Raw genomic sequence first — 72089 nt, forward strand, 5'->3', positions numbered from 1 at the left:
TGAGACTCTTCATCCACATCAACACCAGGACTATTGTGCCTGAGATGCTTCATCCACATCAACACCAGGACTATTGTTCCTGAGACTGTTCATCCACATGAACACTAGGGCTATTTTTCCTGAGAGCGTTCATCCACACCAACACCAATACTATTGTTCCTGAGAGTGTTCATCCACATGAACGTCAGGGCTATCGTTCCTGAGAATGTTCATCCACACGAACTCCAGGGCTATTGTTCCGGAGTCTGTTCATCCACACCAACACCAGGACTATTGTTCCTGAGAGTGTTCTTCCACATCAACACAAGGGCTATTGTTCCTGAGAATGTTCATCCACATCAACACCAGGGCTATTGTTCCTGAGACTGTTCATCCACATCAACACCAGGACTGTTGTTCCTGGGAGTCTTCATCCACACCAACACCAGGGCTGTTGTTCCTGATAGTGTTCATCCACATCAACACCAGGGCTATTGTTCCTGAGACTGATCATCCACTCCAACTCCAGGGCTGTTGTCCCTCAGAGTGTTCATCCACACCAACACCAGGTCCATTGTTCCTGAGATTGTTCATCCACCCCAACACCTGCGCTATTGTTCCTGAGCCTTTCCATCCACACCAACAGCAGGAGTATTGTTCCTGAGAGTGTTCATCCACATCAACACCTGGGCTATTGTTCCTGAGACTGTTCATCCACACCAACACAAGGGCTATTGTTCCTAATACTGTTCATCCACACCAACACCTGGGCTTTTGTTCCTGAGTCTTTTCAACCACACCAACACCAGGAGTATTGTTCCTGAGAGTGTTCAACCACACCAACACCTGGGATATTATTCCTGAGAGTGTTCATCCACATGAACGCCAGGGCTATTGTTCCTGTGAATGTTCATCCACACCTGCACCAGGGCTTTTGTTCCTGAGACTGTTCATCCACATCAACACCAGGGCTATTGTTCCTTAGACTGTTCAACCTCATGAACACAAGAGCTATTTTTCCTGAGAATCTTCATGCACATCAACACCAGGACTATTGTCCCTGAGATGCTTCATCCACATCAACACCAGGACTATTGTCCCTGAGATGCTTCATCCACACCAACACCAATACTATTGTTCCTGAGAGTGTTCATCCACATGAACGTCAGGGCTATCGTTCCTGAGAATGTTCATCCACACGAACTCCAGGGCTATTGTTCCGGAGACTGTTCATCCACACCAACACCAGGACTATTGTTCCTGAGAGTGTTCTTCCACATCAACACCAGGACTATTGTTCCTGAGAGTGTTAATCCACACCAACACCAGGGCTATTGTTCCTGAGATTCTTCATCCACATCAACACCGGGACTATTGTCCCTGAGAGTGTTCATCCACATCAACACCAGGGCTATTGTTCCTGAGACTGTTCATCCACATCAACACCTGGGCTATTGTTCCTGAAACAGTTCATCCACGTCAACACCAGGACTATTGTTCCTGCGACTTTCCATCCACCTCAAAACAAGGGCTATTTTTGCTGAGACTGTCCATCCACACAAACACCAGGACTATTGTTCCTGAGAGTGTTCATCCACACCAACACCAGGGCTATTGTTCCTGAGATTCTTCATCCACATGAACGCCAGGGCTTTTGTTCCTGAGACTGTTCATCAACACCAACATCAGGGCTATTGCTCCTGAGTCTGTTCATCCACATCAACATCTGGGCTATTGTTCCTGAGAGTGTTCATCCACACCAACACCAAGGCAATTGTTCCTGAGTTTCTTCATCCACGTCAACACCAGGACTATTATTCCTGAGATTGTTCATCCTCATCAACACCAGAACAATTGTTCCTGAGACTGTTCATCCACACCAAATCCAGGGAAGTTGTCCCTGAGAGTTTTCATCCAAATCAACACCAGGGACATTTTTCATGAGATTGTTCATCCACACCAACACGTGGGCTATTGTTCCTGAGACTTTTCATTCACACCAACACCTGGGCTATTGTTCCTGAGACTGTTCATCCACATCAACACCAGGACTATTGTTCCTGAGACTTTTCATCCACATCAACACAAGGGCCTTTGTTCCTGAGATTGTTCATCCATATGAACGCCAGGGCTATTGTTCCTGAGACTGATCATCCACACCAACAACAGGGCTATTGTTCCTGAGAATGTTCATCCACATCAACACCAGGACTATTGTTCCTGAGACTTTTCATCCACATCAACACAAGGGCCTTTGTTCCTGAGATTGTTCATCCATATGAACGCCAGGGCTATTGTTCCTGAGACTGATCATCCGCACCAACATCAGGACTATTGTTCCTGATATTCTTCATCCACATCAACACCAGGACTATTGCCCCTGATAGTCTTCATCCACACCAACACCAGGGCTATTGTTCCTGTGACTGTTCATCCACATCAACACCAGGGCTATTGTTCCTGAGAATGTTCATCCACATCAACACCAGGGCGATTGTTCCTGAGAATGTTCATCCACATCAACACCAGTACTGTTGTTCCTGGGAGTGTTCATCCATGCCAACATCAGGACTATTGTTCCTGATATTCTTCATCCACATCAACACCAGGACTATTGCCCCTGAGAGTCTTCATCCAAACCAACACCAGGGCTATTGTTCCTGAGACTGTTCATCCACATCAACACGAGGGCTATTGTTCCGGAGAGTGTTCATCCACACCAGCATCAGGACAATTGTTCTTGAGACTGTTCATCCACTCCAACTCCAGGGCTGTTGTCCCTCAGAGTGTTCATCCACACCAACACCAGGTCCATTGTTCCTGAGATTGTTCATCCACACCAACACCAGGTCCATTGTTCCTGAGATTGTTCATCCACACCAACACCTGGGCTATTGTTCCTGAGACTTTTCAACCACACCAACACCAGGAGTATTGTTCCTGGGAGTGTTCATCCACATCAGCACCAGGACTATTGTTCCTGAGACTGTTCATCCGCATCAACACCAGGACTATTGTTCCTGAGACTGTTCATCGACACCAAAACCAGGGCTATTGTTCCTGAGACTGTTCATCCACATCAACACCAGGACTATTGTTCCTGAGAGTGTTCATCCAAATCAACACCAGGGCTATTGTTCCTGTGACTGTTCATCCACATCAACACCAGGACTATTGTTCCTGAGATTGTTCATCCTCATCAACATCTGGGCAATTGTTCCTGAGATTGTTCATCCACAACAACACCAGGACTATTGCCCCTGATAGTCTTCATCCACTCCAACTCCAGGGCTGTTGTCACTGAGAGTATTCATCCACATCAACACGAGAGCCATTTTTCCTGAGATTGTTCATCCACACCAACACGTGGGCTATTGTTCCTGAGACTTTTCATTCACATCAACATCAGGAGTATTGTTCCTGAGACTGTTCATCCACATCAACACCAGGACTATAGTTCCTGAGAATTTTCTTCCACATCAACACCAGGGCTATTTTTCTTGAGAGTGTTCATCAACATCAACACCAGGACTATTGTTCCTGAGATTGTTCATCCACAACAACACCAGGACTATTGCCCCTGATAGTCTTCATCCACTCCAACTCCAGGGCTGTTGTCACTGAGAGTTTTCATCCACATCAACACCAGGGCCATTTTTCCTGAGATTGTTCATCCACACCAACACGTGGGCTATTGTTCCTGCGACTTTTCATTCACATCAACACCAGGAGTATTGTTCCTGAGAGTGTTCATCCACATCAACACCTGGGCTATTGTTCCTGAGACTGTTCATCCACATCAACACCAGGACTATAGTTCCTGAGAATTTTCTTCCACATCAACACCAGGGCTATTTTTCGTGACAGTGTTCATCAACATCAACACCTGGGCTATTGTTCCTGAGACTGTTCATCCACACCAACACCAGGGCTATTGTTCCTGATACTGTTCATCCACACCAACACCTGGACTATTGTTCCTGAGTCTTTTCAACCACACCAACACCAGGAGTATTGTTCCTGAGAGTGTTCAACCACATCAACACCTGGGATATTATTCCTGAGAGTGTTCATCCACATGAACGCCAGGGCTATTGTTCCTGTGAATGTTCATCCACACCTACACCAGGGCTTTTGTTCCTGAGACTGTTCATCCACATCAACACCAGGGCTATTGTTCCTGAGACTGTTCAACCTCATGAACACAAGGGCTATTTTTCCTGAGACTCTTCATCCACATCAACACCAGGACTATTGTGCCTGAGATGCTTCATCCACATCAACACCAGGACTATTGTTCCTGAGACTGTTCATCCACACCAACACCAAGGCAATTGTTCCTGAGTTTCTTCATCCACATCAACACCAGGACTATTATTCCTGAGATTGTTCATCCTCATCAACACCAGAACAATTGTTCCTGAGACTGTTCATCCACACCAAATCCAGGGAAGTTGTCCCTGAGAGTTTTCATCCAAATCAACACCAGGGACATTTTTCATGAGATTGTTCATCCACACCAACACGTGGGCTATTGTTCCTGAGACTTTTCATTCACACCAACACCTGGGCTATTGTTCCTGAGACTGTTCATCCACATCAACACCAGGACTATTGTTCCTGAGACTTTTCATCCACATCAACACAAGGGCCTTTGTTCCTGAGATTGTTCATCCATATGAACGCCAGGGCTATTGTTCCTGAGACTGATCATCCACACCAACAACAGGGCTATTGTTCCTGAGAATGTTCATCCACATCAACACCAGGACTATTGTTCCTGAGACTTTTCATCCACATCAACACAAGGGCCTTTGTTCCTGAGATTGTTCATCCATATGAACGCCAGGGCTATTGCTCCTGAGAATGTTCATCCACATCAACACCAGGGCGATTGTTCCTGAGAATGTTCATCCACATCAACACCAGTACTGTTGTTCCTGGGAGTGTTCATCCATGCCAACATCAGGACTATTGTTCCTGATATTCTTCATCCACATCAACACCAGGACTATTGCCCCTGAGAGTCTTCATCCAAACCAACACCAGGGCTATTGTTCCTGAGACTGTTCATCCACATCAACACGAGGGCTATTGTTCCGGAGAGTGTTCATCCACACCAGCATCAGGACAATTGTTCTTGAGACTGTTCATCCACTCCAACTCCAGGGCTGTTGTCCCTCAGAGTGTTCATCCACACCAACACCAGGTCCATTGTTCCTGAGATTGTTCATCCACACCAACACCAGGTCCATTGTTCCTGAGATTGTTCATCCACACCAACACCTGGGCTATTGTTCCTGAGACTTTTCAACCACACCAACACCAGGAGTATTGTTCCTGGGAGTGTTCATCCACATCAGCACCAGGACTATTGTTCCTGAGACTGTTCATCCGCATCAACACCAGGACAATTGTTCCTGAGACTGTTCATCGACACCAAAACCAGGGCTATTGTTCCTGAGACTGTTCATCCACATCAACACCAGGACTATTGTTCCTGAGAGTGTTCATCCAAATCAACACCAGGGCTATTGTTCCTGTGACTGTTCATCCACATCAACACCAGGACTATTGTTCCTGAGATTGTTCATCCTCATCAACATCTGGGCAATTGTTCCTGAGATTGTTCATCCACAACAACACCAGGACTATTGCCCCTGATAGTCTTCATCCACTCCAACTCCAGGGCTGTTGTCACTGAGAGTATTCATCCACATCAACACCAGAGCCATTTTTCCTGAGATTGTTCATCCACACCAACACGTGGGCTATTGTTCCTGAGACTTTTCATTCACATCAACATCAGGAGTATTGTTCCTGAGACTGTTCATCCACATCAACACCAGGACTATAGTTCCTGAGAATTTTCTTCCACATCAACACCAGGACTATTTTTCTTGAGAGTGTTCATCAACATCAACACCAGGACTATTGTTCCTGTGACTTTTCATCCACATCAACACAAGGGCTTTTGTTCCTGAGATTGTTCATCCACACCAACACCAGGACTATTGCCCCTGATAGTCTTCATCCACTCCAACTCCAGGGCTGTTGTCACTGAGAGTTTTCATCCACATCAACACCAGGGCCATTTTTCCTGAGATTGTTCATCCACACCAACACGTGGGCTATTGTTCCTGCGACTTTTCATTCACATCAACACCAGGAGCATTGTTCCTGAGAGTGTTCATCCACATCAACACCTGGGCTATTGTTCCTGAGACTGTTCATCCACATCAACACCAGGACTATAGTTCCTGAGAATTTTCTTCCACATCAACACCAGGGCTATTTTTCTTGAGAGTGTTCATCAACATCAACACCTGGGCTATTGTTCCTGAGACTGTTCATCCACACCAACACCAGGGCTATTGTTCCTGATACTGTTCATCCACACCAACACCTGGACTATTGTTCCTGAGTCTTTTCAACCACACCAACACCAGGAGTATTGTTCCTGAGAGTGTTCAACCACATCAACACCTGGGATATTATTCCTGAGAGTGTTCATCCACATGAACGCCAGGGCTATTGTTCCTGTGAATGTTCATCCACACCTACACCAGGGCTTTTGTTCCTGAGACTGTTCATCCACATCAACACCAGGGCTATTGTTCCTGAGACTGTTCAACCTCATGAACACAAGGGCTATTTTTCCTGAGACTCTTCATCCACATCAACACCAGGACTATTGTGCCTGAGATGCTTCATCCACATCAACACCAGGACTATTGTTCCTGAGACTGTTCATCCACATGAACACTAGGGCTATTTTTCCTGAGAGCGTTCATCCACACCAACACCAATACTATTGTTCCTGAGAGTGTTCATCCACATGAACGTCAGGGCTATCGTTCCTGAGAATGTTCATCCACACGAACTCCAGGGCTATTGTTCCGGAGACTGTTCATCCACACCAACACCAGGACTATTGTTCCTGAGAGTGTTCTTCCACATCAACACAAGGGCTATTGTTCCTGAGAATGTTCATCCACATCAACACCAGGGCTATTGTTCCTGAGACTGTTCATCCACATCAACACCAGGACTGTTGTTCCTGGGAGTCTTCATCCACACCAACACCAGGGCTATAGTTCCTGATAGTGTTCATCCACATCAACACCAGGGCTATTGTTCCTGAGACTGATCATCCACTCCAACTCCAGGGCTGTTGTCCCTCAGAGTGTTCATCCACACCAACACCAGGTCCATTGTTCCTGAGATTGTTCATCCACCCCAACACCTGCGCTATTGTTCCTGAGCCTTTCCATCCACACCAACAGCAGGAGTATTGTTCCTGAGAGTGTTCATCCACATCAACACCTGGGCTATTGTTCCTGAGACTGTTCATCCACACCAACACAAGGGCTATTGTTCCTAATACTGTTCATCCACACCAACACCTGGGCTTTTGTTCCTGAGTCTTTTCAACCACACCAACACCAGGAGTATTGTTCCTGAGTGTGTTCAACCACACCAACACCTGGGATATTATTCCTGAGAGTGTTCATCCACATGAACGCCAGGGCTATTGTTCCTGTGAATGCTCATCCACACCTGCACCAGGGCTTTTGTTCCTGAGACTGTTCATCCACATCAACACCAGGGCTATTGTTCCTTAGACTGTTCAACCTCATGAACACAAGAGCTATTTTTCCTGAGACTCTTCATGCACATCAACACCAGGACTATTGTCCCTGAGATGCTTCATCCACATCAACACCAGGACTATTGTCCCTGAGATGCTTGATCCACACCAACACCAATACTATTGTTCCTGAGAGTGTTCATCCACATGAACGTCAGGGCTATCGTTCCTGAGAATGTTCATCCACACGAACTCCAGGGCTATTGTTCCGGAGACTGTTCATCCACACCAACACCAGGACTATTGTTCCTGAGAGTGTTCTTCCACATCAACACCAGGACTATTGTTCCTGAGAGTGTTCATCCACACCAACACCAGGGCTATTGTTCCTGAGATTCTTCATCCACATCAACACCGGGACTATTGTCCCTGAGAGTGTTCATCCACATGAACGCCAGGGCTTTTGTTCCTGAGACTGTTCATCAACACCAACATCAGGGCTATTGCTCCTGAGTCTGTTCATCCACATCAACACCTGGGCTATTGTTCCTGAGAGTGTTCATCCACACAAACACCAAGGCAATTGTTCCTGAGTTTCTTCATCCACATCAACACCAGGACTATTATTCTTGAGATTGTTCATCCTCATCAACACCAGAACAATTGTTCCTGAGACTGTTCATCCACACCAAATCCAGGGAAGTTGTCCCTGAGAGTTTTCATCCAAATCAACACCAGGGACATTTTTCATGAGATTGTTCATCCACACCAACACGTGGGCTATTGTTCCTGAGAATTTTCATTCACACCAACACCTGGGCTATTGTTCCTGAGACTGTTCATCCACATCAACACCAGGACTATTGTTCCTGAGACTTTTCATCCACATCAACACAAGGGCCTTTGTTCCTGAGATTGTTCATCCATATGAACGCCAGGGCTATTGTTCCTGAGACTGATCATCCACACCAACAACAGGGCTATTGTTCCTGAGAATGTTCATCCACATCAACACCAGGACTATTGTTCCTGAGACTTTTCATCCACATCAACACAAGGGCCTTTGACCCTGAGATTGTTCATCCATATGAACGCCAGGGCTATTGTTCCTGAGACTGATCATCCACACCAACATCAGGACTATTGTTCCTTATATTCTTCATCCACATCAACACCAGGACTATTGGCCCTGATAGTCTTCATCCACACCAACACCAGGGCTATTGTTCCTGAGACTGTTCATCCACATCAACACCAGGGCTATTGTTCCAGAGAATGTTCATCTACATCAACACCAGGGCTATTGTTCCTGAGAATGTTCATCCACATCAACACCAGTACTGTTGTTCCTGGTAGTGTTCATCCATGCCAACATCAGGACTATTGTTCCTGATATTCTTCATCCACATCAACACCAGGACTATTGCCCCTGAGAGTCTTCATCCAAACCAACACCAGGGCTATTGTTCCTGAGACTGTTCATCCACATCAACACGAGGGCTATTGTTCCGGAGAGAGTTCATCCACACCAGCATCAGGACAATTGTTCCTGAGACTGTTCATCCACTCCAACTCCAGGGCTGTTGTCCCTCAGAGTGTTCATCCACACCAACACCAGGTCCATTGTTCCTGAGATTGTTCATCCACACCAACACCTGGGCTATTGTTCCTGAGACTTTTCAACCACACCAACACCAGGAGTATTGTTCCTGGGAGTGTTCATCCACATCAGCACCAGGACTATTGTTCCTGAGACTGATCATCCGCATCAACACCAGGACTATTGTTCCTGAGACTGTTCATCGACACCAAAACCAGGGCTATTGTTCCTGAGACTGTTCATCCACATCAACACCAGGACTATTGTTCCTGTGAGTGTTCATCCACATCAACACCAGGACTATTGTTCCTGAGAGTGTTCATCCAAATCAACACCAGGGCAATTGTTCCTGTGACTGTTCATCCACATCAACACCAGGACTATTGTTCCTGAGATTGTTCATCCTCATCAACATCTGGGCAATTGTTCCTGAGATTGTTCATCCACAACAACACCAGGACATTTGTTCCTGAGATTGTTCATCCACACCAACACGTGGGCTATTGTTCCTGAGACTTTTCATTCACATCAACACCAGGAGTATTTTTCCTGAGAGTGTTCATCCACATCAACACCTGGGCTATTGTTCCTGAGACTGTTCATCCACATCAACACCAGGACTATAGTTCCTGAGAATTTTCTTCCACATCAACACCAGGGCTATTTTTCTTGAGAGTGTTCATCAACATGAACGCCAGGGCTATTGTTCCTGAGACTGTTCATCCACATCAACACCAGGGCTATTGTCCCTGAGACTGTTCATCCACATCTACACCTGGGCTATTGTTCCTGAGACTGTTCATACACATCAATACCAGGGCTATTATTCCTGAGAGTTTTCATCCAAATCAACACCAGGGACATTTTTCCTGAGATTGTTCATTCACACCAACACGTGGGCTATTGTTCCTGAGACTTTTCATTCACACCAACACCTGGGCTATTGTTCCTGAGACTGTTCATCCACATCAACACCAGGACTATTGCTCCTGAAACTTTTCATCCACATCAACACAAGGGCCTTTGTTCCTGAGATTGTTCATCCATATGAACGCCAGGGCTATTGTTCCTGAGACTGTTCATCCACACCAACAACAGGGCTATTGTTCCTGAGAATGTTCATCCACATCAACACCTGGGCTATTGTTCCTGTGACTGTTCATCCACATCAAAACCAGGGCTATTATTCCTGGGAGTGTTCATCCACACCATCACCACGACTATTGTTCCTGAGACTGTTCATCCACATCAACACTAGGGCTATTGTTCCTGAGACTGTTCATCCACACCAACACCAGGGCTCTTGTTGCTGAGAGTGTACATCCACATCAACACCTGGGATATTGTTCCTGAGACTGTTCATCCACATCAACACCAGGGCTTTTGTTCCTGAGACTGTTCATCCACACCAACACCAGGGCTCTTGTTCCTGCGTGTGTTCATCCACACCAAAACCAGGGCTATTGTTCCTGATATCCTTCATCCACATCAACACCAGGACTATTGCCCCTGATAGTCTTCATCCACACCAACACCAGGGCTATTGTTCCTGAGACTGTTCATCCACATCAACACCAGGGCTATTGTTCCTGAGAAAGTTCATCCTCATCAACACCAGGGCTATTGTTCCTGAGAATGTTCATCCACATCAACACCAGTACTGTTGTTCCTGGGAGTGTTCATCCATGCCAACATTAGGACTATTGTTCCTGATATTCTTCATCCACATCAACACCAGGACTATTGCCCCTGAGAGTCTTCATCCAAACCAACACCAGGGCTATTGTTCCTGAGACTGTTCATCCACATCAACACGAGGGCTATTGTTCCGGAGAGTGTTCATCGACACCAGCATCAGGACAATTGTTCCTGAGACTGTTCATCCACTCCAACTCCAGGGCTGTTGTCCCTCAGAGTGTTCATCCACACCAACACCAGGTCCATTGTTCCTGAGATTGTTCATCCACACCAACACCAGGTCCATTGTTCCTGAGATTGTTCATCCACACCAACACCTGGGCTATTGTTCCTGAGAATTTTCAACCACACCAACACCAGGAGTATTGTTCCTGGGAGTGTTCATCCACATCAACACCAGGACTATTGTTCCTGAGAGTGTTCATCCGCATCAACACCAGGACTATTGTTCCTGAGACTGTTCATCGACACCAAAACCAGGGCTATTGTTCCTGAGACTGTTCATCCAAATCAACACCAGGGCTATTGTTCCTGTGACTGTTCATCCACATCAACACCAGGACTATTGTTCCTGAGATTGTTCATCCTCATCAACACCTGGGCAATTGTTCCTGAGATTTTTCATCCACAACAACACCAGGACATTTGTTCCTGAGATTGTTCATCCACACCAACAGGTGGGCTATTGTTCCTGCGACTTTTCATTCACATCAACACCAGGAGTATTTTTCCTGAGAGTGTTCATCCACATCAACACCTGGGCTATTATTCCTGAGACTGTTCATCCACATCAACACCAGGACTATTGTTCCTGTGAGTTTTCATCCACATCAACACAAGGGCTTTTGTTCCTGAGATTGTTCATCCACACCAACACCAGGACTATTGCCCCTGATAGTCTTCATCCACTCCAACTCCAGGGCTGTTGTCACTGAGAGTTTTCATCCACATCAACACCAGGGCCATTTTTCCTGAGATTGTTCATCCACACCAACACGTGGGCTATTGTTCCTGCGACTTTTCATTCACATCAACACCAGGAGTATTGTTCCTGAGAGTGTTCATCCACATCAACACCTGGGCTATTGTTCCTGAGACTGTTCGTCCACATCAACACCAGGACTATAGTTCCTGAGAATTTTCTTCCACATCAACACCAGGGCTATTTTTCTTGAGAGTGTTCATCAACATGAACGCCAGGGCTATTGTTCCTGAGACTGTTCATCCACACCAACACCAGGGCTATTGTCCCTGAGACTGTTCATCCACATCTACACCTGGGCTATTGTTCCTGAGACTGTTCATACACATCAATACCAGGGCTATTATTCCTGGGTGTGTTCATTCACACCAACACCACGACTATTCTTCCTGAGTCTGTTCATCCACATCAACACCAGGGCTCTTGTTCCTGAGTATGTTCATCCACATCAACACGAGGGCTATTGTTCCTGAGAATGTTCATCCACATCAACACCAGGACTGTTGTTCCTGGGATTGTTTATCCACACCAACACCTGGGCTATTGTTCCTGAGACTGTTCATCCACACCAACACCAGGGCTATTGTTCCTGATACTGTTCATCCTCACCAACACCTGGACTATTGTTCCTGAGTCTTTTCAACCACACCAACACCAGGAGTATTGTTCCTGAGAGTGTTCAACCACATCAACACCTGGGATATTATTCCTGAGAGTGTTCATCCACATGAACGCCAGGGCTATTGTTCCTGTGAATGTTCATCCACACCTACACCAGGGCTATTGTTCCTGAGCCTTTCCATCCACACCAACAGCAGGAGTATTGTTCCTGAGAGTGTTCATCCACATCAACACCTGGGCTATTGTTCCTGAGACTGTTCATCCACACCAACACAAGGGCTATTGTTCCTAATACTGTTCATCCACACCAACACCTGGGCTTTTGATCCTGAGTCTTTTCAACCACAACAACACCAGGAGTATTGTTCCTGAGAGTGTTCAACCACACCAACACCTGGGATATTATTCCTGAGAGTGTTCATCCACATGAACGCCAGGGCTATTGTTCCTGTGAATGTTCATCCACACCTGCACCAGGGCTTTTGTTCCTGAGACTGTTCATCCACATCAACACCAGGGCTATTGTTCTTTAGACTGTTCAACCTCATGAACACAAGAGCTATTTTTCCTGAGACTCTTCATGCACATCAACACCAGGACTATTGTCCCTGAGATGCTTCATCCACATCAACACCAGGACTATTGTCCCTGAGATGCTTGATCCACACCAACACCAATACTATTGTTCCTGAGAGTGTTCATCCACATGAACGTCAGGGCTATCGTTCCTGAGAATGTTCATCCACACGAACTCCAGGGCTATTGTTCCGGAGACTGTTCATCCACACCAACACCAGGACTATTGTTCCTGAGAGTGTTCTTCCACATCAACACCAGGACTATTGTTCCTGAGAGTGTTCATCCACACCAACACCAGGGCTATTGTTCCTGAGATTCTTCATCTACATCAACACCGGGACTATTGTCCCTGAGAGTGTTCATCCACATCAACACCAGGGCTATTGTTCCTGAGACTGTTCACCCACATCAACACCTGGACTATTGCTCCTGAAACAGTTCATCCACATCAACACCAGGACTATTGTTCCTGCGACTTTCCATCCACCTCAACACAAGGGCTATTTTTGCTGAGACTGTCCATCCACACAAACACCAGGACTATTGTTCTTGAGAGTGTTCATCCACATGAACGCCAGGGCTTTTGTTCCTGAGACTGTTCATCAACACCAACATCAGGGCTATTGCTCCTGAGTCTGTTCATCCACATCAACACCTGGGCTATTGTTCCTGAGAGTGTTCATCCACACCAACACCAAGGCAATTGTTCCTGAGTTTCTTCATCCACATCAACACCAGGACTATTATTCCTGAGATTGTTCATCCTCATCAACACCAGAACAATTGTTCCTGAGACTGTTCATCCACACCAAATCCAGGGAAGTTGTCCCTGAGAGTTTTCATCCAAATCAACACCAGGGACATTTTTCATGAGATTGTTCATCCACACCAACACGTGGGCTATTGTTCCTGAGACTTTTCATTCACACCAACACCTGGGCTATTGTTCCTGAGACTGTTCATCCACATCAACACCAGGACTATTGTTCCTGAGACTTTTCATCCACATCAACACAAGGGCCTTTGTTCCTGAGATTGTTCATCCATATGAACGCCAGGGCTATTGTTCCTGAGACTGATCATCCACACCAACAACAGGGCTATTGTTCCTGAGAATGTTCATCCACATCAACACCAGGACTATTGTTCCTGAGACTTTTCATCCACATCAACACAAGGGCCTTTGTTCCTGAGATTGTTCATCCATATGAACGCCAGGGCTATTGTTCCTGAGACTGATCATCCACACCAACATCAGGACTATTGTTCCTTATATTCTTCATCCACATCAACACCAGGACTATTGCCCCTGATAGTCTTCATCCACACCAACACCAGGGCTATTGTTCCTGTGACTGTTCATCCACATCAACACCAGGGCTATTGTTCCTGAGAATGTTCATCTACATCAACACCAGGGCTATTGTTCCTGAGAATGTTCATTCACATCAACACCAGTACTGTTGTTCCTGGGAGTGTTCATCCATGCCAACATCAGGACTATTGTTCCTGATATTCTTCATCCACATCAACACCAGGACTATTGCCCCTGAGAGTCTTCATCCAAACCAACACCAGGGCTATTGTTCCTGAAACTGTTCATCCACATCAAAACGAGGGCTATTGTTCCGGAGAGTGTTCATCCACACCAGCATCAGGACAATTGTTCCTGAGACTGTTCATCCACTCCAACTCCAGGGCTGTTGTCCCTCAGAGTGTTCATCCACACCAACACCAGTTCCATTGTTCCTGAGATTGTTCATCCACACCAACACCAGGTCCATTGTTCCTGAGATTGTTCATCCACACCAACACCTGGGCTATTGTTCCTGAGACTTTTCAACCACACCAACACCAGGAGTATTGTTCCTGGGAGTGTTCATCCGCATCAACACCAGGACTATTGTTCCTGAGACTGTTCATCCGCATCAACACCAGGACTATTGTTCCTGAGACTGTTCATCGACACCAAAACCAGGGCTATTGTTCCTGAGACTGTTCATCCACATCAACACCAGGACTATTGTTCCTGTGAGTGTTCATCCACATCAACACCAGGACTATTGTTCCTGAGAGTGTTCATCCAAATCAACACCAGGGCTATTGTTCCTGTGACTGTTCATCCACATCAACACCAGGACATTTGTTCCTGAGATTGTTCATCCACAACAACACGTGGGCTATTGTTCCTGAGACTTTTCATTCACATCAACACCAGGAGTATTTTTCCTGAGAGTGTTCATCCACATCAACACCTGGGCTATTGTTCCTGAGACTGTTCATCCACATCAACACCAGGACTATAGTTCCTGAGAATTTTCTTCCACATCAACACCAGGGCTATTTTTCTTGAGAGTGTTCATCAACATGAACGCCAGGGCTATTGTTCCTGAGACTGTTCATCCACATCAACACCAGGGCTATTGTCCCTGAGACTGTTCATCCACATCTACACCTGGGCTATTGTTCCTGAGAATGTTCATACACATCAATACCAGGGCTATTATTCCTGAGAGTTTTCATCCAAATCAACACCAGGGACTTTTTTCCTGAGATTGTTCATTCACACCAACACGTGGGCTATTGTTCCTGAGACTTTTCATTCACACCAACACCTGGGCTATTGTTCCTGAGACTGTTCATCCACATCAACACCAGGACTATTGTTCCTGAGACTTTTCATCCACACCAACAACAGGGCTATTGTTCCTGAGAATGTTCATCCACATCAACACCTGGGCTATTGTTCCTGAGACTGTTCATCCACATCAAAACCAGGGCTATTATTCCTGGGAGTGTTCATCCACACCATCACCACGACTATTGTTCCTGAGACTGTTCATCCACATCAACACTAGGGCTATTGTTCCTGAGACTGTTCATCCACACCAACACCAGGGCTCTTGTTGCTGAGAGTGTACATCCACATCAACACCTGGGCTATTGTTCCTGAGACTGTTCATCCACATCAACACCAGGGTTATTATTCCTGGGAGTGTTCATCCACACCAACACCACGACTATTGTTCCTGAGACTGTTCATCCACATCAACACCAGGGCTTTTGTTCCTGAGACTGTTCATCCACACCAACACCAGGGCACTTGTTCCTGCGTGTGTTCATCCACACCAAAACCAGGGCTATTGTTCCTGATATTCTTCATCCACATCAACACCAGGACTATTGCCCCTGATAGTCTTCATCCACACCAACACCAGGGCTATTGTTCCTGAGACTGTTCATCCACATCAACACCAGGGCTATTGTTACTGAGAAAGTTCATCCTCATCAACACCAGGGCTATTGTTCCTGAGAATGTTCATCCACATCAACACCAGTACTGTTGTTCCTGGGAGTGTTCATCCATGCCAACATCAGGACTATTGTTCCTGAGACTGTTCATCCACTCCAACTCCAGGGCTGTTGTCCCTCAGAGTGTTCATCCACACCAACACCAGGTCCATTGTTCCTGAGATTGTTCATCCACACCAACACCAGGTCCATTGTTCCTGAGTTTGTTCATCCACACCAACACCTGGGCTATTGTTCCTGAGAATTTTCAACCACACCAACACCAGGAGTATTGTTCCTGGGAGTGTTCATCCACATCAACACCAGGACTATTGTTCCTGAGAGTGTTCATCCACATCAACACCAGGACTATTGTTCCTGAGACTGTTCATCGACACCAAAACCAGGGCTATTGTTCCTGAGACTGTTCATCCAAATCAACACCAGGGCTATTGTTCCTGTGACTGTTCATCCACATCAACACCAGGACTATTGTTCCTGAGATTGTTCATCCTCATCAACACCTGGGCAATTGTTCCTGAGATTGTTCATCCACAACAACACCAGGACATTTGTTCCTGAGATTGTTCATCCACACCAACACGTGGGCTATTGTTCCTGCGACGTTTCATTCACATCAACACCAGGAGTATTTTTCCTGAGAGTGTTCATCCACATCAACACCTGGGCTATTATTCCTGAGACTGTTCATCCACATCAACACCAGGACTATTGTTCCTGTGACTTTTCATCCACATCAACACAAGGGCTTTTGTTCCTGAGATTGTTCATCCACACCAACACCAGGACTATTGCCCCTGATAGTCTTCATCCACTCCAACTCCAGGGCTGTTGTCACTGAGAGTTTTCATCCACATCAACACCAGGGCCATTTTTCCTGAGATTGTTCATCCACACCAACACGTGGGCTATTGTTCCTGCGACTTTTCATTCACATCAACACCAGGAGTATTGTTCCTGAGAGTGTTCATCCACATCAACACCTGGGCTATTGTTCCTGAGACTGTTCGTCCACATCAACACCAGGACTATAGTTCCTGAGAATTTTCTTCCACATCAACAACAGGGCTATTTTTCTTGAGAGTGTTCATCAACATGAACGCCAGGGCTATTGTTCCTGAGACTGTTCATCCACACCAACACCAGGGCTATTGTCCCTGAGACTGTTCATCCACATCTACACCTGGGCTATTGTTCCTGAGACTGTTCATACACATCAATACCAGGGCTATTATTCCTGGGAGTGTTCATTCACACCAACACCACGACTATTGTTCCTGAGTCTGTTCATCCACATCAACACCAGGGCTCTTGTTCCTGAGTATGTTCATCCACATCAACACGAGGGCTATTGTTCCTGAGAATGTTCATCCACATCAACACGAGGGCTATTGTTCCTGAGAATGTTCATCCACATCAACACCAGGACTGTTGTTCCTGGGATTGTTTATCCACACCAAAGCCAGGGCGATTGTTCCTGATATTCTTCATCCACATCAACACCAGGACTATTGCCCCTGTGAGTCTTCATCGACACCAACACAAGGGCTATTGTTCCTGAGACTGTTCATCCACATCAACACAAGGGCTATTGTTCCTGAGAATGTTCATCCACATCAACACCAGGGCTATTGTTCCTGAGACTGATCATCCACATCAACACCAGGACTGTTGTTCCTGGGAGTCTTCATCCACACCAACACCAGGGCTATAGTTCCTGATAGTGTTCATCCACATCAACACCAGGGCTATTGTTCCTGAGACTGATCATCCACTGCAACTCCAGGGCTGTTGTCCCTCAGAGTGTTCATCCACACCAACACCAGGTCCATTGTACCTGAGATTGTTCATCCACACCAACACCTGCGCTATTGTTCCTGAGCCTTTCCATCCACACCAACAGCAGGAGTATTGTTCCTGAGAGTGTTCATCCACATCAACACCTGGGCTATTGTTCCTGAGACTGTTCATCCACACCAACACCAGGGCTATTGTTCCTGATACTGTTCATCCACACCAACACCTGGACTATTGTTCCTGAGTCTTTTCAACCACACCAACACCAGGAGTATTGTTCCTGAGAGTGTTCAACCACATGAACGCCAGGGCTATTGTTCCTGTGAATGTTCATCCACACCTACACCAGGGCTTTTGTTCCTGAGACTGTTCATGCACATCAACACCAGGGCTATTGTTCCTGAGACTATTCAACCTCATGAACACAAGGGCTATTTTTCCTGAGACTCTTCATCCACATCAACACCAGGACTATTGTGCCTGAGATGCTTCATCCACATCAACACCAGGACTATTGTTCCTGAGACTGTTCATCCACATGAACACTAGGGCTATTTTTCCTGAGAGCGTTCATCCACACCAACACCAATACTATTGTTCCTGAGAGTGTTCATCCACATGAACGTCAGGGCTATCGTTCCTGACAATGTTCATCCACACGAACTCCAGGGCTATTGTTCCGGAGACTGTTCATCCACACCAACACCAGGACTATTGTTCCTGAGAGTGTTCTTCCACATCAACACAAGGGCTATTGTTCCTGAGAATGTTCATCCACATCAACACCAGGGCTATTGTTCCTGAGACTGTTCATCCACATCAACACCAGGACTGTTGTTCCTGGGAGTCTTCATCCACACCAACACCAGGGCTATAGTTCCTGATAGTGTTCATCCACATCAACACCAGGGCTATTGTTCCTGAGACTGATCATCCACTCCAACTCCAGGGCTGTTGTCCCTCAGAGTGTTCATCCACACCAACACCAGGTCCATTGTTCTTGAGATTGTTCATCCACCCCAAAACCTGCGCTATTGTTCCTGAGCCTTTCCATCCACACCAACAGCAGGAGTATTGTTCCTGAGAGTGTTCATCCACATCAACACCTGGGCTATTGTTCCTGAGACTGTTCATCCACACCAACACAAGGGCTATTGTTCCTAATACTGTTCATCCACACCAACACCTGGGCTTTTGTTCCTGAGTCTTTTCAACCACACCAACACCAGGAGTATTGTTCCTGAGAGTGTTCAACCACACCAACACCTGGGATATTATTCCTGAGAGTGTTCATCCACATGAACGCCAGGGCTATTGTTCCGGTGAATGTTCATCCACACCTGCACCAGGGCTTTTGTTCCTGAGACTGTTCATCCACATCAACACCAGGGCTATTGTTTCTTAGACTGTTCAACCTCATGAACACAAGAGCTATTTTTCCTGAGACTCTTCATGCACATCAACACCAGGACTATTGTCCCTGAGATGCTTCATCCACATCAACACCAGGACTATTGTCCCTGAGATGCTTCATCCACACCAACACCAATACTATTGTTCCTGAGAGTGTTCATCCACATGAACGTCAGGGCTATCGTTCCTGAGAATGTTCATCCACACGAACTCCAGGGCTATTGTTCCGGAGACTGTTCTTCCACACCAACACCAGGACTATTGTTCCTGAGAGTGTTCTTCCACATCAACACCAGGACTATTGTTCCTGAGAGTGTTCATCCACACCAACACCAGGGCTATTGTTCCTGAGATTCTTCATCCACATCAACACCGGGACTATTGTCCCTGAGAGTGTTCATCCACATCAACACCAGGGCTATTGTTCCTGAGACTGTTCATCCACATCAACACCTGGGCTATTGTTCCTGAAACAGTTCATCCACATCAACACCAGGACTATTGTTCCTGCGACTTTCCATCCACCTCAACACAAGGGCTATTTTTGCTGAGACTGTCCATCCACACAAACACCAGGACTATTGTTCTTGAGAGTGTTCATCCACATGAACGCCAGGGCTTTTGTTCCTGAGACTGTTCATCAACACCAACATCAGGGCTATTGCTCCTGAGTCTGTTCATCCACATCAACACCTGGGCTATTGTTCCTGAGAGTGTTCATCCACACCAACACCAAGGCAATTGTTCCTGAGTTTCTTCATCCACATCAACACCAGGACTATTATTCCTGAGATTGTTCATCCTCATCAACACCAGAACAATTGTTCCTGAGACTGTTCATCCACACCAAATCCAGGGAAGTTGTCCCTGAGAGTTTTCATCCAAATCAACACCAGGGACATTTTTCATGAGATTGTTCATCCACACCAACACGTGGGCTATTGTTCCTGAGACTTTTCATTCACACCAACACCTGGGCTATTGTTCCTGAGAATGTTCATCCATATCAACACCAGGACTATTGTTCCTGAGACTTTTCATCCACATCAACACAAGGGCCTTTGTTCCTGAGATTGTTCATCCACATCACATCCACATCCACATCCTTAAAGGTGCGGAGCTCCGTGGACTCGGCCTCATTTCCCGGCGGAGCAGCAGGAGAAGGTAGCGACTCTTCGGTGGGTGAGTGAAGGCATCAGGAGCTGTGTTTTAAAAGTAAGTACTTACTGTTTTACTTACTGTTTTCCTTGTCTTTGGCGCCGGAGGAACCGGAAGCTGGTCGGCAGCGAGGACTCCTGGGTAGGTATTTTCCTTAAAGGTGCGGAGCTCCGTGGACTCGGCCTCATTTCCCGGCGGAGCAGCAGGAGAAGGTAGCGACTCTTCGGTGGGTGAGTGAAGGCATCAGGAGCTGTGTTTTAAAAGTAAGTACTTAGTGTTTTACTTACTGTTTTCCTTGTCTTTGGCGCCGGAGGAACCGGAAGCTGGTCGGCAGCGAGGACTCCTGGGTAGGTATTTTCCTTAAAGGTGCGGAGCTGTGTAAACCCGAGCCACTACACATGTAGTGTCTCCCACCCATCCTCCTCCTCTAACCTAATAATAAGACCCTTTTTACCCTCCTCCTCTAACCAAAAAGGACTGAGCAGGTAAGCTATTTACTGTTTTTGTTAATATCTAGAGTTGTACTTAACTAAGGGGTAATTGAATAAAAGAAATGGCAGCCAGTGTAGTGTATTGCTCCTCCTGCAGAATGTTCGAGGTGGGGGAAACCTCCGGTGGCCCTGCCGACTTCACCTGCTGGAAGTGCATCCGTCTCCAGCTCCTATCAGACCGTGTTAGGGAATTGGAGCTGGAGCTGGATGAACTGAGGATCATTCGGGAAGCTGAGGGGTTGATAGATAGAAGCTACACGGAGGTCGTTACTCCACAAATCAAAGGCAGCTGGGTAACAGTTAGAGGTGGGAAGAGGTCAGTGCAGGGATCTCCTGTGGTCGTTCCCCTCAACAACAAGTATACAGTTTTAGATACTGTTGGGGGGGACGGCCTATCGGGGGCAGGCTGCAGTGACCGGGCCTCTGGCACGGGGTCCTGCACTGTGGCTCAGAAGGGAAGGAGGGAGAATGGGAGAGCACTAGTCATCGGGGACTCGATGGTGAGGAGTACGGACAGGCGGTTCTGTGGGCGCAGGCGAGACGCACGGATGGTTTGTTGCCTCCCTGGTGCCAGGGTCCGTGATGTTTGTGATCGTGTCTTCAGGATCCTTAAAGGGGAGGGGGAGCAGCCAGAGGTCGTGGTGCACATTGGCACCAACGACGTAGGAAGGAAGGGTGGCACAGATGTTAGAAGTGAGTTTAGGGAGTTAGGCTGGAAGCTGAAAGCTCGGACGGACAGAGTTGTTATCTCTGGTTTGTTGCCGGCGCCACGTGATAGTGAGGCTAGGAATAGGGAGAGAGCACAGCTGAACACGTGGCTGCAGGAATGGTGTAGGAGGGAGGGCTTCCAGTTCTTGGATAATTGGACTGCATTCTGGGGAAGATGGGACCTGTTCAAACAGGACGGGCTGCATCTGAACCAGAGGGGCACCAATATCCTGGGAGGGAGGTTTGCTAGTACTGTTCGGGAGGGTTTAAACTAGTTTGGGAGGGGGATGGGAACCGGACTTGTAATCCAGGGACCAGTGGGTCCACTCAGAAAGACAAAGAGTGTAGTGAGGTATTGGGGAAGGTAGCACTGTCACAGAGGACAGATGGGCACGGAGAAGGGTTAAAGTGCGTATACTTCAACGCAAGAAGCATCAGGGATAAGGTGAGTGAATTGAAGGCGTGGATGGGCACTTGGGACTACGATGTTGTGGCCATCACTGAAACGTGGATAGGTGAGGGGGAGGAATGGTTTTTGGAGGTACCTGGTTATAGATGTTTTCATAAGATTAGGAATGGTGGTAAAAGAGGTGGGGGGGTGGCATTGTTAGTTAGAAATAGTGTAACAACTGCTGAAAGAATTTTCGAGGAGGATCTGCCGACTGAGGCACTGTGGGTTGAGGTCAGGAACAGGAAAGGAGCAGTCACCTTGATGGGAGTTTTCTATAGGCCCCCCAATAGCAGCAGGGAGGTGGAAGAGCAGATTGGGAAACAGATTTTGGAAAGGAGCAGAAGTCACAGGGTAGTAATTATGGGGGATTTCAACTTCCCAAATATTGATTGGCAACTCTTTAGATCGAATAGTTTGGATGGGGTAGTGTTTGTGCAGTATGTCCAGGAAGCTTTTCTGACTCAGTATGTAGACTGCCCGACCAGAGGGGAGGCAACATTGGATTTGGTACTAGGTAATGAACCAGGGCAAGTGATAGAGCTGTTGGTGGGCGAGCACTTTGGAGATAGTGATCACAATTCTGTAGCATTCACTGTGGTAATGGAGAGGAATAGGTATGTGCAACAGGGCAAGGTTTACAATTGGGGGAAGGGTAGATATGATGCTGTCAGGCAGGAACTGAGGAGCATAAGTTGGGAGCATATGCTGGCAGGGAAGGGCACGGTCGAAATGTGGAACTTTTTCAAGGAGCAGATAGTAGGGGCCATTGATAAGCATGTCCCTGTCAGACAGGGAAGGGATGGTCATGTGAGGGAACCGTGGTTGACAAGAGAGGTTGAGAGTCTTGTTAGGAAGAAGAAGGATGCGTATATAAAGTTGAGGAAAAAGGGCACAGGCATAGCTCTGGAGGGATACAAGATGGCCAGGAAGGATCTGAAGAAAGGGATTAGGAGAGCTAAGAGAGGGCATGAAAAATGCTTGGCGGGTAGGATAAAAGAAAACCCCAAGGCCTTTTACGCGTATGTCAGAAATATGAGGATGACTAAGGGGACCGTAGGTCCGGTCAAGGACAATAGCGGGAGACTGTGTGTTGAGCCGGAAGAGATAAGTGAGGTTTTGAATGAGTACTTCTCTTCGGTATTTACGAATGAGAAGGGGTGTATTACTGAAGAGGACGATGTGAAACAGATTGGTAAGCTCGAGGAAGTGCTCGTTAGGAGGGAAGATGTGTTGGGGTTTTTGAATAACTTGAAGATAGACAAGTCTCCCGGGCCTGACGGGGTATATCCAAGGATGTTATGGGAAGCAAGGGATGAAATTGCAGAGCCGCTGGCAATGATCTTTTCATCTTCTCTGCTGACGGGGGTGGTACCAGGTGATTGGAGGGTGGCAAATGTTGTGCCCCTGTTCAAGAAAGGGAATAGGAACAACCCTGGGAATTACAGGCCAGTTAGTCTTACTTCGGTGGTAGGCAAGTTGATGGAAAAGGTGCTGAGGGATAGGATTTCTGAGCATCTGGAAAGACACTGCTTGATTCGGGACAGTCAGCACGGTTTTGTGAGGGGTAGGTCTTGCCTCACAAGCCTGATTGAATTCTTTGAGCAGGTGACCAAGCAAGTGGATGAGGGTAAACCAGTGGATGTGGTGTACATGGATTTTAGTAAGGCATTTGATAAGGTCCCCCATGGTAGACTTATGGAGAAAGTCAGGAGGCATGGGATAGTGGGGAATGTGGCCAGTTGGATTAAGAATTGGCTAACTGATAGAAGGCAGAGAGTGGTCTTAGATGGTAAATACTCAGCCTGGAGCCCAGTTACCAGTGGCGTGCCGCAGGGATCAGTTCTGGGTCCTCTCCTGTTTGTGATTTTTATTAACGACTTGGATGAGGAAGTCGAAGGGTGGGTCAGTAAATTTGCAGATGATACAAAGGTTGGTGGAGTTGTGGATACCGAGGAGGGCTATTGTCGTCTGCAAAGGGACTTGGATAGGTTGCAGTGCTGGGCTGAAAAGTGGCAGATGGAGTTTAACCCTGAAAAGTGTGAGGTCGTCCATTTTGGAAGGACAAACATGAATGCAAAATACTGGGTTAACGGTAGGGTTCTTGGGCATGTGGAGGAGCAGAGAGACCTTGGGGTCTATGTGCATAGATCATTGAAAGTTGCAACTCAAGTGGATAGGGCTGTGAAGAAGGCATATGGGGTGTTAGCGTTCATTAGCAGAGGGATTGAATTTAAGAGCCGTGAGGTGATGATGCAGCTGTACAGGACCTTGGTAAGGCCTCATTTGGAGTACTGTGTGCAGTTCTGGTCGCCTCATTTTAGGAAGGATGTGGAAGCCTTGGAGAGGGTGCAGAGGAGATTTACCAGGATGTTGCCTGCAATGGAGAATAAGTCTTACGAGGAAAGGCTGAACATTCTAGGCCTCTTCTCATTAGAAAGGAGAAGGATGAGGGGTGACATGATAGAGGTTTATAAGATGATCAGGGGAATAGATAGGGTAGACAGTCAGAAACTTTTTCCCCGGGTGGAGCAAAGCGTTACAAGGGGTCATAAATTTAAGGTGAAGGGTGGGAGATATAAGGGGGATGTCAGGGGAAGGTTCTTTACCCAGAGAGTGGTCGAGGCATGGAATGCCTTGCCCGGGGAAGTTGTTGAGTCAGAAACTTTAGGGACTTTCAAAAGGCTTTTGGATAGGTATATGGATAAAGGAGAATGATGGGGTATAGATTAAATTGTCCTTGACAGAGGACAAAGGATCGGCACAACATTGTGGGCCGAAGGGCCTGTTCTGTGCTGTATGTTCTATGTTCTATGTTCTATCAACAACAGGGCTATTGTTCCTGAGAATGTTCATCCACATCAACACCAGGACTATTGTTCCTGAGACTTTTCATCCACATCAACACAAGGGCTATTGTTCCTGAGATTGTTCATCCACATCAACACCAGGACTATTGCCCCTGATAGTCTTCATCCACACCAACACCAGGGCTATTGTTCCTGTGACTGTTCATCCACATCAACACCAGGGCTATTGTTCCTGAGAATGTTCATCCACATCAACACCAGGGCTATTGTTCCTGAGAATGTTCATCCACATCAACACCAGGACTATTGTTCCTGCGACTTTCCATCCACCTCAACACAAGGGCTATTTTTGCTGAGACTGTCCATCCACACAAACACCAGGACTATTGTTCTTGAGAGTGTTCATCCACATGAACGCCAGGGCTTTTGTTCCTGAGACTGTTCATCAACACCAACATCAGGGCTATTGCTCCTGAGTCTGTTCATCCACATCAACACCTGGGCTATTGTTCCTGAGAGTGTTCATCCACACCAACACCAAGGCAATTGTTCCTGAGTTTCTTCATCCACATCAACACCAGGACTATTATTCCTGAGATTGTTCATCCACATCAACAACAGGGCTATTGTTCCTGAGACTTTTCATTCACACCAACACCTGGGCTATTGTTCCTGAGAATGTTCATCCATATCAACACCAGGACTATTGTTCCTGAGACTTTTCATCCACATCAACACAAGGTCCTTTGTTCCTGAGACTGTTCATTCACATCAACACCAGGACTATTGTTCCTGAGACTTTTCATCCACATCAACACAAGGGCTATTGTTCCTGAGATTGTTCATCCATATGAACGCCAGGGCTATTGTTCCTGAGACTGATCATCCACACCAACATCAGGACTATTGTTCCTGATATTCTTCATCCACATCAACACCAGGGCTATTGTTCCTGTGACTGTTCATCCACATCAACACCAGGGCTATTGTTCCTGAGAATGTTCATCCACATCAACACCAGGGCTATTGTTCCTGAGAATGTTCATCCACATCAACACCAGTACTGCTGTTCCTGGGAGTGTTCATCCATGCCAACATCAGGACTATTGTTCCTGATATTCTTCATCCACATCAACACCAGGACTATTGCCCCTGAGAGTCTTCATCCAAACCAACACCAGGGCTATTGTTCCTGAGACTGTTCATCCACATCAACACGAGGGCTATTGTTCCGGAGAGTGTTCATCCACACCAGCATCAGGACAATTGTTCCTGAGACTGTTCATCCACTCCAACTCCAGGGCTGTTGTCCCTCAGAGTGTTCATCCACACCAACACCAGGTCCATTGTTCCTGAGATTGTTCATCCACACCAACACCAGGTCCATTGTTCCTGAGATTGTTCATCCACACCAACACCTGGGCTATTGTTCCTGAGACTTTTCAACCACACCAACACCAGGAGTATTGTTCCTGGGAGTGTTCATCCACATCAGCACCAGGACTATTGTTCCTGAGACTGTTCATCCGCATCAACACCAGGACTATTGTTCCTGAGACTGTTCATCGACACCAAAACCAGGGCTATTGTTCCTGAGACTGTTCATCCACATCAACACCAGGACTATTGTTCCTGGGAGTGTTCATCCAAATCAACACCAGGGCTATTGTTCCTGTGACTGTTCATCCACATCAACACCAGGACTATTGTTCCTGAGATTGTTCATCCTCATCAACATCTGGGCAATTGTTCCTGAGATTGTTCATCCACAACAACACCAGGACATTTGTTCCTGAGATTGTTCATCCACACCAACACGTGGGCTATTGTTCCTGAGACTTTTCATTCACATCAGCACCAGGAGTATTTTTCCTGAGAGTGTTCATCCACATCAACACCTGGGCTATTATTCCTGAGACTGTTCATCCACATCAACACCAGGACTATTGTTCCTGTGACTTTTCATCCACATCAACACAAGGGCTTTTGTTCCTGAGATTGTTCATCCACACCAACACCAGGACTATTGCCCCTGATAGTCTTCATCCACTCCAACTCCAGGGCTGTTGTCACTGAGAGTATTCATCCACATCAACACCAGGGCCATTTTTCCTGAGATTGTTCATCCACACCAACACGTGGGCTATTGTTCCTGAGACTTTTCATTCACATCAACATCAGGATTATTGTTCCTGAGAGTGTTCATCCACATCAACACCTGGGCTATTGTTCCTGAGACTGTTCATCCACATCAACACCAGGACTATAGTTCCTGAGAATTTTCTTCCACACCAACACCAGGGCTATTTTTCTTGAGAGTGTTCATCAACATGAACACCAGGGCTATTGTTCCTGAGACTGTTCATCCACACCAACACCAGGGCTATTGTCCCTGAGACTGTTCATCCACATCTACACCTGGGCTATTGTTCCTGAGACTGTTCATACACATCAATACCAGGGCTATTATTCCTGGGAGTGTTCATTCACACCAACACCACGACTATTGTTCCTGAGACTGTTCATCCACATCAACACCAGGGCTCTTGTTCCTGAGTATGTTCATCCACATCAACACGAGGGCTATTGTTCCTGAGAATGTTCATCCACATCAACACCAGGACTGTTGTTCCTGGGATTGTTTATCCACACCAAAGCCAGGGCGATTGTTCCTGATATTCTTCATCCACATCAACACCAGGACTATTGACCCTGAGAGTCTTCATCGACACCAACACCAGGGCTATTGTTCCTGAGACTGTTCATCCACATCAACACAAGGGCAATTGTTCCTGAGAATGTTCATCCACATCAACACCAGGGCTATTGTTCCTGAGAATGTTCATCCACATCAACACCAGGACTGTTGTTCCTGGGAGTCTTCATCCACACCAACACCAGGAGTATTGTTCCTGATAGTGTTCATCCACACCAACACCAGGTCTATTGTTCCTGAGATTGTTCATCCACACCAACACCTGCGCTATTGTTCCTGAGCCTTTCCATCCACACCAACAGAAGGAGTGTTGTTCCTGAGAGTGTTCATCCACATCAACACCTGGGCTATTGTTCCTGTGACTGTTCATCCACACCAACACCAGGGCTATTGTTCCTGATACTGTTCATCCACACCAACACCTGGACTATTGTTCCTGAGTCTTTTCAACCACACCAACACCAGGAGTATTGTTCCTGAGAGTGTTCAACCACATCAACACCTGGGATATTATTCCTGAGAGTGTTCATCCACATGAACGCCAGGGCTATTGTTCCTGTGAATGTTCATCCACACCTACACCAGGGCTTTTGTTCCTGAGACTGTTCATCCACATCAACACCAGGGCTATTGTTCCTGAGACTGTTCAACCTCATGAACACAAGGGCTATTTTTCCTGAGACTCTTGATCCACATCAACACCAGGACTATTGTGCCTGAGATGCTTCATCCACATCAACACCAGGACTATTGTTCCTGAGACTGTTCATCCACATGAACACTAGGGCTATTTTTCCTGAGAGCGTTCATCCACACCAACACCAATACTATTGTTCCTGAGAGTGTTCATCCACATAAACGTCAGGGCTATCGTTCCTGAGAATGTTCATCCACACGAACTCCAGGGCTATTGTTCCGGAGACTGTTCATCCACACCAACACCAGGACTATTGTTCCTGAGAGTGTTCTTCCACATCAACACAAGGGCTATTGTTCCTGAGAATGTTCATCCACATCAACACCAGGACTGTTGTTCCTGGGAGTCTTCATCCACACCAACACCAGTGCTATAGTTCCTGATAGTGTTCATCCACATCAACACCAGGGCTATTGTTCCTGAGACTGATCATCCACTCCAACTCCAGGGCTGTTGTCCCTCAGAGTGTTCATCCACACCAACACCAGGTCCATTGTTCCTGAGATTGTTCATCCACGCCAACAGCCTTTCAGTGCAGCAGCTTTTTCTGGAGCAGCGTGTGAGCGAGTGAGCAGCTGGGAAAGTCCGTTTGAAAGTAAATTTAATTTCCTTTTGTTTTTCGGTGGAGGCCAGGGGGCTGCTGGGTAAGTAAAACACTATATATTTGGGCGGTTTAAAATAACTTTCCTTTCAGTGCAGCAGCTTTTTCGGGAGCAGCGTGTGAGCGAGTGAGCAGCTGGGAAAGTCCGTTTGAAAGTAAATTTAATTTCCTTTTGTTTTTCGGCGGAGGCCAGGGGGCTGCTGGGTAAGTAAAACACTATATATTTGGGCGGTTTAAAATAACTTTCCTTTCAGTGCAGCAGCTTTTTCGGGAGCAGCGTGTGAGCGAGTGAGCAGCTGGGAATGTCCGTTTGAAAGTAAATTTAATTTCCTTTAGTTTTTCGGCGGAGGCCAGGGGGCTGCTGGGTAAGTAAAACACTATATATTTGGGCGGTTTCTGAACCTGAGAGACCACACTTGTAGTGTCTCCCACCCGCCCTCCTCCTCTAACCAAAAAAAAGGACTCGGTGGGGTGTTTATAAGGTAAGGCTTTTTCGATTTCTCTGGTTTTATTGTGATTGGTAAAAACTTTTCGTTCCTTTTTCATTTAACTAAGTTTAAACTTAAGATTAAAAATGGCAGGAGATCTCAGACCCGTATCATTCTCCTCTTGCTCAATGTGGGAGCTCAGGGACTTGGCTGATGACCCTGACTCCTTCACGTGCAGGAAGTGTGTCCAGCTGCAGCTCTTGTTAGACCGCATGACGGCTCTCGAGCTGCGGATGGACTCACTTTGGAGCATGCGCGATGCTGAGGAGGTCGTGGATAGCACGTTTAGTGAATTGGTCACACCGCAGATTAGGATTGCTGAGGGAGAAAGGGAATGGGTGACCAAAAGCCAGAGAAAGAACAGGAAGGCAGCGCAGGAGTCCCCTGCGGTCATCTCCCTCCAAAACAATTATACCGTTTTGGATACTGTTGAGGGAGATGGCTCACCAGGGGAAGGCAGCAGTAGCCAGGTCCATGGCACCGTGGCTGGCTCTGCTGTTCTGAAGGGCGGGAAAAAGAGTGGAAGGGCTATAGTCGTAGGGGATTCGATTGTAAGGGGAGTAGATAGGCGGTTCTGTGGTCGAAAACGAGGCTCCCGAATGGTATGTTGCCTCCCAGGTGCACGGGTCAGGGACGTCTCAGATCGGCTGCAGAACATTCTAAAGGGGGAGGGTGAACAGCCAGTTGTCATTGTGCACATAGGCACTAATGATATAGGTAAAAAACGGGATGAGGTCCTACATGCAGAGTTTAGGGAGTTAGGAGCCAAGTTAAAAAGTAGGACCTCAAAGGTAGTAATCTCAGGATTACTACCAGTGCCACGTGATAGTCAGAGTAAAAATGAAAGAATAGTCAGGATGAATGCGTGGCTTGAGAGATGGTGCAGGAAGGAGGGGTTCAGATTTTTGGGACATTGGGACCGGTTCTGGGGGAGGTGGGACTATTACAAATTGGACGGTCGACACCTGGGCCGGACTGGAACCAATGTCCTTGGAGGTGCTTTTGCTAACGCTGTTGGGGAGGGTTTAAACTAATGTGGCAGGGGGATGGGAACCAATTGAGGTCAGTTAACAGTAAGGAGGTAGTAACAAAAGCCTGTAAGGAACTAGATAATGAAGTCAGTGTGACTAAGGGGAAGAGCAGGCAGGGAGCAGATGATGAATATAAAGGGACTGGTGGTCTGAGGTGCATTTGTTTTAATGCAAGAAGTGTAGTAGGTAAGGCAGATGAACTTAGGGCTTGGATTAGTACCTGGGAGTATGATGTTATTGCTATTACTGAGACTTGGTTGAGGGAAGGGCATGATTGGCAACTAAATATCCCAGGATATCGATGCTTCAGGCGGGATAGAGAGGGAGGTAAAAGGGGTGGAGGAGTTGCATTACTGGTCAAAGAGGATATCACAGCTGTGCTGAAGGAGGGCACTATGGAGGACTCGAGCAGTGAGGCAATATGGACAGAACTCAGAAATAGGAAGGGTGCGGTAACAATGTTGGGGCTGTACTACAGGCCTCCCAACAGCGAGCGTGAGATAGAGGTACAAATATGTAAACAGATTATGGAAAGATGTAGGAGCAACAGGGTGGTGGTGATAGGAGATTTTAATTTTCCCAACATTGACTGGGATTCGCTTAGTGTTAGAGGTCCAGATGGAGCAGAATTTGTAAGGAGCATCCAGGAGGGTTTTCTAGAGCAGTATGTAAATAGTCCAACTCGGGAAGGGGCCATACTGGACCTGGTGTTGGGGAATGAGCCCGGCCAGGTGGTTGAAGTTTCAGTAGGGGACTACTTTGGGAATAGTGATCACAATTCCGTAAGCTTTAAAATACTCATGGACAAAGACGAGAGTGGTCCAAAAGGGAGAGTGCTAAATTGGGGGAAGGCCAACTACACCAAAATTCGGCAGGAGCTGGGAAATGTAGATTGGGAGCAGCTGTTTGAAGGTAAATCCACATGTGATATGTGGGAGGCTTTTAAAGAGAGGTTGATTAGCGTGCAGGAGAGACATGTTCCTGTGAAAATGAGGGATAGAAATGGCAAGATTAGGGAACCATGGATGACAGGTGAAATTGTGAGACTAGCTAAGAGGAAAAAGGAAGCATACATAAGGTCTAGGCGGCTGATGAAAGACGAAGCTTTGAAAGAATATCGGGAATGTAGGACCAATCTGAAACGAGGAATTAAGAGGGCTAAAAGGGGTCATGAAATATCTTTAGCAAACAGGGTTAAGGAAAATCCCAAAGCCTTTTATTCATATATAAGGAGAAAGAGGGTAACTAGAGAAAGGATTGGCCCACTAAAGGACAAAGGAGGAATGTTATGCTTGGACTCAGAGAAAACGGGTGAGATTCTAAACGAGTACTTTGCATCGGTATTCACCGAGGAGAGGGACATGACGGATGTTGAGGTTAGGAACAGATGTTTGATTACTCTAGGTCAAGTCGGCATAAGGAGGGAGGAAGTGTTGGGTATTCTAAAGGGCATTAAGGTGGACAAGTCCCCAGGTCCGGATGGGATCTATCCCAGGTTACTGAGGGAAGCGAGAGAGGAAATAGCTGGGGCCTTAACAGATATCTTTGCAGCATCCTTAAACACAGGTGAGGTCCCGGAGGACTGGAGAATTGCTAATGTTGTCCCCTTGTTTAAGAAGGGTAGCAGGGATAATCCAGGTAATTATAGACCGGTGAGCCTGACGTCAGTGGTAGGGAAGCTGCTGGAGATGATACTGAGGGATAGGATCTATTCCCATTTGGAAGAAAATGGGCTCATCAGTGATAGGCAACATGGTTTTGTGCAGGGAAGGTCATGTCTTACCAACTTAATAGAATTCTTTGAGGAAGTGACAAAGTTGATTGATGAGGGAAGGGCTGTCGATGTCATATACATGGACTTCAGTAAGGCGTTTGATAAGGTTCCCCATGGCAGGCTGATGGAGAAAGTGAAGGCGCTTGGGGTCCAAGGTGTACTAGCAAGATGGATAAAGAACTGGCTGGGCAACAGGAGACAGAGAGTAGCAGTAGAGGGGAGTTTCTCAAAATGGAGACGTGTGACCAGTGGTGTTCCACAGGGATCCGTGCTGGGACCACTGTTGTTTGTGATATACATTAATGATTTGGAGGAAAGTATAGGTGGACTGATTAGCAAATTTGCAGACGACACTAAGATTGGTGGAGTAGCAGATAGTGAAGGGGACTGTCAGAGAATACAGCAGAATATAGATAGATTGGAGAGTTGGGCAGAGAAATGGCAGATGGAGTTCAATCAGGGCAAATGCGAGGTGATGCATTTTGGAAGATCCAATTCAAGAGTGAACTATACAGTAAATGGAAAAGTCCTGGGGAAAATTGATGTCCAGAGAGATTTGGGTGTTCAGGTCCACTGTTCCCTGAAGGTGGCAACGCAGGTAAATAGAGTGGTCAAGAAGGCATACGGCATGCTTTCCTTCATCGGACGGGGCATTGAGTACAAGAGTTGGCAGGTCATGTTACAGTTGTATAGGACTTTGGTTCGGCCACATTTGGAATACTGCGTACAGTTCTGGTCGCCACATTATCAAAAGGATGTGGATGCTTTGGAGAGGGTGCAGAGGAGGTTCACCAGGATGTTGCCTGGTATGGAGGGCGCTAGCTATGAAGAGAGGTTGAGCAGATTAGGATTATTTTCATTAGAAAGACGGAGGTTGAGGGGGGACCTGATTGAGGTGTACAAAATCATGAGAGGTATAGACAGGGTGGATAGCAAGAGGCTTTTTCCCAGAGTGGGGGTTTCAATTACTAGAGGACACGAGTTCAAAGTGAAAGGGGAAAAGTTTAGGGGGGATATGCGTGGAAAGTTCTTTACGCAGAGGGTGGTGGGCACCTGGAACGCATTGCCAGCGGAGGTGGTAGATGCGGGCACGATGGAGTCTTTTAAGATGTATCAAGACAGATACATGAATGGGCAGGAAGAAAAGAGATACAGAACCTTAGAAAATAGGCGACATGTTTAGAGAGAGGATCTGGATCGGCGCAGGCTTGGAGGGCCGAAGGGCCTGTTCCTGTGCTGTAATTATCTTTGTTCTTTGTTCTTTGTTTAACACCTGCGCTATTGTTCCTGAGCCTTTCCATCCACACCAACAGCAGGAGTATTGTTCCTGAGAGTGTTCATCCACATCAACACCTGGGCTATTGTTCCTGAGACTGTTCATCCACACCAACACCAGGGCCATTGTTCCTGATACTGTTCATCCACACCAACACCTGGGCTTTTGTTCCTGAGTCTTTTCAACCACACCAACACCAGGAGTATTGTTCCTGAGAGTGTTCAACCACACCAACACCTGGGATATTATTCCTGAGAGTGTTCATCCACATGAACGCCAGGGCTATTGTTCCTGTGAATGTTCATCCACACCTGCACCAGGGCTTTTGTTTCTGAGACTGTTCATCCACATCAACACCAGGGCTATTGTCCCTGAGATGCTTCATCCACATCAACACCAGGACTATTGTTCCTGAGACTGTTCAACCTCATGAACACAAGGGCTATTTTTCCTGAGACTCTTCATCCACATCAACACCAGGACTATTGTGCCTGAGATGCTTCATCCACATCAACACCAGGACTATTGTTCCTGAGACTGTTCATCCACATGAACACTAGGGCTATTTATCCTGAGAGCGTTCATCCACACCAACACCAATACTATTGTTCCTGAGAGTGTTCATCCACATGAACGTCAGGGCTATCGTTCCTGAGAATGTTCATCCACACGAACTCCAGGGCTATTGTTCCGGAGACTGTTCATCCACACCAACACGAGGACTATTGTTCCTGAGAGTGTTCTTCCACATCAACACCAGGACTATTGTTCCTGAGAGTGTTCATCCACACCAACACCAGGGCTATTGTTCCTGAGATTCTTCATCCACATCAACACCGCTACTATTGTCCCTGAGAGTGTTCATCCACATCAACACCAGGGCTATTGTTCCTGAGACTGTTCATCCACATCAACACCTGGGCTATTGTTCCTAAAACAGTTCATCCACATCAACACCAGGACTATTGTTCCTGCGACTTTCCATCCACCTCAACACAAGGGCTATTTTTCCTGAGATTGTTCATCCACACAAACACCAGGACTATTGTTCTTGAGAGTGTTCATCCACATGAACGCCAGGTCTTTTGTTCCTGAGACTGTTCATCAACACCAACATCAGGGCTATTGCTCCTGAGTCTGTTCATCCACATCAACACCTGGGCTATTGTTCCTGAGAGTGTTCATCCACACCAACACCAGGGCAATTGTTCCTGAGTTTCTTCATCCACATCAACACCAGGACTATTATTCCTGAGATTGTTCATCCTCATCAACACCAGAACAATTGTTCCTGAGACTGTTCATCCACACCAACTCCAGGGATGTTGTCCCTGAGAGTTTTCATCCAAAGCAACACCAGGGACATTTTTCCTGAGATTGTTCATCCACACCAACACGTGGGCTATTGTTCCTGAGACTTTTCATTCACACCAACACCTGGGCTATTGTTCCTGAGACTGTTCATGAACATCAACAGCAGGACTATTGTTCCTGAGACTTTTCATCCACATCAACACAAGGGCCTTTGTTCCTGAGACTGTTCATCCACATCAACAACAGGGCTATTGTTCCTGAGACTGTTCATCCACATCAACACCTGGGCTATTGTTCCTGAGACTGTTCATCCACATCAACACCAGGGCTATTGTTCCTGAGACTGTTCATCCACATCAAAACCAGGGCTATTATTCCTGGGAGTGTTCATCCACACCAACACCAGGACTATTGTCCCTGAGAGTGTTCATCCACATCAACACCGGTACTATTGTCCCTGAGAGTGTTCATCCACACCAACACCAGGGCTATTGTTCCTGAGAGTGTTCATCCACATCAACACCAGGACTATTGTTCCTGAGAGTGTTCATCCACATCAACACCAGGACTATTGTTCCTGAGACTGTTCATCCACATGAACGCCAGGACTATTGTTCCTGAGATTGTGCATCCACATCAACACCAGGACTATTGTCCCTGAGAGTGTTCATCCACATCAACACCGGTACTATTGTCCCTGAGAGTGTTCATCCACACCAACACCAGGGCTATTGTTCCTGAGAGTGTTCATCCACATCAACACCAGGACTATTGTTCCTGAGAGTGTTCATCCACATCAACACCAGGACTATTGTTCCTGAGACTGTTCATCCACATGAACGCCAGGGCTATTTTTCCTGAGACTGTTCATCAACACTAACACCAGGGCTATTGTTCCTGAGACTGTTCATCCACATCAACACCAGGGCTATTGTTCCTGAGACTGTTCATCGACATCAACACCAGGGCTATTGTTCCTGAGACTGTTCATCCACATCAACACCAGGGCTATTGTTCCTGAGTCTGTTCATCCACATCAACACCAGGGCTATTGTTCCTGAGAGTGTTCATCCACATCAACACCAGGGCTATTGTCCCTGAGAGTGTTCATCCACACCAACACCAGGACTATTGTCCCTGAGACTGTTCATCCACACCAACACCAGGACTATTGTCCCTGAGAGTGTTCATCCACATCAACACCGGTACTATTGTCCCTGAGAGTGTTCATCCACACCAACACCAGGGCTATTGTTCCTGAGAGTGTTCATCCACATCAACTGCTGGGGTATTGTTCCTGAGAGTGTTCATCCACACCAACACCAGGAGTATTGTTCCGGAGAGTGGTCACCCACATCAACACAAGGGCTATTGTTCCTGAGACCTTTCATCCAAATCAACACCAGGTCTCTTGTTCCTGAGAATGTTCATCCACATCAACACGAGGGCTATTGTTCCTGAGAATGTTCATCCACATCAACACCAGGACTGTTGTTCCTGGGAGTGTTCATCCACACCAAAACCAGGGCTATTGTTCCTGATATTCTTCATCCACATCAACACCAGGACTATAGCCCCTGAGAGTCTTCATCCGCACCAACACCAGGCCTATTGTTCCTGATATTCTTCATCCACATCAACACCAGGACTATTGCCCCTGAGAGTCTTCATCCACACCAACACCTGGGCTATAGTTCCTGAGACTGTTCATCCACATCAACACCAGGGCTATTGTTCCGGAGAGTGTTCATCCACACCAACACCTGGGCTATTGTTCCTGAGACTTTCCATCCACACCAACACCAGGAGTATTGTTCCTGAGAGTGTTCATCCACATCAACACCTGGGCTATTGTTCCTGAGACTGTTCATCCACACCAACACCAGGGCTATTGTTCCTGATATTGTTCACCAACACCAACACCTGGGCTATTGTTCCTGAGACTTTTCAACCACACCAACACCAGGAGTATTTTTCCTGAGAGTGTTCATCCACACCAACACCAGGAGTATTGTTCCTGAGAGTGGTCACCCACATCAACACCTGGGCTATTGTTCCTGAGACTGCTCATCCACATCAACACCAGGGCTATTTTTCCTGAGAGTGTTCATCCACACCAACACCAATACTTTTGTTCCTGAGAGTGTTCATCCACATGAACGTCAGGGCTATTGTTCCTGAGAATGTTCATCCACAACAACTCAGGTCTATTGTTCCTGAGACTGTTCATCCACACCAACACCAGGACTATTGTTCCTGAGAGTGTTCATCCACATCAACACCAGGACTATTGTTCCTGAGAGTGTTCATCCACACCAACACCAGTGCGACCGTTCCTGAGAGTGTACATCCACACCAACACCAGAACTATTGTCCCTGAGAGTGTTCATCCACACCAACACCAGGGCTATTGTTCCTGAGAGTGTTCATCCACATCAACACCAGGACTATTGTTCCTGAGAGTGTTCATCCACATCAACACCAGGACTATTGTTCCTGAGACTGTTCATCCACTTGAACGCCAAGGCTATTTTTCCTGAGACTGTTCATCAACACTAACGCCAGGGCTATTTTTCCTGAGACTGTTCATCAACACTAACACCAGGGCTATTGTTCCTGAGACTGTTCATCCACATCAACACCAGGGCTATTGTTCCTGAGACTGTTCATCTACATCAACACCAGGGCTATTGTTCCTGAGACTGTTCATCCACATCAACACCAGGGCTATTGTTCCTGAGTCTGTTCAACCACATCAACACCAGGGCTATTGTTCCTGAGAGTGTTCATCCACATCAACACCAGGGCTATTGTCCCTGAGAGTGTTCATCCACACCAACACCAGGACTATTGTCCCTGAGACTGTTCATCCACACCAACACCAGGACTAATGTCCCTGAGAGTGTTCATCCACATCAACACCGGTACTATTGTCCCTGAGAGTGTTCATCCACACCAACACCAGGACTATTGTTCCTGAGAGAGTTCATCCACATCAACTGCTGGGGTATTGTTCCTGAGAGTGTTCATCCACACCAACACCAGGAGTATTGTTCCGGAGAGTGGTCACCAACATTAACACAAGGGCTATTGTTCCTGAGACTTTTCATCCAAATCAACACCAGTTCTCTTGTTCCTGAGAATGTTCATCCACATCAACACGAGGGCTATTGTTCCTGAGAATGTTCATCCACATCAACACCAGGACTGCTGTTCCTGGGAGTGTTCATCCACACCAAAACCAGGGCTATTGTTCCTGATATTCTTCATCCACATCAACACCAGGACTATAGCCCCTGAGAGTCTTCATCCGCACCAACACCAGGCCTATTGTTCCTGATATTCTTCATCCACATCAACACCAGGACTATTGCCCCTGAGAGTCTTCATCCACACCAACACCTGGGCTATAGTTCCTGAGACTGTTCATCCACATCAACACCAGGGCTATTGTTCCGGTGAGTGTTCATCCACACCAACACCTGGGCTATTGTTCCTGAGACTTTCCATCCACACCAACACCAGGAGTATTGTTCCTGAGAGTGTTCATCCACATCAACACCTGGGCTATTGTTCCTGAGACTGTTCATCCACACCAACACCAGGGCTATTGTTCCTGATATTGTTCACCAACACCAACACCTGGGCTATTGTTCCTGAGACTTTTCAACCACACCAACACCAGGAGTATTTTTCCTGAGAGTGTTCATCCACACCAACACCAGGAGTATTGTTCCTCAGAGTGGTCACCCACATCAACACCTGGGCTATTGTTCCTGAGACTGCTCATCCACATCAACACCAGGGCTATTTTTCCTGAGAGTGTTCATCCACACCAACGCCAATACTTTTGTTCCTGAGAGTGTTCATCCACATGAACGTCAGGGCTATTGTTCCTGAGAATGTTCATCCACAACAACTCAGGTCTATTGTTCCTGAGACTGTTCATCCACACCAACACCAGGACTATTGTTCCTGAGAGTGTTCATCCACATCAACACCAGGACTATTGTTCCTGAGAGTGTTCATCCACACCAACACCAGTGCGACAGTTCCTGAGAGTGTACATCCACACCAACACCAGAACTATTGTCCCTGAGAGTGTTCATCCACACCAACACCAGGGCTATTGTTCCTGAGAGTGTTCATCCACATCAACACCAGGACTATTGTTCCTGAGAGTGTTCATCCACATCAACACCAGGACTATTGTTCCTGAGACTGTTCATCCACATGAACGCCAGGGCTATTTTTCCTGAGACTGTTCATCAACACTAACACCAGGGCTATTGTTCCTGAGACTGTTCATCCACATCAACACCAGGGCTATTGTTCCTGAGACTGTTCATCTACATCAACACCAGGGCTATTGTTCCTGAGACTGTTCATCCACATCAACACCAGGGCTATTGTTCCTGAGTCTGTTCATCCACATCAACACCAGGGCTATTGTTCCTGAGAGTGTTCATCCACATCAACACCAGGGCTATTGTCCCTGAGAGTGTTCATCCACACCAACACCAGGACTATTGTCCCTGAGACTGTTCATCCACACCAACACCAGGACTATTGTCCCTGAGAGTGTTCATCCACATCAACACCGGTACTATTGTCCCTGTGAGTGTTCATCCACACCAACACCAGGGCTATTGTTCCTGAGAGTGTTCATCCACATCAACTGCTGGGGTATTGTTCCTGAGAGTGTTCATCCACACCAACACCAGGAGTATTGTTCCGGAGAGTGGTCACCCACATCAACACAAGGGCTATTGTTCCTGAGACTTTTCATCCAAATCAACACCAGGTCTCTTGTTCCTGAGAATGTTCATCCACATCAACACGAGGGCTATTGTTCCTGAGAATGTTCATCCACATCAACACCAGGACTGTTGTTCCTGGGAGTGTTCATCCACACCAAAACCAGGGCTATTGTTCCTGATATTCTTCATCCACATCAACACCAGGACTATAGCCCCTGAGAGTCTTCATCCGCACCAACACCAGGCCTATTGTTCCTGATATTCTTCATCCACATCAACACCAGGACTATTGCCCTGAGAGTCTTCATCCACACCAACACCTGGGCTATAGTTCCTGAGACTGTTCATCCACATCAACACCAGGGCTATTGTTCCGGTGAGTGTTCATCCACACCAACACCTGGGCTATTGTTCCTGAGACTTTCCATCCACACCAACACCAGGAGTATTGTTCCTGAGAGTGTTCATCCACATCAACACCAGGGCTATTGTCCCTGAGAGTTTTCATCCACACCAACACCAGGACTATTGTCCCTGAGACTGTTCATCCACACCAACACCAGGACTATTGCCCTGAGAGTCTTCATCCACACCAACACCTGGGCTATAGTTCCTGAGACTGTTCATCCACATCAACACCAGGGCTATTGTTCCGGTGAGTGTTCATCCACACCAACACCTGGGCTATTGTTCCTGAGACTTTCCATCCACACCAACACCAGGAGTATTGTTCCTGAGAGTGTTCATCCACATCAACACCTGGGCTATTGTTCCTGAGACTGTTCATCCACACCAACACCAGGGCTATTGTTCCCGATATTGTTCACCAACACCAACACCTGGGCTATTGTTCCTGAGACTTTTCAACCACACCAACACCAGGAGTATTTTTCCTGAGAGTGTTCATCCACACCAACACCAGGAGTATTGTTCCTGAGAGTGGTCACCCACATCAACACCTGGGCTATTGTTCCTGAGACTGCTCATCCACATCAACACCAGGGCTATTTTTCCTGAGAGTGTTCATCCACACCAACAAAAATACTTTTGTTCCTGAGAGTGTTCACCCACATGAACGTCAGGGCTATTGTTCCAGAGAATGTTCATCCACAACAACTCAGATCTATTGTTCCTGAGACTGATCATCCACACCAACACCAGGACTATTGTTCCTGAGAGTGTTCATCCACATCAACAACAGGACTATTGTTCCTGAGAGTGTTCATCCACACCAACACCAGTGCGACAGTTCCTGAGAGTGTACATCCACACCAACACCAGAACTATTGTTCCTGAGAGTGTTCATCCACACCAACACCAGGGCTACTGTTCCTGAGATTCTTCATCCACATCAACACCAGGGCTATTGTTCCTGAGATTCTTCATCCACATCAACACCTGGGCTATTGTTCCTGAGACTGTTCATCCACACGAACACCAGGGCTATTGTTCCTGAGATTGTTCATCCACACCAACACCAGGGCTATTGTTCCTGAGATTCTTCATCCACATCAACACCAGGGCTATTTTTCCTGAGAGTGTTCATCCACACCAACACCAATACTATTGTTCCTGAGAATGTTCATCCACATGAACGTCAGGGCTATTGTTCCTGAGAATGTTCATGCACATGAACTGCAGGGCTACTGTTCCTGAGACTGTTCATCCACACCAACACCAGGACTATTGTTCCTGAGTGTGTTCATCCACATCAACACCAGGACTATTGTTCCTGAGACTGTTCATCCACACCAACACCAGGTCTATTGTTCCTGAGAGTGTTCATCCACATCAACACCAGGGCTATTGTTCCTGAGATTGTTCATCCACATCAACACCAGGGCTATTGTTCCTGAGATTCTTCATCCACCTCAACACCGGTACTATTGTCCCTGAGAGTGTTCATCCACATCAACACCAGGACTATTGTTCCTGAGACTGTTCATCCACACCAACACCAGGACTATTGTCCCTGTGAGTGTTCATCCACATCAACACCGGTACTATTGTCCCTGAGAGTGTTCATCCACACCAACACCAGGGCTATTGTTCCTGAGAGTGTTCATCCACAACAACACCAGGACTATTGTTCATGAGAATGTTCATCCACATGAACGCCAGGACTATTTTTCCTGAGACTGTTCATCAACACTAACACCAGGGCTATTGTTCCTGAGAGTGTTCATCCACTCCAACACCAGGACTATTGTCCCTGAGAGTGTTCATCCACTTCAACAACGGTACTACTGTCCCTGAGAGTGTTCATCCACACCAACACCAGGGCTATTGTTCCCGAGAGTGTTCATCCACATCAACACCAGGACTATTGTTCATGAGAATGTTCATCCACATGAACGCCAGGGCTATTTTTCCTGAGACTGTTCATCAACACTAACACCAGGGATATTGTTCCTGAGTCTGTTCATCCACACCAACACCAGGGCGATTGTTCCTGAGAGTGTTCATCCACATCAACACCAGGACTATTGTCCCTGAGAGTGTTCACCCACACCAACACCAGGACTATTGTCCCTGAGACTGTTCATCCACACCAACACCAGGACTATTGTCCCTGAGAGTGTTCATCCACATCAACACCGGTACTATTGTCCCTGAGAGTGTTCATCCACACCAACACCAGGGCTATTGTTCCTGAGACTTTTCATCCAAATCAACACCAGGTCTCTTGTTCCTGAGAATGTTCATCCACATCAACACGAGGGCTATTGTTCCTGAGAATGTTCATCCACATCAACACCAGGACTGTTGTTCCTGGGAGTGTTCATCCACACCAAAACCAGGGCTATTGTTCCTGATATTCTTCATCCACATCAACACCAGGACTATAGCCCCTGAGAGTCTTCATCCGCACCAACACCAGGCCTATTGTTCCTGATATTCTTCATCCACATCAACTCCAGGACTATTGCCCCTGAGAGTCTTCATCCACACCAACACCTGGGCTATAGTTCCTGAGACTGTTCATCCACATCAACACCAGGGCTATTGTTCCGGAGAGTGTTCATCCACACCAACACCAGGACAATTGTTCCTGAGACTGTTCATCCACTCCAACTCCAGGGCTGTTGTCCCTCAGAGTGTTCATCCACATCAAAACCAGGTCCACTGTTCCTGAGATTGTTCATCCACACCAACACCTGGGCTATTGTTCCTGAGACTTTCCATCCACACCAACACCAGAAGTATTGTTCCTGAGAGTGTTCATCCACATCAACACCTGGGCTATTGTTCCTGAGACTGTTCATCCACACCAACACCAGGGCTATTGTTGCTGAGACTTATCAACCACACCAACACCAGGAGTATTTTTCCTGAGAGTGTTCATCCACACCAACATCAGGAGTATTGTTCCTGAGAGTGGTCACCCACATCAACACCTGGGCTATTGTTCCTGAGACTGCTCATCCACATCAACACCAGGGCTATTTTTCCTGAGAGTGTTCATCCACACCAACACCAATACTATTGTTCCTGAGAGTGTTCATCCACACCAACACCAGGGCGACAGTTCCTGAGAGTGTTCATCCACACCAACACCAGGACAATTGTTCCTGAGAGTGTTCATCCACATAAACACCTGGGCTATTGTTCCTGAGACTGTTCATCCACACCAACACCAGGGCTATTGTTCCTGAGATTGTTCATCCACACCAACACCAGGGCTATTGTTCCTGAGATTCTTCATCCACATCAACACCAGGGCTATTTTTCCTGAGAATGTTCATCCACATGAACGTCAGGGCTATTGTTCCTGAGACTGTTCATCCACACCAACACCAGGACTATTGTTCCTGAATGTGTTCATCCACATCAACACCAGGACTATTGTTCCTGAGAATGTTCATCCACATGAACGTCAGGGCTACTGTTCCTGAGACTGTTCATCCACACCAACACCAGGACTATTGTTCCTGAGAGTGTTCATCCACATCAACACCAGGGCTATTGTTCCTGTGATTCATCATCCACATCAACACCGGTACTATTGTCCCTGAGAGTGTTCAGCCACATCAACACCAGGGCTATTGTTCCTGAGATTGTTCATCCACATCAACACCAGGTGTATTGTTCCTGAGATTCTTCATCCACATCAACACCGGTACTATTGTCCCTGAGAGTGTTCATCCACATCAACACCAGGGCTGTTGTTCCTGAGACTGTTCATCCACACCAACACCAGGACTATTGTTCTGAGAGTGTTCATCCACATCAACACCAGGACTATTGTTCCTGAGAGTGTTCATCCACACCAACACCAGGGCGACAGTTCCTGAGAGTGTTCATCCACACCAACACCAGGACTATTGTTCCTGAGAGTGTTCATCCACATCAACACCTGGGCTATTGTTCCTGAGACTGTTCATCCACACCAACACCAGGGCTATTGTTCCTGAGATTGTTCATCCACACCAACACCAGGGCTATTGTTCCTGAGATTCTTCATCCACATCAACACCAGGGCTATTTTTCCTGAGAGTGTTCATCCACATGAACGTCAGGGCTATTGTTCCTGAGAACGTTCATCCACAACAACTCATGTCTATTGTTCCTGAGACTGTTCATCCACACCAACACCAGGACTATTGTTCCTGAGAGTGTTCATCCACACCAACATAAATACTATTGTTCCTGAGAATGTTCATCCACATGAACGTCAGGGCTATTGTTCCTGAGAATGTTCATCCACAACAACTCAGGTCTATTGTTCCTGAGACTGTTCATCCACACCAACACCAGGACTATTGTTCCTGAGAGTGTTCATCCACATCAACACCAGGACTATTGTTCCAGAGAGTGTTCATCCACACCAACACCAGGGCGACAGTTCCTGAGAGTGTTCATCCACATCAACACCTGGGCTATTGTTCCTGAGACTGTTCATCCACACCAACACCAGGGCTATTGTTCCTGAGATTGTTCATCCACACCAACACCAGGGCTATTGTTCCTGAGATTCTTCATCCACATCAACACCAGGGCTATTATTCCTGAGAGTGTTCATCCACACCAACACCAATACTATTGTTCCTGAGAATGTTCATCCACATGAACGTCAGGGCTATTGTTCCTGAGAATGTTCATCCACATGAACGTCAGGGCTACTGTTCCTGAGACTGTTCATCCACACCAACACCAGGACTATTGTTCCTGAGTGTGTTCATCCACATCAACACCAGGACTATTGTTCCTGAGACTGTTCATCCACACCAACACCAGGACTATTGTTCCTGAGAGTGTTCATCCACATCAACACCAGGGCTATTGTTCCTGTGATTCTTCATCCACATCAACACCGGTACTATTGTCCCTGAGAGTGTTCATCCACATCAACACCAGGGCTATTGTTCCTGAGATTGTTCATCCACATCGACACCAGGGCTATTGTTCCTGAGATTCTTCATCCACATCAACACCGGTACTATTGTCGCTGAGAGTGTTCATCCACATCAACACCAGGGCTATTGTTCCTGAGACTGTTCATCCACACCAACACCAGGACTATTGTTCCTGAGTGTGTTCATCCACATCAACACCAGGACTATTGTTCCTGAGAATGTTCATCCACATGAACGTCAGGGCTACTGTTCCTGAGACTGTTCATCCACACCAACACCAGGACTATTGTTCCTGAGTGTGTTCATCCACATCAACACCAGGACTATTGTTCCTGAGACTGTTCATCCACACCAACACCAGGACTATTGTTCCTGAGAGTGTTCATCCACATCAACACCAGGGCTATTGTTCCTGAGATTCTTCAACCACATCAACACCGGTTTTATTGTCCCTGAGAGTGTTCATCCACATCAACACCAGGGCTGTTGTTCCTGAGATTGTTCATCCACATCAACACCAGGGCTATTGTTCCTGAGATTCTTCATCCACATCAACACCGGTACTATTGTCCCTGAGAGTGTTCATCCACATCAACACCAGGGCTATTGTTCCTGAGACTGTTCATCCACACCAACACCAGGACTATTGTTCCTGAGAGTGTTCATCCACATCAACACCAGGACTATTGTTCCTGAGAATGTTCATCCACACCAACACCAGGGCGACAGTTCCTGAGAGTGTTCATCCACACCAACACCAGGACTATTGTTCCTGAGAGTGTTCATCCACATCAACACCTGGGCTATTGTTCCTGAGACTGTTCATCCACACCAACACCAGGGCTATTGTTCCTGAGATTGTTCATCCACACCAACACCAGGGCTATTGTTCCTGAGATTCTTCATCCACATCAACACCAGGGCTATTTTTCCTGAGAGTGTTCATCCACATGAACGTCAGGGCTATTTTTCCTGAGAGTGTTCATCCACACCAACACCAATACTATTGTTCCTGAGAATGTTCATCCACATGAACGTCAGGGCTATTGTTCCTGAGAATGTTCATCCACAACAACTCAGGTCTATTGTTCCTGAGACTGTTCATCCACACCAACACCAGGACTATTGTTCCTGAGAGTGTTCATCCACATCAACACCAGGACTATTGTTCCTGAGAGTGTTCATCCACACCAACAACAGGGCGACAGTTCCTGAGAGTGTTCATCCACACCAACACCAGGACAATTGTTCCTGAGAGTGTTCATCCACATCAACACCTGGGCTATTGTTCCTGAGATTGTTCATCCACACCAACACCAGGGCTATTGTTCCTGAGATTCTTCATCCACATCAACACCAGGGCTATTTTTCCTGAGAGTGTTCATCCACACCAACACCAATACTATTGTTCCTGAGAATGTTCATCCACATGAACTTCAGGGCTATTGTTCCTGAGAATGTTCATCCACATGAACGTCAGGGCTACTGTTCCTGAGACTGTTCATCCACACCAACACCAGGACTACTGTTCCTGAGTGTGATCATCCACATCAACACCAGGACTATTGTTCCTGAGACTGTTCATCCACACCAACACCAGGACTATTGTTCCTGAGAGTGTTCATCCACATCAACACCAGGGCTATTGTTCCTGAGATTCTTCAACCACATCAACACCGGTTTTATTGTCCCTGAGAGTGTTCATCCACATCAACACCAGGGCTATTGTTCCTGAGATTGTTCATCCACATCAACACCAGGGCTATTGTTCCTGAGATTCTTCATCCACATCAACACCGGTACTATTGTCCCTGAGAGTGTTCATCCACATCAACACCAGGGCTATTGTTCCTGAGACTGTTCATCCACACCAACACCAGGACTATTGTTCCTGAGAGTGTTCATCCACATCAACACCAGGACTATTGTTCCTGAGAATGTTCATCCACACCAACACCAGGGCGACAGTTCCTGAGAGTGTTCATCCACACCAACACCAGGACTATTGTTCCTGAGAGTGTTCATCCACATCAACACCTGGGCTATTGTTCCTGAGACTGTTCATCCACACCAACACCAGGGCTATTGTTCCTGAGATTGTTCATCCACACCAACACCAGGGCTATTGTTCCTGAGATTCTTCATCCACATCAACACCAGGGCTATTTTTCCTGAGAGTGTTCATCCACATGAACGTCAGGGCTATTGTTCCTGAGAATGTTCATCCACAACAACTCAGGACTATTGTTCCTGAGAGTGTTCATCCACACCAACACCAATACTATTGTTCCTGAGAATGTTCATCCACATGAACGTCAGGGCTATTGTTCCTGAGAATGTTCATCCACAACAACTCAGGTCTATTGTTCCTGAGACTGTTCATCCACACCAACACCAGGACTATTGTTCCTGAGAGTGTTCATCCACATCAACACCAGGACTATTGTTCCTGAGAGTGTTCATCCACACCAACACCAGGGCGACAGTTCCTGAGAGTGTTCATCCACACCAACACCAGGACAATTGTTCCTGAGAGTGTTCATCCACATCAACACCTGGGCTATTGTTCCTGAGACTGTTCATCCACACCAACACCAGGGCTACTGTTCCTGAGATTGTTCATCCACACCAACACCAGGGCTATTGTTCCTGAGATTCTTCATCCACATCAACACCAGGGCTATTTTTCCTGAGAGTGTTCATCCACACCAACACCAATACTATTGTTCCTGAGAATGTTCATCCACATGAACTTCAGGGCTATTGTTCCTGAGAATGTTCATCCACATGAACGTCAGGGCTACTGTTCCTGAGACTGTTCATCCACACCAACACCAGGACTACTGTTCCTGAGTGTGATCATCCACATCAACACCAGGACTATTGTTCCTGAGACTGTTCATCCACACCAACACCAGGACTATTGTTCCTGAGAGTGTTCATCCACATCAACACCAGGGCTATTGTTCCTGTGATTCTTCATCCACATCAACACCGGTACTATTGTCCCTGAGAGTGTTCATCCACATCAACACCAGGGCTATTGTTCCTGAGATTGTTCATCCACACCAACACCAGGGCTATTGTTCCTGAGACTGTTCATCCACACCAACACCAGGACTATTGTCCCTGAGAGTGTTCATCCACATCAAAACCAGGACTATTGTTCATGAGAATGTTCATCCACATGAACGCCAGGGCTATTGTTTCTGAGAGTGTTCATCCGCATCAACACCAGGACTATTATTCCTGAGACTGTTCATCCACACCAACACCAGGAATATTGTTCCTGAGAGTGTTCATCCACACCAACACCAGGACTATTGTCCCTGAGAGTGTTCATCCACATCAACACCAGGACTATTGTTCATGAGAATGTTCATCCACATGAACGCCAGGGCTATTGTTCCTGAGAGTGTTCATCCACATCAACACCAGGAATATTGTTCCTGAGACTGTTCATCCACACCAACACCAGGGCTATTGTTCCTGAGAGTGTTCATCCACATCAACACCGGTACTATTGTCCCTGAGAGTGTTCATCCACACCAACACCAGGGCTATTGTTCCTGAGACTGTTCATCCACATCAACACCAGGACTATTGTTCCTGAGAGTGTTCATCCACATCAACACCAGGACTATTGTTCCTGAGAATGTTCATCCACATCAACACGAGGGCTATTGTTCCTGAGAATGTTCATCCACATCAACACCAGGACTGTTGTTCCTGGGAGTGTTCATCCACACCAAAACCAGGGCTATTGTTCCTGATATTCTTCATCCACATCAGCACCAGGACAATAGCCCCTGAGAGTCTTCATCCACACCAACACCAGGCCTATTGTTCCTGATATTCTTCATCCACATCAACACCAGGACTATTGCCCCTGAGAGTCTTCATCCACACCAACACCTGGGCTCTATTTCCTGAGACTGTTCATCCACATCAACACCAGGACAATTGTTCCTGAGACTGTTCATCCACTCCAACTCCAGGGCTGTTGTCCCTCAGAGTGTTCATCCACATCAAAACCAGGTCCATTGTTCCTGAGATTGTTCATCCAAACCAACACCTGGGCTATGTTTCCTGAGACTTTCCATCCACACCAACACCAGGAGTATTGTTCCTGAGAGTGTTCATCCACATCAACACCTGGGCTATTGTTCCTGAGACTGTTCATCCACACCAACACCAGGGCTATTGTTCCTGATATTGTTCACCCACACCAACATCTGGGCTATTGTTCCTGAGACTTATCAACCACACCAACACCAGGAGTATTGTTCCTGAGAGTGTTCATCCACATCAACACCTGGGATATTATTCCTGAGACTTTTCATCCACATCAACACCAGGACTATTGTTCCTGAGAGTGTTCATCCACATCAACACCGGTACTATTGTCCCTGAGAGTGTTCATCCACACCAACACCAGGACTATTGTCCCTGAGAGTGTTCATCCACATCAACACCTGGGCTATTGTTCCTGAGACTGTTCATCCACACCAACACCAGGGCTATTGTTCCTGAGATTGTTCATCCACACCAACACCAGGGCTATTGTTCCTGAGATTCTTCATCCACATCAACACCAGGGCTATTTTTCCAGAGAGTGTTCATCCACACCAACACCAATACTATTGTTCCTGAGAATGTTCATCCACATGAACTGCAGGGCTACTATTCCTGAGACTGTTCATCCACACCAACACCAGGACTATTGTTCCTGAGTGTGTTCATCCACATCAAAACCAGGACTATTGTTCCTGAGACTGTTCATCCACACCAACACCAGGACTATTGTTCCTGAGAGTGTTCATCCACATCAACACCAGGGCTATTGTTCCTGTGATTCTTCATCCACATCAACACCGGTACGATTGTCCCTGAGAGTGTTCATCCACATCAACACCAGGACTATTGTTCCTTAGACTGTTCATCCACACCAACACCAGGACTATTGTCCCTGAGAGTGTTCATCCACACCAACACCAGGGCTATTGTTCCTGAGACTGTTCATCCACATCAAAACCAGGACTATTGTTCCTGAGAGTGTTCATCCACATCAACACCAGGACTATTGTTCCTGAGAGTGTTCATCCACACCAACACCAGGGCTATTGTTCCTGAGAATATTCATCCACATCGACACCAGGACTATTGTTCCTGAGAGTGTTCATCCACATCAACACCAGGACTATTGTTCCTGAGACTGTTCATCCACATCAAAACCAGGACTATTGTTCCTGAGAGTGTTCATCCACACCTACACCAGGGCTATTGTTCCTGAGTCTGTTCATCCACATCAACACATGGGCTATTGTTCCTGAGACTTTTCAACCACACCGACACCAGGAGTATTTTTCCTGAGAGTGTTCATCCACACCAACACCAGGAGTATTGTTCCTGAGAGTGGTCACCCACATCAACACCTGGGCTATAGTTCCTGAGACTGCTCATCCACATCAACACCAGGGCTATTTTTCCTGAGAGTGTTCATCGACACCAACACCAATACTTTTGTTCCTGAGAGTGTTCATCCACATGAACGTCAGGGCTATTGTTCCTGAGAATGTTCATCCACAACAACTCAGGTCTATTGTTCCTGAGACTGTTCATCCACACCAACACCAGGACTATTGTTCCTGAGAGTGTTCATCCACATCAACACCAGGACTATTGTTCCTGAGAGTGTTCATCCACACCAACACCAGGGCTATAGTTCCTGAGAGAGTTCATCCACATCAACACCAGGACTATTGTTCCTGAGAGTGTTCATCCACACCAACACCAGGGCTATAGTTCCTGAGAGTGTTCATCCACATCAACACCAGGGCTATTGTTCCTGAGAGTGTTCATCCACATCAACACCTGGGCTATTGTTCCTGAGACTGTTCATCCACACCAACACCAGGGCTATTGTTCCTGAGATTGTTCATCCACACCAACACCAGGGCTATTGTTCCTGAGATTCTTCATCCACATCAACACCAGGGCTATTTTTCCTGAGAGTGTTCATCCACACCAACACCAATACTATTGTTCCTGAGAATGTTCATCCACATGAACGTCAGGGCTATTGTTCCTGAGAATGTTCATCAACATGAACTGCAGGGCTACTATTCCATAGACTGTTCATCCACACCAACACCAGGACTATTGTTCCTGAGTGTGTTCATCCACATCAACACCAGGACTATTGTTCCTGAGACTGTTCATCCACACCAACACCAGGACTATTGTTCCTGAGAGTGTTCATCCACATCAACACCAGGGCTATTCTTCCTGAGATTCTTCATCCACATCAACACCGGTACTATTGTCCCTGAGAGTGTTCATCCACATCAACACCAGGACTATTGTTCCTTAGACTGTTCATCCACACCAACACCAGGACTATTGTTCCTGAGTGTGTTCATCCACATCAACACCAGGACTATTGTTCCTGAGACTGTTCATCCACACCAACACCAGGACTATTGTTCCTGAGACTGTTCATCCACATCAACACCAGGGCTATTGTTCTTGAGATTCTTCATCCACATCAACACCGGTACTATTATCCCTGAGAGTGTTCATCCACATCAACACCAGGAGTATTGTTCCTGAGACTGTTCATCCACACCAACAACAGGACTATTGTCCCTGAGAGTGTTCATCCACATCAACACCGGTACTATTGTCCCTGAGAGTGTTCATCCACATCAACAACAGGACTATTGTTCCTGAGAGTGTTCATCCACATCAACACCAGGACTATTGTTCATGAGAGTGTTCATCCACATGAACGCCAGGGCTATTTTTCCTGAACTGTTCATCAACACTAACACCAGGGCTATTATTCCTGAGTCTGTTCATCCACACCAACACCAGGGCTATTGTTCCTGAGAGTGTTCATCCACATCAACACCAGGACTATTGTCCCTGAGAGTGTTCATCCACACCAACACCAGGACTATTGTCCCTGAGATTGTTCATCCACACCAACACCAGGGCCATTGTCCCTGAGAGTGTTCATCCACATCAACACCGGTACTTTTGTCCCTGAGAGTGTTCATCCACACCAACACCAGGGCTATTGTTCCTGAGAGTGTTCATCCACACCAACACCAGGAGTATTGTTCCGGAGAGTGGTCACCCACATCAACGCCTGGGCTATTGTTCCTGAGACTGTTCAGCCACATCAACACCAGGACTATTGTGCCTGAGATGCTTCATCCACATCAAAACCAGGACTATTGTTCCTGAGACTGCTCATCCACATCAACACGATGGCTATTTTTCCTGAGAGTGTTCATCCACACCAACACGAGGACTATTGTTCCTGAGACTGTTCATCCACACCAACACGAGGACTATTGTTCCTGACAGTGTTCATCCACATGAACACCAGGGCTATTGTTCCTGTGACTGTTCATCCACATCAAAACCAGGACTATTGTTCCTGAGACTGCTCATCCACATCAACACGACGGCTATTTTTCCTGAGAGTGTTCGTCCACACCAACACCAGGGCAATTGTTCCTCAGTTTCTTCATCCACATCAACACCAGGACTATTGTTCCTGAGACTTTTCATCCACATCAACACAAGGGCTTTTGTTCCAGAGATTGTTCATCCACACCAAAACCAAGACTATTGTTCTTGAGTGTGTTCATCAACATGAACGCCAGGGCTATTATTCCTGAGACTGTTCATCCACACCAACACCAGGGCTATTGTCCCTCAGACTGTTCATCCACATCAACACCTGGGCAATTGTTCCTGCGACTGTTCATCCACATCAGCACCAGGGCTATTTTTCCTGGGAGTGTTCATCCACACCAGCACAACGACTATTTTTCCTGATACTGTTCATCCACTTCAACACAAGGGCTATTGTTCCTGAGACTGTTCATCCACATCAACACGAGGGCTATTGTTCCTGAGAATGTTCATCCACATCAACACCAGGACTGTTGTTCCTGGGAGTGTTCATCCAATCCAAAACCAGGGCTATTGTTCCTGATATTCTTCATCCACATCAACACCAGGTCTATTGCCCCTGAGAGTCTTCATCCACAGAAACATCAGGGCTATTGTTCCTGAGACTGTTCATCCACATCAACACAAGGGCTATTGTTCCTGAGAATGTTCATCCACATCAACACCAGGGCTATTGTTCTTGAGAATGTTCATCCACATCAACACCAGGACTGTTGTTCCTGGGAGTGTTCATCCACACCAACACCAGGGCTATTGTTCCAGATATTCTTCATCCACATCAACACCAGGACTATTGCCCCTGAGAGTCTTCATCCACACCAACACCAGGGCTATAGTTGCTGCGACTGTTCATCCAAATCAACACCAGTGCTATTGTTCCTGAGACTGTTCATCCACTCCAACCCCAGGGCTGTTGTTCCTCAGAGTGTTCATCCACACCAACACCAGGTCCATTGTTCCTGAGATTGTTCATCCACACCAACACCTGGGCTTTTGTTCCTGAGACTTTCCATCCACACCAACACCAGGACTATTGTTCCTGAGAGTGTTCATCCACATCAACACCTGGGCTATTATTCCTGACACTGTTCATCCACACCAACACCAGGGCTATTGTTCCTGATATTGTTCATCCACACCAACATCTGGGCTATTGTTCCTGAGACTTTTCAACAACACCAACAACAGGAGTATTGTTGCTGAGAGTGTTCATCCATATCAACACCAGGACTATTGTTCCTACGACATTACTTCCACATCAACACCAGGACTATTGTTCTTGAGAGTGTTCATCCACATGAACGCCAGGGCTATTGTTCCTGCGACTGTTCAACCATATGAACACAAGGGCTATTTTTCCTGAGATGCTTCATCCACATCAACACCAGCAATATTGTTCCTGATATTATTCATCCACATCAACACCATGGCTCTTGTTCCTGAGAAAACTCATCCACACCAACCCCACGACTATTGTTCCTGAGACTGTTCATCCACATCAACACCAGGGCTATTGTTCCTGAGACTGTTCATCCACATCAACACCAGGGCTCTTGTTCCTGAGAATGTTCATCCACATCAACACAAGGGCTATTGTTCCTGAGAATGTTCATCCACATCAACACCAGGACTATTGTTCCTGGGAGATTTCATCCACACCAGCAACAGGGCTATTGTTCCTGATATTCTTCATCCACATCAACACCAGGGCAATTGCCCCGGAGAGTGTTCATACACACCAACACCAGGGCTATTGTTCCTGAGACTGTTCATCCACATCAACACCAGGGCTATTGTTCCTGAGACTGTTCATCCACATCAACACCAAGGCTATTGTTCCTGAGAGTGTTCATCCACATCAACACCAGGGTTATTGTTCCGGAGAGTTTTCATCCACACCAACACCAGGACAATTGTTCCTGAGACTTTTCATCCACTCCATCTCCATGGCTGTTGTCCCTCAGAGTGTTCATCCACACCAACACCAGGGCCATTGTTCCTGAGAATGTTCGTCCACATCAAAACCAGGACAATTGTCCCTGAAAGTGTTCGTAAACAACAACAGCACGGCTACTTGTCCTGAGATTCTTCATCCACATCAACACCAGGACTGTTGTCCCTGAGATTGTTTTTCCACATCAACATCAGGGCTATTGTTCCTGGCACTGTTCATCCACACCAAGAACAGTGCTATTGTTCCTGAGACAGTTCATCCACATCAACACCAGGGCTATTGTTCCTGAGACAGTTCATCCACATCAACACCAGGGCTATTGTTCCTGAGACTGTTCATCCACATCAACACCAGGGCTATTTTTCCTGAGACTGTACATCCACATCAACACCACTGCCACTGTTCCTGAGACTGTTCATCCACATCAACACCAGGGCTATTGTTCCTGGGAGTGTTCATCCACACCAACACCAGGGCTATTGTTCCTGATATTCTTCATCCTAATCAACACCAGGACTATTGTCCCTGAGAGTTGTCATCCACACCAATACCAGGGCTATTGTTCCTGAGACTGTTCATCCACATTAAAACCAGGGATATTGTTCCTGAGACTGTTCATCCACATCAACACCAGGGCTATTGTTCTGCAGAGTGTTCATCCACACCAACACCAGGACAATTGTTCCTGAGACTGTTCATCCACTTCAACTCCAGGGCTGTTGTCCCTGAGAGTGTTCATCCACATCAACACCAGTGCCATTGTTACTCAGACTGTTCATCCTCATCAACACCAGGGCTATTGTTCTGCAGAGTGTTCATCCACACCAACACCGGGACAATTGTTCCTGAGACTGTTCATCCAAATCAACACCTGGTCTATTGTTCCTGAGACTGTTCATCCACATCAAGACCAGGGCTATTGTTCCTGAGAGTGTTCATCCACATCAACACCACTGCTACTGTTCCTGAGACTGTTCATCCACATCAACACCAGGACTATTGTTCCTGGGAGTGTTCATCCACACCAATACCAGGGCTATTGTTCCTGATATTCTTCATCCTAATCAACATCAGGACTATTGTCCCTGAGAGTTGTCATCCACACCAATACCAGGGCTATTGTTCCTGAGACTGTTCATCCACATTAACACCAGGGATATTGTTCCTGAGACTGTTCATCCACATCAACACCAGGGCTATTGTTCTGCAGAGTGTTCATCCACACCAACACCAGGACAATTGTTCCTGAGACTGTTCATCCACTCCAACTCCAGGGCTGTTGTCCCTGAGAGTGTTCATCCACATCAACACCAGTGCCATTGTTACTCAGACTGTTCATCCTCATCAACACCAGGGCTATTGTTCTGCAGAGTGTTCATCCACACCAACACCGGGACAATTGTTCCTGAGACTGTTCATCCAAATCAACACCTGGTCTATTGTTCCTGAGACTGTTCATCCACATCAAGACCAGGGCTATTGTTCCTGAGAGTGTTCATCCACATCAACACCAGGGCTACTTTTCCTGAGACTTTTCATCCACATCAACATCATGACTATTGTTCCTGAGACTGTTCATCCACACCAACACCGGGACAATTGTTCCTGAGACTGTTCATCCAAATCAACATCTGGTCTATTGTTCCTGAGACTGTTCATCCACATCAAGACCAGGGCTATTGTTCCTGAGAGTGTTCATCCACATCAACACCAGGGCTACTTTTCCTGAGACTTTTCATCCACATCAACATCATGACTATTGTTCCTGAGACTGTTCATCCAGATCAACATCAGGGAACCTGTTCCTGAGAATGTTCATCCACATCAACACCAGGGCTATTGTTCCTGAGACTGATCATCCACATCAACACCAGGACTATTGTTCCTGTGAGTGTTCAACCACACCAACACCAGGGCTATTGCTCCTGATATTCTTCATCCTCATCAACACCAGGACTATTGTCCCTGAGAGTGTTCATCCACACCAACACCAGGGCTATTGTTCCTGAGAGTGTTCATCCACATCAACACCAGCGCTATTGTTCCTGAGAGTGTTCATCCACATCAACACCAGTGCTATTGTTCCGGAGAGTGTTCATCCACACCAACACCAGGACAATTGTTCCTGAGACTGTTCATCCACATCAACACCAGGACTATTGTTCCTGAGAATGTTCATCCACATTAACACCAGTGCTACTGTTCCTGAGACTGTTCATCCACATCAACACCAGGGCTATTTTTCCTGTGACTGTTCATCCACATCAACACCAGGGCTACTGTTCCTGAGACTGTTCATCCACATCAACACCAGGGCTATTGTTCCTGAGACTGTTCATCCACATCAACACCAGGACTATTGTTCCTGAGAATGTTCATCCACATCAACACCAGTGCTACTGTTCCTGAGACTGTTCATCCACATCAACACCAGGGCTATTTTTCCTGAGACTGTTCATCCACATCAACATCAGGGAACTTGTTCCTGAGAATGTTCATCCACATCAACACCAGGGCTATTGTTCCTGAGACTGTTCATCCACATCAACACCAGGACTATTGTTCCTGAGAATGTTCATCCACATCAACACCAGTGCTACTGTTACTGAGACTGTTCATCCACATCAACACCAGGGCTATTTTTCCCGAGACTGTTCATCCACATCAACATCAGGGAACTTGTTCCTGAGAATGTTCATCCACACCAACACCAGGGCTATTGCTCCTGATATTCTTCATCCTCATCAACACCAGGACTATTGTCCCTGAGAGTGTTCATCCACACCAACACCAGGGCGATTGCTCCTGAGACTGTTCATCCACATCAACACCAGCGCTATTGTTACTGAGACTGTTCATCCACATCAACACCAGCGCTATTGTTCCTGAGAGTGTTCATTCACATCAACACCAGGGCTATTATTCCTGGGAGTGTTCATCCACACCAACACCAGGACTATTGTTCCTGAAACTGTCCATCCACATCAACACCAGGGCTATTGTTCCTGAGACTGTTCATCCACACCAACACCAGGGCTATTGTTCCTGAGATTGTTCATCCACACCAACACCTGGGCTATTGTTCCTGAGATTGTTCATCCACACCAATAACTGGAGAATTGTTCCTGAGGCTGTTCATGCACATCAACACCTGGTCTATTGTTCCTGAGACTGTTCATCCACATCAAGACCAGGGCTATTGTTCCTGAGAGTGTTCATCCACATCAACACCAGGGCTACTTTTCCTGAGACTTTTCATCCACATCAACATCATGACTATTGTTCCTGAGACTGTTCATCCACACCAACACCGGGACAATTGTTCCTGAGACTGTTCATCCAAATCAACATCTGGTCTATTGTTCCTGAGACTGTTCATCCACATCAAGACCAGGGCTATTGTTCCTGAGAGTGTTCATCCACATCAACACCAGGGCTACTTTTCCTGAGACTTTTCATCCACATCAACATCATGACTATTGTTCCTGAGACTGTTCATCCAGATCAACATCAGGGAACCTGTTCCTGAGAATGTTCATCCACATCAACACCAGGGCTATTGTTCCTGAGACTGATCATCCACATCAACACCAGGACTATTGTTCCTGTGAGTGTTCAACCACACCAACACCAGAGCTATTGCTCCTGATATTCTTCATCCTCATCAACACCAGGACTATTGTCCCTGAGAGTGTTCATCCACACCAACACCAGGGCTATTGTTCCTGAGAGTGTTCATCCACATCAACACCAGCGCTATTGTTCCTGAGAGTGTTCATCCACATCAACACCAGTGCTATTGTTCCGGAGAGTGTTCATCCACACCAACACCAGGACAATTGTTCCTGAGACTGTTCATCCACATCAACACCAGGACTATTGTTCCTGAGAATGTTCATCCACATTAACACCAGTGCTACTGTTCCTGAGACTGTTCATCCACATCAACACCAGGGCTATTTTTCCTGTGACTGTTCATCCACATCAACACCAGGGCTACTGTTCCTGAGACTGTTCATCCACATCAACACCAGGGCTATTGTTCCTGAGACTGTTCATCCACATCAACACCAGGACTATTGTTCCTGAGAATGTTCATCCACATCAACACCAGTGCTACTGTTCCTGAGACTGTTCATCCACATCAACACCAGGGCTATTTTTCCTGAGACTGTTCATCCACATCAACATCAGGGAACTTGTTCCTGAGAATGTTCATCCACATCAACACCAGGGCTATTGTTCCTGAGACTGTTCATCCACATCAACATCATGACTATTGTTCCTGAGACTGTTCATCCAGATCAACATCAGGGAACCTGTTCCTGAGAATGTTCATCCACATCAACACCAGGGCTATTGTTCCTGAGACTGATCATCCACATCAACACCAGGACTATTGTTCCTGTGAGTGTTCAACCACACCAACACCAGAGCTATTGCTCCTGATATTCTTCATCCTCATCAACACCAGGACTATTGTCCCTGAGAGTGTTCATCCACACCAACACCAGGGCTATTGTTCCTGAGAGTGTTCATCCACATCAACACCAGCGCTATTGTTCCTGAGAGTGTTCATCCACATCAACACCAGTGCTATTGTTCCGGAGAGTGTTCATCCACACCAACACCAGGACAATTGTTCCTGAGACTGTTCATCCACATCAACACCAGGACTATTGTTCCTGAGAATGTTCATCCACATTAACACCAGTGCTACTGTTCCTGAGACTGTTCATCCACATCAACACCAGGGCTATTTTTCCTGTGACTGTTCATCCACATCAACACCAGGGCTACTGTTCCTGAGACTGTTCATCCACATCAACACCAGGGCTATTGTTCCTGAGACTGTTCATCCACATCAACACCAGGACTATTGTTCCTGAGAATGTTCATCCACATCAACACCAGTGCTACTGTTCCTGAGACTGTTCATCCACATCAACACCAGGGCTATTTTTCCTGAGACTGTTCATCCACATCAACATCAGGGAACTTGTTCCTGAGAATGTTCATCCACATCAACACCAGGGCTATTGTTCCTGAGACTGTTCATCCACATCAACACCAGGACTATTGTTCCTGAGAATGTTCATCCACATCAACACCAGTGCTACTGTTACTGAGACTGTTCATCCACATCAACACCAGGGCTATTTTTCCCGAGACTGTTCATCCACATCAACATCAGGGAACTTGTTCCTGAGAATGTTCATCCACACCAACACCAGGGCTATTGCTCCTGATATTCTTCATCCTCATCAACACCAGGACTATTGTCCCTGAGAGTGTTCATCCACACCAACACCAGGGCGATTGCTCCTGAGACTGTTCATCCACATCAACACCAGCGCTATTGTTACTGAGACTGTTCATCCACATCAACACCAGCGCTATTGTTCCTGAGAGTGTTCATTCACATCAACACCAGGGCTATTGTTCCTGGGAGTGTTCATCCACACCAACACCAGGACTATTGTTCCTGAGACTGTCCATCCACATCAACACCAGGGCTATTGTTCCTGAGACTGTTCATCCACACCAACACCAGGGCTATTGTTTCTGAGATTGTTCATCCACACCAACACCTGGGCTATTGTTCCTGAGATTGTTCATCCACCCCAATAACTGGAGAATTGTTCCTGAGGCTGTTCATGCACATCAACACCTGGGCTATTGTTTCTGAGAGTGTTCATCCACACCAACACCAGGAGTATTGTTCCTGAGACTGTTCATCCACTTCAACACCAGGGCTATTTTTCCTGAGACTCTACATCCACATCAACACCAGGGCTATGGTTCCGGAGATGTTCATCCACAACAACATCATTTCTATTGTTCCTGAGAGTGTTCGTCGACAACAACATCTGGGCTATTTTTCCTGAGACTGCTCATCCACATGACCACCAGGGCTATTGTTCCTGGGAGTGTTCATCCACACCAACACCAGCACTATTGTACCTGAGCGTGTTCATCCACATCAACACCAGCGCTATTGTTGCTGAGACTGTTCATCCACATCAACACCAGGGCTATTGTTCCTGAGGACTGTTCATCCACATCAACACCAGGGCTATTGTTCCTGAGACTGTTCATCCACATCAACACCAGGGCTCTTGTTCCTGAGAATGTTAATCCACATCAACAGCATGGCTATTGTTCCTGAGAGTATTCATCCACACCAACACCAGGACTATTGTTCCTGAGACTGTTCATCCACACCTACACCAGCGCTATTGTTCCTGAGACTGTTCATCCACATCAACACCAGGGCTATTGATCCGGAGAGTGTTCATCCACACAAACACCAGGACAATTGTACCTGAGAGTGTTCGTCGACATTAGCACCAGGGCTATTGTTCCTGAGACTGTTCATGCACATCAACACCAGGACTACCGTTCCTGAGACTGTTCATCCACATCAACACCAGGGCTGTTGTTCCTGAGAGTGTTCATCCACATCAACACCAGGACTATTGTTTCTGGGAGTGTTGATCCACACCAACACCAGGACTATTGTTCCTGAGAGTGTTCATCCACATCAACACCAGGGCTATTGTTCCGGAGAGAATTCATCCACACCAACACCAGGACAATTGTTCCTGATACTGTTCATCCATTCCAACTCCAGGGCTGTTGTCCCTGAGAGTGTTCATCCACATCAACACCAGGGCCATTGTTCCTGAGATTGTTCATCCACACCAACACCTGGGCTATTGTTCCTGAGACTGTTCATCCGCACCTACACCAGGGCTATTGTTCCTGAGACTGTTCATCCACATCAACACAAGGGCTATTGTTCCTGAGAGTATTCATCCACACCCACACCAGGACTATTGTTCCTGATACTGTTCATCCACATCAACACCAGGGCTAATGTTCCGGAGAGTGTTCATCCACACCAACACAAGGACAATTGTTCCTGAGACTGTTCATCCACTCTAACTCCTGGGCTGTTCTCCCTGAGAGTGTTCATCCACATCAACACCAGGGCTATTGTTCCTGAGACTGTTCATCCACATCAAAACCAGGGCAAATGTTCCGGAGAGTGTTCATCCACACCAACACCAGGACAATTGTTCCTGAGACTGTTCATCCACTCTAACTCCAGGGATGTTGTCCCTGAGAGTGTTCATCCACATCAACACCAGGACAATTGTTCCTGAGACTGTTCATCCACTCTAACTCCAGGGCTGTTGTCCCTGAGACTGTTCATCCACACCAACACCAGGGCTATTGTTCCTGAGACTGTTCATCCACATCAACACCAGGACTATTGTTCCTGAGAATTTTCATCCACATCAACACAAGGGCTATTGTTCCTGAGAGTATTCATCCAAACCCAGACCAGGACTATTGTTCCTGATACTGTTCATCCACACCTACACCAGGGCTATTGTTCCTGAGACTGTTCATCCACATCAACACCTGGGCTATTGTTCCTGAGACTGTTCATCCACATCAACACCAGGGCTATTGTTCCAGGGTGTGTTTTTCCACACCAACACCAGGACTATTGTTCCTGAGACTGTCCATCCACATCAACACCAGGGCTATTGTTCCTGAGACTGTTCATCCACACCAACACCAGGGCTATTGTTCCTGAGATTGTTCATCCACACCAACACCAGGGCTATTGTTCCTGAGATTGTTCATCCACACCAATAACTGGAGAATTGTTCCTGAGGCTGTTCATGCACATCAACACCCGGGCTATTGTTTCTGACAGTGTTCATCCACACCAACACCAGGAGTATTGTTCCTGAGAGTGTTCATCGACATCAACACCTGGACATTGTTCCTGAGACTGTTCATCCACTTCAACACCAGGGCTATTGTTGCTGAGACTGTACATCCACATCAACACCAGGCCTATTGTTCCGGAGATGTTCATTCACAACAACATCATTACCATTGTTCCTGAGACTGTTCATCCAAATGAACACCAGGGCTATTGTTCCTGGGAGTGTTCATCCACACCAACACCAGCACTATTGTACCTGAGCGTGTTCATCCACATCATCACCAGCGCTATTGTTCCTGAGACTGTTCATCCACATCAACACCAGGGCTATTGTTCCTGAGATTGTTCATCTCCATCAACACCAGGGCTATTTTTCCTGAGACTTTTCATCCACATCAACATCATGACTATTGTTCCTGAGACTGTTCATCCACATCAACACCAGGGCTATCTTTCCTGAGACTGTTCATCCACATCAACACCACTGCTACTGTTCCTGAGACTGTTCATCCACATCAACACCAGGGCTATTGTTCCTGAGAATGTTCATCCACATCAACATCAGGGAACTTGTTCCTGAGAATGTTCATCCACATCAACACCAGGACTATTGTTCCTGGGAGTGTTCATCCACACCAACACCAGGGCTATTGTTCCTGATATTCTTCATCCTAATCAACACCAGGACTATTGTCCCTGAGAGTGGTCATCCACACCAATACCAGGGCTATTGTTCCTGAGACTGTTCATCCACATCAACACCAGCGCTATTGTTCCTGAGAGTGTTCATCCACATCAACACCAGGGCAATTGTTCTGCAGAGTGTTCATCCACACCAACACCAGGACAATTGTTCCTGAGACTGTTCATCCACTCCAACTCCAGGGCTGTTGTCCCTGAGAGTGTTCATCCACATCAACACCAGGGCTGTTGTTCCTCAGACTGTTCATCCACATCAACATCAGGGCTGTTGTTCCTCAGACTGTTCATCCACATCAACATCAGGTCTATTTTTCCTGAGACTGTTCATCCACGTCAAGACCATGGCTATTGTTCCTGAGATTGTTCATCCACATCAACACCAGGGCTATTTTTCCTGAGACTTTTCATCCACATCAACATCATGACTATTGTTCCTGAGACTGTTCATCCACATCAACACCAGGGCTATTATTCCTGAGACTGTTCATCAACATCAACATCAGGGAACTTGTTCCTGAGAATGTTCATCCACATCAATACCAGGGCTATTGTTCCTGAGACTGTTCATCCACATCAGCACCAGGACTATTGTTCCTGGGAGTGTTCATCCACACCAATACCAGGGCTATTGTTCCTGATATTCTTCATCCTCATCAACACCAGGACTATTGTCCCTGAGAGTGTTCATCCACACCAACACCAGGGCTATTGTTCCTGATATTCTTCATCCTAATCAACACCAGGACTATTGTCCCTGAGAGTGGTCATCCACACCAATACCAGGGCTATTGTTCCTGAGACTGTTCATCCACATCAACACCAGCGCTATTGTTCCTGAGAGTGGTCATCCACACCAATACCAGGGCTATTGTTCCTGAGACTGTTCATCCACATCAACACCAGGGCTGTTGTTCCTCAGACTGTTCATCCACATCAACATCAGGGCTGTTGTTCCTCAGACTGTTCATCCACATCAACATCAGGTCTATTTTTCCTGAGACTGTTCATCCACGTCAAGACCATGGCTATTGTTCCTGAGATTGTTCATCCACATCAACACCAGGGCTATTTTTCCTGAGACTTTTCATCCACATCAACATCATGACTATTGTTCCTGAGACTGTTCATCCACATCAACACCAGGGCTATTATTCCTGAGACTGTTCATCAACATCAACATCAGGGAACTTGTTCCTGAGAATGTTCATCCACACCAATACCAGGGCTATTGTTCCTGAGACTGTTCATCCACATTAACACTAGGGCTATTGTTCCTGAGACTGTTCATCCACATCAACACCAGGGCTATTGTTCTGCAGAGTGTTCATCCACACCAACACCGGGACAATTGTTCCTGAGACTGTTCATCCACTCCACCTCCAGGGCTGTTGTCCCTGAGACTGTTCATCCACATCAACACCAGGGCCATTGTTCCAGAGATATTTCATCCACACCAACACCTGGGCTATTGGTCCTGAGCATTTTCATCCACACCAACAACAGGATTATTGTTCCTGAGATTGCTCATGCAGATCAACACCTGGGCTATTGTTCCTGTGAATGTTCATCCACACCAACAACAGGAATATTGTTCTTGTGAGTGCACATCCACATGAACGCCAGGGCTGTTGTTCCTGAGACTGTTCATGCACATCAACACCTGGGCTATTGTTCCTGAGACTGTTCATCCACACCAACACCAGGGCTATTGTTCCTGAGACTGTTCATCCACACCAACACCAGGGCTATTGTTCCTGAGACTGTTCATGCACATCAACACCTGGGCTATTGTTCCTGAGACTGTTCATCCACATCAACACCAGGGCTATTGTTCCTGGCAGTGTTCATCCACACAAACATCAGGACTATTGTTCCTGAGACTGTTCATCCACATCAACACCAGGGATATTGTTACTGAGACTGTTCGTCCACATCAGCACCAGGGCTCTTGTTCCTGAGAATGTTCATCCACATCAACACCAGGACTATTGTTCCTGGGAGTGTTCATCCACACCAACACCAGGGCCATTGTTCCTGAGATTGTACATCCACCCCAAGACAAGGAGTTTTGTTCCTGAGGCTGTTCATACACATCAACACTCGGGCTATTGTTTCTGAGAGTGTTCATCCACACCAACACCAGGAGTATTGTTCCTGAGAGTGTTCATCGACATCAACACCTGGGCTATTGTTCCTGAGACTGTTCATCCACATCAACACCAGGGCTATTGTTCCTGAGACTGTACATCCACATCAACACCAGGGCTAATGTTCCGGAGACTGTTCATCCACATCAACATCATTACTATTGTTCCTGAGAGTGTTCATCCACAACAACACCAGTGCTATTGTTCCTGAGAATGCTCATCCACATGAACTCCAGGGCTATTGTTCCTGGGAGTGTTCATCCACACCAACACCTGCACTATTGTACCTGAGCGTGTTCATCCACATCAACACCAGCGCTATTGTTCCAGAGACTGTTCATCCACATCAACACCAGCACTATTGTTCCTGAGACTGTTCATCAACATCAACATCAGGGAACTTGTTCCTGAGAATGTTCATCCACATCAACACCAGGGCTATTGTTCCTGAGACTGTTCATCCACATCAACACCAGGACTATTGTTCATGGGAGTGTTCATCCACACCAACACCAGGACTATTGTTCCTGGGAGTGTTCATCCACACCATCACCAGGGCTATTGTTCCTGAGACTGTTCATCCACATCAACACCAGGACTATTGTTCCTGAGACTTTTCATCCACATCAACATCATGACTATTGTTCCTGAGACTGTTCATCCACATCAACACCAGGGCTGTTGTTCCTGAGGCTGTTCATCCACATCAACACCAGGGTTATTGTTACTGTGAGTGTTCATCCACACCAACACCAGGACTATTGTACCTGAGAGTGTTCGTCGACATTAGCACCAGGGCTATTGTTCCTGTGGCTGTTCATCCACATCAACACCAGGGCTACTGTTCCTGAGACTGTTCATCCACATCAACACCAGGGCTATTGTTCCTGAGACTGTTCATCCACATCAACATCAAGGAACTTGTTCCTGAGAATGTTCATCCACATCAACACCAGGGCTATTGTTCCTGAGACTGTTCATCCACATCAACATCAGGGAACTTGTTCCTGAGAGTGTTCATCCACATCAACACCAGGGCTGTTGTTCCTCAGATTGTTCATCCACATCAACATCAGGGAACTTGTTCCTGAGAATGTTCATCCACATCAACACCAGGGCTATTGTTCCTGAGACTGTTCTTCCACATCAACATCAGGGAACTTGTTCCTGAGAATGTTCATCCACATCAACACCAGGGCTGTTGTTCCTGAGACTGTTCATCCACATCAACACCAGGACTATTGTTTCTGGGAGTGTTGATCCACACCAACACCAGTGCTATTGTTCCTGATATTCTTCATCCTCATCAACACCAGGACTATTGTCCCTGAGAGTGTTCATCCACACCAACACCAGGACTATTGTTCCTGAGAGTGTTCATCCACATCAACACCAGGGCTATTGTTCCGGAGAGTACTCATCCACACCAACACCAGGACAATTGTTCCTGAGACTGTTCATCCATTCCAACTCCAGGGCTGTTGTCCCTGAGAGTGTTCATCCACATCAACACCAGGGCCATTGTTCCTGAGATTGTTCATCCACACCAACACCTGGGCTATTGTTCCTGAGACTGTTCATCCACACCTACACCAGGGCTATTGTTCCTGAGACTGTTCATCCACATCAACACAAGGGCTATTGTTCCTGAGAGTATTCATCCACACCCACACCAGGACTATTGTTCCTGATACTGTTCATCCACACCTACACCAGGGCTATTGTTCCTGAGACTGTTCATCCACATCAACACCTGGGCTATTGTTCCTGAGACTGTTCATCCACATCAACACCAGGGCTATTGTTCCTGAGACTGTTCATCCACATCAACATCAGGGAACTTGTTCCTGTGAATGTTCATCCACATCAACACCAGGGCTATTGTTCCTGAGACTGTTCATCCACATCAACATCAGGGAACTTGCTCCTGAGAATGTTCATCCACATCAACACCAGGGCTATTGTTCCTGAGACTGTTCATCCACATCAACATCAGGGAACTTGTTCCTGAGAATGTTCATCCACATCAACACCAGTGCTGTTGTTCCTGAGACTGTTCATCCACATCAACACCAGGACTATTGTCCCTGAGAGTGTTCATCCACACCAACACCAGGACTATTGTTCCTGAGAGTGTTCATCCACATCAACACCAGGGCTATTGTTCCGGAGAGTATTCATCCACACCAACACCAGGACAATTGTTCCTGAGACTGTTCAACCATTCCAACTCCAGGGCTGTTGTCCCTGAGAGTGTTCATCCACATCAACACCAGGGCCATTGTTCCTGAGATTGTTCATCCACACCAACACCTGGGCTATTGTTCCTGAGACTGTTCATCCACATCAACACCTGGGCTATTGTTCCTGAGACTGTTCATCCACATCAACACCAGGGCTATTGTTCCTGAGACTGTTCATCCACATCAACATCAGGGAACTTGTTCCTGTGAATGTTCATCCACATCAACACCAGGGCTATTGTTCCTGAGACTGTTCATCCACATCAACATCAGGGAACTTGCTCCTGAGAATGTTCATCCACATCAACACCAGGGCTATTGTTCCTGAGACTGTTCATCCACATCAACATCAGGGAACTTGTTCCTGAGAATGTTCATCCACATCAACACCAGTGCTGTTGTTCCTGAGACTGTTCATCCACATCAACACCAGGACTATTGTCCCTGAGAGTGTTCATCCACACCAACACCAGGACTATTGTTCCTGAGAGTGTTCATCCACATCAACACCAGGGCTATTGTTCCGGAGAGTATTCATCCACACCAACACCAGGACAATTGTTCCTGAGACTGTTCAACCATTCCAACTCCAGGGCTGTTGTCCCTGAGAGTGTTCATCCACATCAACACCAGGGCCATTGTTCCTGAGATTGTTCATCCACACCAACACCTGGGCTATTGTTCCTGAGACTGTTCATCCACACCTACACCTGGGCTATTGTTCCTGAGACTGTTCATCCACATCAACACAAGGGCTATTGTTCCTGAGAGTATTCATCCACACCCACACCAGGACTATTGTTCCTGATACTGTTCATCCACACCTACACCAGGGCGATTGTTCCTGAGACTGTTCATCCACATCAACACCTGGGCTATTGTTCCTGAGACTGTTTATCCACATCAACACCAGGGCTATTGTTCCTGGGAGTGTTCATCCACACCAACACCAGGACTATTGTTCCTGAGACTGTCCATCCACATCAACACCAGGGCTATTGTTCCTGAGAATGTTCATCCACACCAACACCGGGGCTATTGGTCCTGAGATTGTTCATCCACACCAACACCTGGGCTATTGTTCCTGAGATTGTTCATCCACATCAACATCAGGGAACTTGTTCCTGAGAATGTTCATCCACATCAACACCAGGGCTGTTGTTCCTGAGACTGTTCATCCACATCAACACCAGGACTATTGTTTCTGGGAGTGTTGATCCACACCAACACCAGTGCTATTGTTCCTGATATTCTTCATCCTCATCAACACCAGGACTATTGTCCCTGAGAGTGTTCATCCACACCAACACCAGGACTATTGTTCCTGAGAGTGTTCATCCACATCAACACCAGGGCTATTGTTCCGGAGAGTACTCATCCACACCAACACCAGGACAATTGTTCCTGAGACTGTTCATCCATTCCAACTCCAGGGCTGTTGTCCCTGAGAGTGTTCATCCACATCAACACCAGGGCCATTGTTCCTGAGATTGTTCATCCACACCAACACCTGGGCTATTGTTCCTGAGACTGTTCATCCACACCTACACCAGGGCTATTGTACCTGAGACTGTTCATCCACATCAACACAAGGGCTATTGTTCCTGAGAGTATTCATCCACACCCACACCAGGACTATTGTTCCTGATACTGTTCATCCACACCTACACCAGGGCTATTGTTCCTGAGACTGTTCATCCACATCAACACCTGGGCTATTGTTCCTGAGACTGTTCATCCACATCAACACCAGGGCTATTGTTCCTGAGACTGTTCATCCACATCAACATCAGGGAACTTGTTCCTGAGAATGTTCATCCACATCAACACCAGGGCTATTGTTCCTGAGACTGTTCATCCACATCAACATCAGGGAACTTGTTCCTGAGAATGTTCATCCACATCAACACCAGGGCTATTGTTCCTGAGACTGTTCATCCACATCAACATCAGGGAACTTGTTCCTGAGAATGTTCATCCACATCAACACCAGTGCTGTTGTTCCTGAGACTGTTCATCCACATCAACACCAGGACTATTGTCCCTGAGAGTGTTCATCCACACCAACACCAGGACTATTGTTCCTGAGAGTGTTCATCCGCATCAACACCAGGGCTATTGTTCCGGAGAGTATTCATCCACACCAACACCAGGACAATTGTTCCTGAGACTGTTCATCCATTCCAACTCCAGGGCTGTTGTCCCTGAGAGTGTTCATCCACATCAACACCAGGGCCATTGTTCCTGAGATTGTTCATCCACACCAACACCTGGGCTATTGTTCCTGAGACTGTTCATCCACACCTACACCAGGGCTATTGTTCCTGAGACTGTTCATCCACATCAACACAAGGGCTATTGTTCCTGAGAGTATTCATCCACACCCACACCAGGACTATTGTTCCTGATACTGTTCATCCACACCTACACCAGGGCTATTGTTCCTGAGACTGTTCATCCACATCAACACCTGGGCTATTGTTCCTGAGACTGTTTATCCACATCAACACCAGGGCTATTGTTCCTGGGAGTGTTCATCCACACCAACACCCGGACTATTGTTCCTGAGACTGTCCATCCACATCAACACCAGGGCTATTGTTCCTGAGAATGTTCATCCACACCAACACCGGGGCTATTGGTCCTGAGATTGTTCATCCACACCAACACCTGGGCTATTGTTCCTGAGATTGTTCATCCACACCAATAATTGGAGAATTGTTCCTGAGGCTGTTCGTGCACATCAACACCCGGGCTATTGTTTCTGAGAGTGTTCATGCACACCAACACCAGGAGTATTGTTCCTGAGAGTGTTCATCGACATCAACACCTGGGCTGAGTTCCTGAGACTGTTCATGCCCTTCAACACCAGGGCTATTGTTCCTGAGAGTGTTCATCCACACCAACACCAGCACTATTGTACCTGAGCGTGTTCATCCACATCAACACCAGCGCTATTGTTCCTGAGACTGTTCATCCACACCAACACCTGGGCTATTGTTCCTGAGACTGTTCATCCACATCAACATCAGGGAACTTGTTCCTGAGAATGTTCATCCACATCAACACCAGGGCTGTTGTTCCTGAGACTGTTCATCCACATCAACACCAGGACTATTGTTTCTGGGATTGTTGATCCACACCAACACCAGTGCTATTGTTCCTGATATTCTTCATCCTCATCAACACCAGGACTATTGTCCCTGAGAGTGTTCATCCACACCAACACCAGGACTATTGTTCCTGAGAGTGTTCATCCACATCAACACCAGGGCTATTGTTCCGGAGAGTACTCATCCACACCAACACCAGGACAATTGTTCCTGAGACTGTTCATCCATTCCAACTCCAGGGCTGTTGTCCCTGAGAGTGTTCATCCACATCAACACCAGGGCCATTGTTCCTGAGATTGTTCATCCACACCAACACCTGGGCTATTGTTCCTGAGACTGTTCATCCACACCTACACCAGGGCTATTGTACCTGAGACTGTTCATCCACATCAACACAAGGGCTATTGTTCCTGAGAGTATTCATCCACACCCACACCAGGACTATTGTTCCTGATACTGTTCATCCACACCTACACCAGGGCTATTGTTCCTGAGACTGTTCATCCACATCAACACCTGGGCTATTGTTCCTGAGACTGTTCATCCACATCAACACCAGGGCTATTGTTCCTGAGACTGTTCATCCACATCAACATCAGGGAACTTGTTCCTGAGAATGTTCATCCACATCAACACCAGGGCTATTGTTCCTGAGACTGTTCATCCACATCAACATCAGGGAACTTGTTCCTGAGAATGTTCATCCACATCAACACCAGGGCTATTGTTCCTGAGACTGTTCATCCACATCAACATCAGGGAACTTGTTCCTGAGAATGTTCATCCACATCAACACCAGTGCTGTTGTTCCTGAGACTGTTCATCCACATCAACACCAGGACTATTGTCCCTGAGAGTGTTCATCCACACCAACACCAGGACTATTGTTCCTGAGAGTGTTCATCCGCATCAACACCAGGGCTATTGTTCCGGAGAGTATTCATCCACACCAACACCAGGACAATTGTTCCTGAGACTGTTCATCCATTCCAACTCCAGGGCTGTTGTCCCTGAGAGTGTTCATCCACATCAACACCAGGGCCATTGTTCCTGAGATTGTTCATCCACACCAACACCTGGGTTATTGTTCCTGAGACTGTTCATCCACACCTACACCAGGGCTATTGTTCCTGAGACTGTTCATCCACATCAACACAAGGGCTATTGCTCCTGAGAGTATTCATCCACACCCACACCAGGACTATTGTTCCTGATACTGTTCATCCACACCTACACCAGGGCTATTGTTCCTGAGACTGTTCATCCACATCAACACCTGGGCTATTGTTCCTGAGACTGTTTATCCACATCAACACCAGGGCTATTGTTCCTGGGAGTGTTCATCCACACCAACACCCGGACTATTGTTCCTGAGACTGTCCATCCACATCAACACCAGGGCTATTGTTCCTGAGAATGTTCATCCACACCAACACCGGGGCTATTGGTCCTGAGATTGTTCATCCACACCAACACCTGGGCTATTGTTCCTGA

Source organism: Heterodontus francisci, chromosome 5 (genome assembly GCF_036365525.1).
Source record: "Heterodontus francisci isolate sHetFra1 chromosome 5, sHetFra1.hap1, whole genome shotgun sequence".
Taxonomy (NCBI): Eukaryota; Metazoa; Chordata; class Chondrichthyes; order Heterodontiformes; family Heterodontidae; genus Heterodontus; species Heterodontus francisci.